The sequence below is a fragment of the Macadamia integrifolia genome, chromosome 6 (assembly GCF_013358625.1).
Source record: "Macadamia integrifolia cultivar HAES 741 chromosome 6, SCU_Mint_v3, whole genome shotgun sequence".
Classification (NCBI taxonomy): domain Eukaryota; kingdom Viridiplantae; phylum Streptophyta; class Magnoliopsida; order Proteales; family Proteaceae; genus Macadamia; species Macadamia integrifolia.
Genome location: NC_056562.1, coordinates 4705929 through 4771352, shown reverse-complemented (window position 1 = coordinate 4771352; position 65424 = coordinate 4705929). Strand labels below are relative to the sequence as shown.

At 44.8% G+C, this 65424-nt stretch overlaps 1 protein-coding gene across 2 annotated transcripts; it reads right to left on the bottom strand.

Annotated features, from left to right (window-relative positions):
• Nucleotides 1-5596: 5596 nt before the first annotated feature.
• LOC122081421 (DNA-binding protein SMUBP-2) lies at nucleotides 5597-51635 on the bottom strand. 2 transcript variants are annotated; one of them, XM_042648554.1, is made up of 7 exons: nucleotides 50465-51630; nucleotides 49600-49908; nucleotides 49169-49452; nucleotides 47590-48621; nucleotides 27456-27624; nucleotides 6785-6942; nucleotides 5597-6261 (listed from the first exon to the last, which is right to left on the bottom strand). In XM_042648554.1, exons 1-7 carry the CDS (start codon nucleotides 51273-51275, stop codon nucleotides 6019-6021), a joined length of 3006 nt encoding a protein of 1001 aa, XP_042504488.1. In that variant the 5' UTR covers nucleotides 51276-51630; the 3' UTR covers nucleotides 5597-6018. The 2 variants fall into 2 exon arrangements, with proteins under 2 accessions (XP_042504488.1, XP_042504489.1); XM_042648555.1 differs by lacking the exons at nucleotides 5597-6261; nucleotides 6785-6942 and adding an exon at nucleotides 10432-10905 and having other exon boundaries at nucleotides 50465-51635.
• Nucleotides 51636-65424: the final 13789 nt, after the last annotated feature.

Below are 65424 nucleotides of genomic sequence, written 5' to 3'. Positions count from 1 at the left end.
TATGAAATCTTTTTTCAAATTATGGGGGTTACAGGAAGTTATGAATATTTTTAGGGATGGTATAAGAAAAAATTCCAAAAACAAATCCAAAAACAAAAAAAAAAAAAACTTCATGACTGTCCAATGGGGGACAAGTTGAACTATCAGTCTAGAACAGATCAATATTAAGGTTAGAGGAAGGTGTTAGGCACCCCAGTCTACCCAGTTAATCTGGTCTTTCTATTAATTGGCCAATTTAAATATAACATACTAATGGAGATTAAAGTACCCAAAAAAAAAAAATGTTAGGGTTGAGGATGGATACCCAGCATACTTAGCTACAAGACAAAGATTAGCATATACAAAATTTAAAAGGGAGACAAAAGGATATTAAGACCAAAGAAAGAAAATATACATTAATACATGTGAACATTGATGAAACTAAATTATATGCATACAAAATATAAACATGTTTACCAGGGTAGCCCAAAGCAAAATCATAGTAATTCATGCAAGTGTATCATAACATAGCTTATGGTTACAACATACAAAATATATTCATTAAGAAAATCATGATGGCATAAGAGAGAGAAGCCGAAGCACGATCATGCAAGACACATGGAATATAAGTGTAAAAAGCATTAAGGACATATATAGAAGGAAAATATAAACAACAATGCATTAATGAACCCTCCTAAATGACATATACAAGACAAATAATACATAATATAGGTGTGTGCAACCTCTACCTAAAGATGTAGGATCACACACATACCTTGCTCATGCACCTCCAAGATATTTGGTAGCAGGCGGTATATCACCAGAATTTCATTTTCTTATCATGAAAGAAGTTTTAAAATACCACTTTTCGTAATTCACTTGTTTTTGTCTCCCAAAATTATTGAATCAAAGACCTTTTTTATGTTGCTTTTAGCAAAATAAATGAGTGAGAGAACACTCATTTAAAAAATGAAGGAGAATGAAGATTTATATATTCAAATAGGAAATACGTACAAGGATAGGATTTCATATAGGCTATGTTTGGTTGCAAGGGGAATTAAAGGGAAGAGAAGTGATAAAAAATAAATATATGTAATCATTACCCCATATGACTATATAGTTACTTCAAATCATTCCATATTTGGTTATAAATTTCACTTTACATCCAAAACCTTTTACTATAACATGTAAAATAAAAATTACATATAAAATGTATTATTACCAAATATGGTTACAAAAATCAAGTAGTTTATATATTCACATGAATCACATGGGGTAATGATTATAAACATTCATTTTTTAAGTATGAAAATTTTACTTCCCTTCCTTTTAAATTTTCCTTGCAAACAAACGGAGTCATAAGGAAGGCTCACATATGCTATCACAATGCCATCTATTGAGTATTTATCGTAGTCCAGAGTGGCTTCTGTCTGACATTGAACAAGCTTGTTCTCTTAGAGAACAACAACTAGTTTTATTGGGACAATCGTTCTTTACATGCCATCCAAAATTTATTGGACATCGGCGACAACTAGTTTTATGTGTTTTTTTTTTTTTTTTTTTATTCCTCTTAGAGAAACACATTTTTATGTCCTTTTGGACAAGTGTTTCCAAGGGGAGGACGTCTCTGACACCCTAGAATATGATTCTAGGTGTCATTCTTCATCTCTCACTCTCTCTTCTTTTGTGTATATGTACATTTAAGGAGCACACTTGTGCTTTTCCTTTGTTTTACCATTCCAAGTCTTCTTTGAGTTTGAACACAACTTTGTATTATTTAAATTAAAGCAGGCATAATAGGGGAATCCACTACTATAACAACAACTGTCTAGTGCAGTTGGTGAGTTGTGGTGTGCAAAAATCCCATGCTCATCAAGAGATCTCGAGTTCGAGTCTTCTGGCTATTACCAACTTCCCTCCCTACCTATCAAAAAAAAAAAAGAATCCACTACCATTCCTGGAAGCCAAATGGTTGTTTTATCTTAGAGATCCATGCATCCGCATTTGTCAGTTGTACCATTGGGTGTCTATGGCCTTTATGATAGCATCAAGTGGCATGACTAGGACCACATCCACTATTGACGAACTAAAAATTGCAGCACTATCAAGTTCGTTGTTACAGAACCCACACAAAGACTTCGGATTGATTATTTCACATTGTTGTGGATAAGTATTGGTTCTCTATTTATATGTAATTACATATCGTTTTTAAAACAAAAAATTATTATATGAATCTATCTGAAAAGTCTAAAACAAAACTAACACTCCCAAAGGGACAATGTGCCCATAAATCGAACAAGTTAATTCCCAATGTAGAGTTAACTACAGTTGAAGCCAACGAAGGCCCAAAAAGGCATTCAAAGCACACCCAAGTAGGTGTGGAGGATCCAACTATCAATTATTCTCCCCAACCTAGGAAATTCAAACCAGGATCATTTTGCATTTCAGTGAGGTTTAAACCCTCAAAAGAGTCCACAAGATAACCACAACCCATATCAATTCATCAACCAAATAATTTGTTGGAGACAGTAGAGCTCTGAGCAAGCCCCTTTAGGATAATACAACAAACATCCTTCAACAAATAGCATCAAGCATCTAAATTGAAGTCTTTACCCCCCCCCCCCAAAAAAAATCTAAATTGAAGTCCAGTACCTACCTATAGTAAAAACCTAAATGACTTGTTTATATCTTCTGGCCTTAAGGAGGAAAATATTTGGTTAATATCACAAGGAACTTTATTAGCCTACTGCCTATGGTGTGCAAGGAACAAACACATCAGCAATGGAACCCTTACCTTGTCCCTAGATTGTTTAACCTTGTGGAGTAAGGAATATGTCATTTGAGGTAAACATTCGACGCATATTTTGACCTCCAACCCTAACGACAGAAAACATATTAGCATCTCTTCATTTTTCACCCTTTCATACCTCTAGTCTTGGTGCTGGTTTGGACAGAAAATGGCATTCTGCTCTATAAGAATATGTTATAGAAGTTTTAAAATATCATCTAGTCATTCTGGTTGTGTGCAATTCTTTTCATGTCAAGTGCAACTCAAATCTCTGCTTGAGTCCGCTCCGAGCAATGTATCCACACTCTTGAAGCCGATTTGATATGGTACAAAAGAAGCATCTCACGAGAGCGTTAGTCCTTTCCTATCGGACTATTTGGTGTAAGATTTCCAATTATGTGGGCTAGCATAGTCCAAAGTTTGTTTTCACAAACGGTTTAGTGGTGTTGACTACAGATGGAGTAAGCAAAAAGGAAACCTTAATTTCATTGCAGCATTGGTCCCTATTCTCACCCCTATAAATAGTTATCACTGGCCCATTATGTGAATGACAAGAAAACCAAAAGTAAAAGGGGAAAGTGGGTAAATCAGACCAACAACGACGTCCGTGTTGCAATGAGAGATTGTTCTACTTCAATCGTGGATTCAAGTATGCGTTCATGTATCCATAGTAATTACATTGCATGCTTATCTGATCTCCATGCGATGTATTGCGCATATATTTTTCTAGCATTTGGAAGTAGTGAAAATTTACATTTAAGACTTAAACATTGTTTTCCACTTTATTTGGCATTTACTATCTGTTTAAGATTTTGGATGAATGTTACATGCTTGGGGGTCATGCATGAACCTATTTGTTTCTCTCTTCCCCTATTTTATCTACTTTAGTACGCATCAAGTGGCTTCAATACTCCCCCCCACCAATTCAAGAGAAGGAATGCTTTATCCACATCCTCAAGCTGTTCAGATCAGAGGATTCGCAAGCACTGCCCACAAAGGCAATTTGGGAAAACCTTTGAAGCTATGCAACAATAATTTCTTACATTCAACTTTGAGGTCAAGGCTCTTTTTTAAGGGGAAATAAATGTTACGTGGTCAAGGACCATGCATGTATGTATGTGGGAGTCCTATGAAGATCTATAGGAATAATGGTTCAATTCACAAGAGTTGTAAGGAGTTAAAATTGGTTTGAAGTTGTGCGGTCATGCTATGTGTGGGTGTAATTGGTAGGTAGTTATTTATTTATTATTTAAAAAATAGATATTTTCTATAAATTGGGAACATCGTCATAGAAAGGGGTGGATAGACTTTGATTGATCTGGGTACTTACAATTTCTCTCTTAAAAATGGAGATCATGACTCATGTCTTTCCCCATAAAGCCCATAGTTAGCAAATTCGGATTCGGGAATTATTCGGGCGGAGGATTATTCGGAATAATTCGGTTGATTAATTTAAGGATTCGGTCAAAAAAGCGGTCAAAAAAGCTTATTGGGTTTTTTTTTTTTTTTTTTTTTTTTTTAAACACTGTTTAAGTGGACCGAATAATTCGGTTTGATTCGGATTCAGCCCGAATTATTCGCGTTTTATATTCACTTTTGAAAAAATCGCGGGTTTTACCGAATTTTATTTTTAATTCGGATTCGGTCAGAATTTTTGATAAAATTCAGAAAAATTCGGTTCGGCCGAATAACTCGTGAATTATTCGGCCGAATTGATAACACTGATAAAGCCAAGAGGTGACGTTTCCTCTATAAAGCCGAATTATCTTATTAGTTTACCCTATTTTAATTCTCTAGTCTTATTTTTTTTCCTACTCTCTCTCTCTCTCTCTCTCTCTCTCTCTCTCTCTCTCATATGAAAGTACGATTTCCATCAATTTCTTTTGGATCCAATAGACAAGACCAATGTTATCAATTCGGCCGAATAATTCGCGAATTATTCGGCCGAACCGAATTTTTCCGAATTTTATCAAAAATTCTGACCGAATCCGAATTAAAAATAAAATTCGGTAAAATTCGCGATTTTTTCAAAAGTGAATATAAAACGTGAATAATTAGGACCGAATCCGAATTAAACCGAATTATTTGGTCCACTTAAACAGTATTTAAAAAACAAAAAAAAAAAACCAAAAACAAAAACAAAAACAAAAAAAAAACCCAATAAGCTTTTTTGACCGCTTTTTTGACCGAATCCTTAAATTAATCGACCGAATTATTCTGAATAATTCTCCACTCGAATAATTCCCGAATCCGAATTTGCTAACTATGGACTGGACCAGCATTGGATAATAATAGCCTTACACGCAAACTCCCATATTATTGTCCTTCCTTGGTTATTGGTATCTTTCTCCTTCCTCTTTTTTTTTTTTTTTTTTTTTTTTTTTTTTTTTTTTTTTTTTTTTTTTTTTTTTTTTTTTTTTTTTCTTCTCTTGATAGAAGAAAACTTATATTACAAAAGCAGGACAAAAAAATGTGAGGAAAGAAAGTTATACAATCATCCAAAGACAATAATGAAGGTACGGAGGGGGGTGGGGAGTTATCCCAAATTATAAAAAGACTTCGAAGATCCAAAAGAAGCTAAAGCATCAGCCACTTAATTATCTTGCCCGTAAACATGTATGAAGATAACTGAATGGAGTTGCGAGGCCAATCTACAGCAATCATCAAGAATTGCTAATATTCGCCAAGGAGTAATAGAAGCAATCCATCTCAATAAAAAAATAACTCCTAAATTATCACTTTCTAGAATGAGATGAATGAAATTTTTGGAGACTGCAATAAAAGGAGTTTGTTGAATTGTGAGAGCTTCAGCCACGTAAGCAAATGAGATGCCAATGAATTCAGTCTTTTTTGCATATTCATTTCCCATTAAAATGTGTACAAATATCTGCATTTATACAACCTTGGATTACATTGATCTCAATGATAGTGGCTGCAATCCTTTAAAATGTATGTTATCTTTCCTTTTCTTTTTTTTCCTTCTTTTTTTACTTTTCTTTTCTTTCTTTCTTTCTTTCTTTCTTTTTTTCTTTTTTTTCTTTTTTTTCTTTTTTTTCTTTTTTTTCTTTTTTTTCTTTTTTTTTTTTTTTTTTTTTTTTTTTTGGCCTTTTTGTTCCTTCTAATAAATTAACCATCCTGTACATGAATCAATGTGGAAACAGGTGCAGATGAGAAAATGTATCTACTTATCGTTGTCTTTCCAAAGAATAAGGGGAAAAATATATAACTGAAGTATCACCAACCATTGAAGATCAATTAATAGAAGGCAAGATGGGGTTCATGCCAAGTCCATTCCCACCAAAAGTTCCAGGCTCAGCATGCTTTACTCTTCCAAAGTGTCGGATATGACGCAAAAGCCTGGCCAGAAAAGTGTTATGGCATATGGTAGAACTATCACACACAACCGCTACATGCTTGCGTGCTCTGGTTATAGCAACATTCATTCGCCTGCTATCACCAAGGAATCCAACAGCTCCCAGTGTGTTTGACCGGACCTGCATAATAAGAAACATACGTCATAGGCCTTTAAACATCATGAACTCAACGATGATCTGTCCATAATGGGCTCCTGTTAGGACTTGAAATATCAACACCGTAAGTGCCAGAAGAAAATCATATGCATGAATGTAATTATTCCATTAAGAGAATATAGACCCTTGAGATAATTATAATTAGGTTGTTACAGTCATTTTCCATTTACTTGAGTTCTAAGACCCTAGCATCCAAATCAAGCATAGAGGTTGAAGGAAAATAAAAATGTTAAAACTAGATTAGCATGTTGCTTTAGGTATTTACAGGGAAGTTTGCAATTTCAGGTTACTAAGACAAATATTCTCTTCTAAGAGGTTCCTACGTAAAAAAAATACTTGGATAACTGACAGCGACTAATCTTCCAGCAGAGGAAGGATTCTAAGATTTTCTGGATACTAAAAACAAGCAATAGGATCAATTGTTCAACATTTTCTCCACCATCATGATATAGACAACTGAAAACTAATTGGAGCATATGAGACATACCATTGATATAACTACTGCATCAGCCTCTCGACCTTGAAAGCTGTCAATAGTTGCAACCTCAACACCAGCAGCCACTGGATATTCATCAAGCTTATCCCTTAGGAGTTGAACCTGAGCAACATAGGGAGATTGCACTGTAATGGTGTTCGGTCTAACTCCTGCATATAAGTTTGAAATGAGAATGCATTAAAATCAGGAGAACAAAAAACTTGGTCAGTGTGCAAACTTTCACTAAAGTTATAAAGCGCAAGTCAAATGCCAAGAGAATGTGATGATACTTTCAGGCAGATAAAAACCACACAAAGTTGTTGTATGACAGAAAATTCAAAGATCATGTCCGCGGAGTCATTGTTTATCCAAGGCATGGCTTGACCAGAAAACAAGTCATGAGATAGCTCTGGATAGGATACGAGGTCTTTATTGAAGCTTTTGACTTAAGGAATGTGTCAGAAGACATTATGACGGTGTGGACTGACATTGATTGTAGATCTAACTAAAACAATGACACAATTTGTGGAAGTGAAGAAAAGCTACAGTAACATGGTCAAGCAATTAAGTCAGAAGATATCCATCTTTGTTAAGATGAATCTATTGCCCAAGGTGGTGCCAAGTTGTGTTAGTTGACATTCACTGTGACTAACATGCTTGTCTCGAGAAATGCGAGATATTGAGTTCACCACAAGCCCCCTCCCTTGGCTCTCCTCTCCGTCATGATCTAGCTTCCCCCCCCCCCTCCAACCCTTCACCCTCTCTCCCTGCTTCCAAAACCTGGTCTTGTCTAGACCCCTCAGCTTCCACCTCCCAGCTCTAAAGATGATCTTTCGCTCCATTACATCCCCCCTTTCCGTTCTTGTGATAAAAATAAAAAAATGGTAGGCTTTTGGCAGCCTTTCTCCTATGAAATCTCCAAATGGAGATTCTGCTTTGTTGAACACTTTTGTTACATTCCCAAATTCCTGTAATCAAACCAGTAAAACCAGAAAAAGAGAGAAAGAAAAGGAAGAGAGAGAGAAAGAGGAAGGAGAAACCACAGAGAGCCTCAAAGTGAGAGCAGCCTGTGATCAGTCCAGAATGAGGCTGATCGCAGGTTATTATATAAGAGTAATAATATGTGTACAAAGTCAAGACCGCCCCCAATACATAAGAACAAAACCCTAACAGCATATAGGGACCCGATAGGACTGAATTACCCCTATCGGGTCCAGAGGAAGGCACTAATCCCGATATTGGGATTAGCCCTTCTTGACACTCCCCCTTAAGTTGGAGCATATACATCACCCATGCTCAACTTGGTACAACCACTACGAAAGCTAGGAGTAAACAAAGACTTTGTAAACATGTCAGTTAACTGATCGGTTAAAGGAACAAACGGAGTCTCAATCAGCTTCTTCAGAACAGCATCACGAACAAAAAGACAGTCCACTTCTATGTGTTTGGTCCTCTCATGGAAGACCGGGTTACTAGCAATGTAAACTGCAGCTTGGTTGTCACAATACATCTTCATTGGCTTGGTCATTGAAAATCCCAACTCCAAGAGTAAAGACCGCCACATCAACTCAGCCGTGGTATGAGCCATAACTCTGTACTCAGCCTCTGCACTAGACCAGGCAATAGTAGTTTGCTTCTTGCTACGCCAAGTAATGAGATTCCCTCCAACAAAGGTACAGTACCCAATAATAGATCTCCGATCACTAGCAGAGCCAGCCCAATCAGCATCAAAGTAGCCAATGAGATCCATATGCCGATTACAACGGTAAATCAATCCTTTTTCCAGGAGCACCTTTCAGATAACGAAGAACACGGACAGCAGCATCCCAATGTGCTTTCTGAGGAGACTGCATGAACTGACTAAGAACTCCTACAGCATAAGAAATGTCAGGGCGAGTCACAGTCAGGTAAATCAGCTTACCAATCAAACTCATGTAATGATGCACATCCTGAAATGGTTCACCATCATCAACACCGAACTTTTGGTGAGGATCCATAGGAATATCAACAGGTCTGGAAGCAAGCATCCCAGTATCAGATAGAAGATCCACAACATACTTTCTTTGAGACAGACTGATCCCTTTCTTGCAGCAGATCACCTCAATCCTGAGAAAATAATGGAGATGACCAAGATCCTTGGTCTGAAAATGGCGCTGGAGATGAACCTTTACTTCAGAAATACCTGCCTCATCATTGCCAGTAAGAATAATGTCATCAACATATACCACCAAGACCACCAGCTTGTCACCTCTGCGACGAACAAAAACTGAATGATCAGAATAACACTGAGAAAAACCACACGTGACAATGGTGGCACTGAACTTGTCAAACCATGCTCGAGGGGACTGTTTTAAGTCCATAAATAGCCGTGTGCAAGCGACACACATGACCTGTATTCTCCCCCTGAGCAATATAATCAGGAGGTTGCTCCATATACACCTCGTCCTAGAGATCACCATACAGAAAAGCATTCTTTATATCCAACTGAAATAACAACCAATCAAAGTTGACAACAAGAGAAATAAGAAGGTGAACAGAGTTCAATCTGGCAATCGGAGAGAACGTTTCAAAGTAATCCACACCATAAGTCTGAGTATACCCTTTACTAACCAGACGGGCCTTAACCGCTCAACAGAGCCATCAGAATGATACTTAACAGTGTACACCCAGCGACACTTAACCAGATCCTTACCAGGCTCCAGGTACCACGACTCACGAGAGCATCCATTTCTACATCCATAGTAGCCTTCCATCCAAGAATACGGAGGGCATCATTATGGGAACGGGGAATAGGAATAGTGGAAAGGGATAGTGTGAGGCCATAGATGGGAGACGGAAGATGAGATAATGACATAAAGTTATCAATAGGGTAAACAACCATGGATTTCTGAGTGCAGGAACGTGTACCTTTACGATGTGCAATTGGTAAGTCATCAGGCGGAGGAAGAGGAGCTTCACCAGTGGAAGACGGCAGTGGAAGGAGTGAATCTTCAGGATTAATGACCTCGCGACCTGGCTGTCCTATCTTCTTCCTGCGTTGATAAACTTGTATAGGAGGTGAGTCACTGGTACTAGGAGCATCAGGTAAGGGTATAAGAGACGGTATGGGTGGAGGAGATGGAGAAGACCACTCCGAACTAGAATGGGACACCTGAGGAGAGTAAAATGATGTAACTTCAAAAAAGGTCACATCAGCACTGATAAAATTCCGATGAGTAATGGGGTCATAACACTTATATCCTTTCTGGGTACGAGAGTAACCTAGAAAGATGCACTTAGTAGACCTCGGGGATAACTTGTCAACCTGCATATGCAGATTATGGACAAAACATACGCACCCAAAGACACGGGGTGGAGCAGTAAAACTGGGTAAATTAGGGAACAGAACAGAAAATGGAGACTTATCCGCTAGGACAGAGGATGGCATGCGATTAATCAAATAACAAGCGGTTAAAACACCATCACACCAAAAATGTTTAGGAACATGCATATAAAGCATAATGGCACGGGCAACCTTAAGGAGATGCCGGTTCTTGTGCTCTGCTACCCCATTTTGCTGTGAGGTATAGGCACAGCTAGTTTAGTGTATCATCCCACAGGTATCACAAAACTCAGATATATCAGTTTGAGCATATTCTAAAGCATTGTCAGAACGAAAATTTTTAATAGGAATGCCAAACTGAGTCTTTATTTCATTATAAAATTTGTGAAACACATGTAAAAATTCAGATCTATCCTTTAACATGTACAGCCACGTAAGGCGAGAATGATCATCCATAAAAGTTACAAAATAACAGAAACCAAATCTGTTACTGACTCTACAAGGACCCTATATATCAAAATGGACTAAAGAAAATAAAGACGGACTACAAGACACAGAGCGAGATGGGAAAGACACGATGATGTTTACCCAACTCACATGCCTCACACTCTAACCTAAGGACTGACTTAAAACTAGGAAATAAAAGTTGTAACCTAGAAAGCGACAAATGACCTAAACGACAATGCCATTGGAAATGAGTCACGTCTCCAACAGCCATAGCAGCAGCAGTAGAAGGAGGACAGCCACTATTGAGGTAGTATAACCCATCCTTTTCACGCCCTCCACCAATCGTCTTCCTCGTGTGAAGATCCTGAAATACACAGTAGGAAGGAAAGAAGGTTATTGAGCAATTTAAAGAACAGGTTGATTGACTTACAGAGAGAAGACTTAGTGGAAATTGAGGAATATGTAAAACAGACGATAAATAAATGGATGGGGTAGGGGAAATAGTACCATGTCCAAGGATTGGTGTGGAAGTACCATTAGTAAGGATAATAGAATTGGAACTAGCATTAATAGAAAAATTCTTAAAGAGTGATGACTTACGAGTCATATGGGCAGAGGCACCTGAATTAATGATCCAAGGAGTAGATGTAGTAGTAAGAAGGGTTGAAGTACCTGTGTGAACTAGAGTAGCAGCGGATGTAGATGCACCATTAGATGTATTAGAGGATGCCTCAAGAGTGTGCAAGTGCCAGAGCAACTGATTGATGTCATCGCGCATACCGGTAGCTGAATCTCCTGAAGAAGGTGTTGGCTTAGGATCAACTGGAGCCATTGTGTCAGTACCATTGTCAGACACTGCATGATTAGCTAATTGCGTTGCCCACTCTGGTTTTCCATGCTTTGCCCAACAAGTCTCAACAATATGGTTAGGCTTTCCACAAAAAGTGCACTGGTGAGCTGAACGATCAGAAGGCTGCCCACCAGATCCTCGACCAGCCAACCCACGACCTCCCCCACGACCGCGACCACGTCCACGATTGGCATAGAAGGTAGAACTATCTTTGGTGGATTGATCAGGTTTAGTGGAGGAAGTAATTCGCTGCAGTCGTGAGTAGGTATCATTCAGAGTAGGCACAGTATCCCCTGCAAGTAAGTGACCCTTCACTGCCTTCAAGTCATTGTTCAAACCATCCAGGAATTTAGAGACGAAGAACTCATTACCCTGAGCCTTCAATTTATCAATGTCAGTGGTCAAGGGTTGGAAGACATTGAGTTCTTCAACCATACCTCTGAAAGTACTGTAATATTCGAAAAGTGGCTTGTCCGACTGGCAAAACTGAAACAATTTTTCATAGCTATCATAGATACGGATCATGTTCTTCTCCTAAGAGTATGTCTCCTTCAAGTCATTCCACACTCCCTTGGCAGTAGAGTGAAACATGACATTGGCAGCCACATCTGGTTCCATACTATTCCATAACCAAATTAAGATTAATGCATTCTCTTTCTGCCATTCAGTGTAACCAGTGTCAGATTCCTTGGGAGTATCAGAAGTGGTGTAATCAAGCTTATGCTTCGCCACCAGATAAACTTTGACCGACTGAGCCCAAAGAAGGTAATTCGAGCTTCCTTTAAGCTTAATAGAAGTAATCTGGACATTCACATTGTCCGATGCAGAGAAGGTAATGGTAGGGGCAGCAGTAGTAGTCTTGGTCTCAGCCTTGAAAGCAAGAATTAAGGACAAGTATGTGGTATATGTTGGGAATACCACTCTCCATAATGGTTTTGATGACAACAAACAAGTGTGTATGTGCAACTAACCATTTTCATACCAAGTATGTTGTGAAGGATCAAGACACAAGGTTGCTTGACCTCTAGATCTACAATATGGAAAAACACGTCGAAGACCGAACACTTGAAGCAAGAGATCAAAGATCGAAGACTTAAAGCACGTCGAAGATCGAAGACCTGACGCAAGTGATCGAAGACACGAAGCCTAGAAGACTTGAAGACAAGTCTCTAGAATAGGTTGTAAAAACACACACTTGCACGCACCACACTCATGCATACATGTGTTAGGAAGACCCTAAGTAAGTTGGTCTCATGTTCGTGTCTGATAGACAGTCAAAAACACAAAACAAAGACCATCTGGTACTTATCGAATTGAACCGGTAACTACCAGATAGCCTCTGTGATGAAAAATTTCTCAGATACAACCAACAGAGACCATCCGGTACCTACCGGATGGAACCAGTACATACTGGATGGATCTTGATACTCTTCCGGTTGGCCGGATTGGTTCCGAATCAGATATACATCTCAGACATAGCCAAAAGAGGCCATCCGGTATCTAACGAATTGAACCGGTACCTACCGGATGACCCCTGAACACCTACAAAGGCTATATTTTGGACACAACAGCTAGTTTTATGAGTCTAACGGCTATAATTTGTCCAATGGTAACATGATCCGGTACTTACCGGATCCAACCAGTACTTACCGGTTGAGGCAACTTTTGCCCGTTTGAGTTTATACTCATTCCAAAATTGGAAATACTATTACCCAAATTAAGCCTAACCCTCTCACATATAAATACCCCACTAATGGCTTTATTAATTAATAATTAAGAGAGCATTAAACAATCATTATCAAAGCCATTGAGTGAAAATCAAGTTGTGTTCTTTCGAGTTCCAACTTTATGATTAAAAGCTCAAGTTCCAAGGAACTCAAGTGCGAATTAGAAGTCTCCATCATCCTTCATATCCAAAGGGAGACATTTAAGGTGCATGTTTTTATTCATTTCATATTCATAGCACGCACCGCACGAGGTAACTCAAAAACTCTATACCACTTTTCTCTATTACACTTGTCTAGACTGTACTTAGGCTAGTGTAGGATTCTCTTGTCCTATCAAGATTGTAAGGGTGCTTCTCTACCTGTAAAGGAGATTGTAAGGGTGCTTCTCTACCCGTAAAGGAGATTGTAAAGGTGTCTCTCTACCTGTAAAGAAGATTGTGTAAAAGGTTTTCTTCCCTACCTATTGTATTGATTCTGAAAGAGAGAACTAGTGGAATACCTTACAAGAGGATCTTGTAGGAAGTGGACTAGACTCTGGTTGAGTCGAACCACTATAAATCCCGGTGTAGTGTGATTGTGAATTTTTATTCCGCATTATTTTTAATTCATAATCACATTTGGAAATTCGATACATTCGAAAAGATTTTAATTTCCACTAGTATAACCTATTCACCCCCTCTAGGTTATTTCAGTAAATAGCAGAGGCAATCAAATAAGTAGAACTCACCAACCAGATCTGATAAATAGCAGCCAAAGTGCAACCGGACCCAAAGAAACCAGAAAAAAATCCAACCGATGGGGGGCTGGTATGGTAGTGTCGACCTTGATGGGAGAAGCAAAAGGAGACTTCAAAAACCTAGTAGAGTATGTAGAGAAGTAGTAAACCAGCAGCACATTAAACTGTGAAGTAGTAGAGCTTCACAAATAGGGCAGCAGTCAAAAATAAATCACACATAGGGGTGGCAGCCATTAAAAACCTGCAGAATTGTGTATCGGCTTCAGTGACTCCAGAGAATAAGGGCTGAATCCATGTAGTAAAGGTAAGAAGGCCTGATTGTGTTTATATCATTAAAATCAGGCCAAAAAACTTAAGGTAGGAGCAGCAATAGGTGGCTGCACACCAAAGAGGAGTAGCGCAGGGTTGATATCAGCAGAGAATGATGATGCAAAACCTTGATTTGATTACAGAGGCTTTTATACCATGTTACATTCCCAGATTCCTGTAATCAAACTAGTAAAGCCAGAAAAAGAGAGAAAGAAAAGGAAGAGAAAGAGAGAAAGAGGAAGGAGAAACCACAGAGAGCCTCAAAGTGAGAGCAGCCTGTGATCAGTCCAGAATGAGGCTGATCGCAGGTTATTATATAAGAGTAATGATATGTGTACAAAGTCAAGACTGCCCCCAATACATAAGAACAAAACCCTAACAGGTAACAGCATATAGGGACCCGATAGGACTGAATTACCCCTATTGGGTCCAGAGGAAGGCACTAATCCCGATATCGGGATTAGCCCTTCTTAACAACTTTCTGGGCAGCCGGCCTCCCTTCCCCATTATTAAAAGTTCCCTCACAAAACAAAGGAAACCTCAGGGCCTTCTAGCAACTTTCTCCCTGACACCGGAGCCTTTCTCTTCAACTTTGCTAGGGAACAGGATATGCTCAAAGCCATTAAAGGAGGACCTTGGCACATTGGTAACAAACCCATCTTTCTCCGACAATGGAAACGATATATGCAACTCCACAAGCTTGATCACTGTTCTATACCTCTGTGGATCGCCCTCCCTAATATTCCTCTTCATTTCTGGTGAGAAAAAGGCCTAAGCATCATTGGCTCCATTGTAGGAAAACCTCTCTTTACTAACATCCGAACTAGAGAAACGCAGCAGCTCTCTTATACTCGCATCTGTGTTGAAGTGACTGCCGATGTCGTGGCTGCCACCTCCCACCTCTATCATTGTAATGGATGATGAAGGACTCTTCCACCAAGACATCGTTTATCATTGGATACCCCCCCTCCCCAACAGCTCTAATTGCAAGGTTTTTTTCCATCACTCACTTAACTGCGCAAAACCATCTCCTCCGGCTCCAGACGAAATGATGGCCCTCCCCCTCCTCCACGGTTGAACCTACACCAACCTCCACCCCTAACCATTCGATCTACCCTCCCACCAACTTTTACACAACCAACATCTCCCACAACCACACGACATCCACTACCACCGCCACCCTCCACTCATCCACCTCCATCTCAACTGCCACCCCTCGGAAAATCACCACCTCTACCCACTCCTAGTAACGCCACCGCCACTTCCCGCCATCCCAACCGTGGACGGAGGAGGAGCAGGACCAAGCATACTTTGAAAAAGCATGCACCTACCTCTATCAGCCCATGTGTTGGTAGCACCTGCCTGTCTACTGGCTGCTCCCATTGCCCTACAGTCAACAACATACATCGCATTACTCGGATTGCTTTCGGCCCCCTCAGGTCTCCCAGTCCTACCTCTGCTGATCCCTGCCATTTTTGTCGCCTACTGCTGCCTCCCAACCCTCTTCAATCCTTCACCAAAATCTCCCTCCTTCCAACTTTCTTCCTTTTGCTTCTTATTCTGAGAACTTTCCTTTTTCGAAATCCTCTAGAAAAGACCCTTTGCCTATCCACCCTTCAGGTCACCTCCCCTTTTTGTCGAGCCTCCCTCCCTTACTACCCCTCCCTTCTTCGATAATTCCTATCTTGCCCTCCACTTCTTCCACAGCTCCCTCTTCCCTGGCCCATTTCCCTACCTCCTCCTTTTCCTTAGCCCATCTCTTAGCTTAGCCCACTAATACCAATTTCGCCTCTTATCATTCTCATGTGGCCTATCTTGACCTCTCGACCAATCAACCTATCCATAGTGATACCCGGTCCACCATCCCTCCTGCACCCTTCCTAGGTCTTCCTGACCCGACTTCCCTTCGTCACTTGGGCTCTTCATCTCTACCCGCTCCCACCCACCACGTTGTCCCTCCTCCCACTGTGCCACTATTTGGACTAGCCACCTTTTCCCCTCCCTCCAGGCCATCCACTCTAATCAGGAAATTTATCCTGCCGTCCATCCCCACAAATCCAACAAAGCCCGTGGTCCTAATGGCTTTAGTAATAGGCTTCTTCTCCTCTTGTTGGGATATCATTGGAGAATATCTCATCAAAGCCATCAGAAGCTTCTTCTTCAATCCCTCCCAAACCCAAAACATCAACCACACCTATCTATGTCTCATAAAGACGGCGCTTCCTCCATGGTTGACTTCAAGCCTATCTCCTTATGCAACTTCCATAGTTGTCACGGTGTTATGGCGAACCAAGGCGGTAGAGGGGTGGCTAATCAATTTGGTGATCAATCGCCCACTATGGCGTTGCCATCGCGATCATATGACCCATGTGTTAATTTTTTTTATTTTTTTTTGGTGAATAATTTAATTCATAACCAAAGAAGAAAGAAAATACAAGCCCCTAAGGAGGGGAGGGAGAAGTTAACAGTCCTCTCTGCTTATTTCCTTTGCCAGAAAGCTAAAAAATGTCTAAGCGGTTCCAAAAGTTTGGAACTCTTCTACTTTTTGCAACATCTCCTCCCGTGTCTCTTCTTGCCGAGAAAAGTCTCTCTATCCAATCTAGAATTTAATCTGATCTCCAAAATCTTGTGCTTGCCATGGAGGAAAGATTGATTTCCTCTAATCTTTCCCTCCTAGTTCAAGAGGAAAGTTTTCTTCACCAGAAAGCTCGGATCAAGTGGCTTGATCTTGGCAACTCTAATTCTTCCTTCTTTCATCAATCCCTTAAGGCTAGGTACAACGCCAACACCATTCGCCTACTCCTATCATCCTCTGGTGTTGAGCTCTCCTCCTCGGTGGATATCAAATTGGAAGTTGTCTCTCATTTCACTAGCATCTTTTCCCCGAGCTCTCCCCCCCTCTTCCCCCTTTCACCCATAACCTCCTCAATAAATTCAAGCCTGATGATCTCCTCCCTAGCCTTCACTCCATTCCCTCTATGGATGAAATCCTCTCGGCCATTCTCTCTGATAAAGCTAATCGCGCTCCGAGCCCAGACGGCTTCAGTATGGGTTTCTTCTCTTCTTGCTGGCATATCATCCTCAAGGATCTTATCCTTTCTGTCCGGAGTTTCTTCCTCTGCCCCAATTAGATCGGTGGAATCAATCACATCTTTCTTTGTTTAATCCCCAAGAAAGAAGGTGTGAATTCTACAAATGATTTCAGACCTCTCTCTGGAATCTTCTTTATAAATTCATTGCTAAAATCCTTGCTAATAGGATTCAGAAAGTCATTGATTCCCTTTTGAGCCCTAGTTAGTCTGCCTTCATTGCTGGAATGAGCATTACAGACAATATCATTCTCTGCCATGAGATTGTAAATCTCACCCCTCCACTGCTCTCCTTAAAATTGATATCCACAAGGCCTTTGACACTATGAGCTGGGATTTGATTTCTAAAGTCCTGCTCCACATGTCTTTCCCCCCTTCCTTTGTCTATTGGATCCATTGCTACATATCCTCCCCCAGATTCTCTGTCCTGATCAATGGTAACCCGGCCAGCTATTTCCCTCTTCTCGAGGCATTCGGCAAGGCTGCCCCCTCTCCTCGTTCCTCTTCTCCCTTTCCCTGGAAGTTCAATCTCATTCTATCCAATCTGCCACAGACTTAATCTAATTACTCCCATCCCCAAATGCAAATCTCTTCGTCTCACCCATCTTGCATTTGCTGATGATATCATGATATTCTCCAAGGCTGACCCTCTTTCCATTTCCTCCATCATGTCCTCACTCCACTCCTTCGAAATGCTCTCCGGTCTCAATATCAACCTACTCAAGTCTAATCTTTTCCTCTCGGGTGTCTCTGATGAGACTCAGGATCTCCATATCACTAGGTTCTCTCGAGGCTCCCTCTCGGTCAAATACCTAGGGCTCCCTCTCATTTCCTCTAGACTTTCGGCCCATCATTGCTCTCCCTTACTCGACCTTATGAGGAAAAGGTTTCAGCTTTGGAAAGTCAAGCTTCGATCCTATAATGGGAGTCTCACCCTCATTAGATTTGTCCCCCAATCAATGTACCTTATTGGTCTGGCATTTATGCCCTCCCTTCTTCCATCATTAAGTCCATAAAAAGGCTTCTCTGCTCCTTCCTTTGGAAGGGATCGGATACTTCCAGGTTTCTCCATCCTCTTGGCTGGGACAAGGTCTGCCTTCCTAAATCTGAAGGTGGCCTTGGTATCAGAAGAATCAAAAAGTCAACTCTATGGGTATCCTCAAACTCATCTGGAAAATTGCGTCGAAGCAAAGGAGTATCTGGGTTGATTGGATCCATTCTTCCCTACTTATTAACCACTCCCTCTGGACTACCCCCATCCCTTCTGATGCCTCCTGGATCTGGAGGAAAATTCTCAGCCTTAGACCTCTGGCCCTTACTACCATTTCCTTCTATATCAGTAATAGTCAATTGACTTCTCTTTGGTTGGATCCCTGGCACCCTTCTGGCTCTCTGGTCACTCCCAGGATTATCTATTCTCGGATCTTCCCATGTCTGCCCTTGTTTCCTCTATTCTCTCCCCTTTGGGCTGGTCCCCACCCCACTTCTCCCCCCCTCTTGTTGACTTCTGGTCCTCCCTTCCCCCTCTCCCCCCGGGCACTGGGGAAGGGAAGACAAATGCATCTGGCTCCCCTCTTCCACTGGGACGTTTTCATTTGTTTCTGCTTGGTCCTTTGTTAGATCCTCTGGCCCTGTTGTCCCTTAGCGAAATCTCGTCTAGTTCAAAAGCCACATTCCTCGCCATAGTTTCACGGTTTGGAGAAGTCTTTCTAACTGTCTTCATACTCAATCCTTCCTTATCTACCGGCACATCCCTGTCAACCCCTTCCTGCTGCCTCTGCCCTTATGATCTTGAAGACTCTTCTCACCTTTTCTTTTCTTACCCTTCTCTTCCTCTGTCTGGAAGAAAGTCCTCTCTAGGTGCTGGCCCTCTTGTAAACCCATTCTCCCTCTGGATAGGGAATCGATCTGGATTGATATGACCTTTGCGAGGACCACCATTTATGATACTATTGGAAAGCTTGCCTTTTCTGCAACCATTAACCACCTCTGGATGAAGCGTAACATCCATAGATGGTCATCCAATTCCCACTCTCCGGACAAGATTTGGACTGCCATCCTCTTTGATGTTACCTCCAAATCCACTCCTTCCAACTGAGGCCTGTCCCCAGTTCCCTTAGGAACAGTCATATCATTGCCTCTTAAAACCTTCCTATTGACATCATCCCCCCTACTTGATGCTTTCCCCCTCCCCCCCCCCTTTTTTTTATGTATCTCTTTGATCGTTTGGCTTGGCTGCTGGTTGTTCGCTTCGCTGCTAATTGGTGTTTTGTTTTGTTTGTTCTTTTTTCCCCCGTGGCAGGCTTTTCCTTGTTGGCTTAAGCCTCCCCTCCCCTCCCCCCGCCTTCTCTTGTATATTCTTTCTGTCCTTTGGTTATTAAATTATTTAATTATCCAAAAAAAAAAAACATCCTTGATACGTCTCAAACCCAATACCCCTTCATTTTTGGGAAGACAAACTGCTGCCCAACTTATAGGGCGAAGAAATCTTGTGGATTCACATCCTTTCCAAAGGAAAGCAGCAAAGATGGCCTCCAATTTTGAAGAAATGGATTTCGGCAACCCATAAATACTGGACCAATAGATGTAGGAGGCTTAGAGAACAGATCTAATGAGATCAAGACGCCCAGCAAAGGAAAGGAGCTTGCCTTTCCATAATTGAAGCCGTTTTCTGATGAGATCCAACATAGGAGAGCAATGATGAGCCGTGAGTCTTGCTGGAATTTGAGGCAGCCCCAAATACCATGTGTTATTTTTTTATTTTCCCTATTTTCTAAAGTTATTTAGTACGTTACAATATATATCCTATGATATAAAAAATCAACATTAAGCAACATCAAGTCATAAACAATCAATATAGTCATACTCACATCAAGTCATCAAGAATCAACATCACTTATCGACATTTAGAGAAATGCTCTTGTTCTATAATAAGTTTGATTAGTCAAATGATTTTTTGTTTACATTAGACTTTTTGTATTAGGTATAACACAAAACTAACTTTCCAACAATTCTAAGATTACTTAAATCTGAGTTGTTACGATAAAGTTATGTTCCAGACAACCTTATTTTAAAGTGCGTGAATGTTGTTAACTCGCTTGAATGGAAATAATTTTATGGACATCAAACCAAAAGATTATTTTACTAGACTTTTGGCTTTTAGCAATGTTTTACTATGATAAGATTTATAAAATTTTCAGAATTTAGAAAAAAAAAAAAAAAAAAACTAGCAGTTGAAAGTTGAAAATCGCCCTATAACCAAAAATCAAGTTTTAGTTTTGGACCGGGGGGTTGACTTTCTATCCATTTGGAATTTAATTCTTAAACTATTCTTATTGAATTCAAATAGGGTGTATTTGTTTATTTATGCATAATATCTTAAGTAAATGATATTTGGCATAAATAAGTGACAAAACATAAAGCGGCATACAGTGCAATAAGGTGATAGTCGCCTTGGCGATGCTTTGACAACTATGGAACCTCCTATACAAGTTCATTGCTAAAGTCCTAGCCAATCGCATTCAAGCTGTTATTGACTCTTTTATTAGTGCCAATGAATCTACATTCATTGTCGGCTGGAGTATAGCTGACAATATCATCCTTTGCCTCAAGATTATCCGTGGCGGCCCTTCTCAAAATTGACATTCATAAGATTTTCGACTCCATCAGATTGGACTTCAACTCTCAAGTCCTTTTATCCATGTCTTTCCCCCTCCTTTGTTAACTGGATTTATTGTTGCATTTCCTCTCGCAAGTTTTTTATTCTTGTGAATGGCTCCCCAGCTGGCTTCTTCTCCTCCTCTATTGGTATCCGGCAGGGTTACCCCCTCCTTTTTTGTCTCGCCCTTGAGGTCCTCTCAAAATCCATCCAATCCCACACTGACAACCTCTTTATCTCTCTCATCCCTAAATGTAAAGCCTCCAAGCTTACCCATCTCGTTTTTCCCGATGATCTCATGATTTTCTCAAATTCATATGAGGTTTCCATCCAAACCATCATGTCCTCCCTTCATCTCTTCAAATCTCTTTTTGACCTCCGCATTAATCTTCTCAAATCCCGTCTCTTCCTTGACGGTGTCTCCCACTCTTGCAAAGCTCGCCTTCTTAAGCTGAAGTGCTTCTCTCTTGGCTCTCTGCCTGTCAAGTACCTTGGCCTCCCCCTTATGTCCTCCAGGCTCACCATCCATCACTGCTCTCCCATTCAGCTTTGAAAAGGGAAGCTCTTGTCCTATGTGGATCGTCTGGCTCTCATCCGGTCAGTCCTCCAGTCTTCATACATTTATTGATAGGGAGTTTTTCAGCTTCCCAAATCCACCATCAAATTAATTGAATCCCTCTTTTGCACATTTTTTAGGAAAGGTTCCGATTCTGCAAATTCCTCCATCCCATCAGTTGGCCCTCTGTTTGCCAACTCTTCTTCCACCCTTAAGCTGATCTGGGAACTGGTTTCTAAACAGCCCGGAATCTGAGTCAGCTGGGTTACTTTTCTCTTCTCCACAAACTCTTTGGACTGCCACAACTAACCTTAATCCATCTTGGGTCTGGCACAAGATCTTCTATACTAGGCCCCTTGCCCTGACTACCATTCGATCCAATATTGGCAATGGAGCTAGGACCTCCTTGTTGATAACTGGCATCCAACAAGCATGCTTTCCATGATTGTAGGCAATTGATCAATTTATTCCTTAGGTCTCCCTCAGTCTTCTATGGTCTCCTCGATCATCTCCCTTGACTCTTGGTCCCCCTCCTAATATCCCCACTCTTGATGCCATCTAGCAGTCTCTCCACTCCCTGCCCCCCTTCCTCTGGGGCTGACTATACCATTTGGTCCCCCTCCATTCCCTAGCACAAATTTGTTTCGTTTAGAGCCCACATCCCTCGCCACAGCTTCACTTTGGAGAGCCCTCTCAACTACCTCCCCACCCAAGCCTTCCTCATTTACCACCATATTCTTGTTTCCCCTGCCTGTTGTCTTTGCTAGAATGGTCAGGAAGACAACAACAATCACCTCTTCTTTGATTTGCCTTTCTCCTCCGGCATCTAGAAGTTTGTCCTTTCCAAATTTGACCTGCCCAGAGAAGGCCCCTCCCCTTTCAGAGAGAGTGGCCGTGGATTGATGTCTTTCTGGAAATTCCATCTATGATACTGCTAGGAAACTAGCAGTTGGGGCTGCTATCAATCATATTTAGATGGAGAGTAACCTCTATAGATGGAGCTCCCAACTCTAGATCTTTTAATAAGATTTGGAAGGCCATCTACTTTAACGTCTCCTCTAAACTTGGTTCCCTCCCCCTTAGAACGGTTGTTGATTCCCCAAGGAACGGGCTTATTATTGTTTCCTGAGGTCTCCCTGTCTATTTCGGTGTACCCCCCGCCCTTTAGGGTTATTCTCCTCTCCCCCGCCTCTGGTTTTGTATATCCCTCCCCCCCCCCTTTTTCCCTTGTTTTATTAATTATTCATCCAAAAAAAATGCTTGTCTCAATCAAACACAAGGCACCCATGACTCTGGCTCATAGCCGAAGGATTTAAAACATCTCAGTAATCTTTCAGCAGAAATTTTATGGAAAAAAGCCAACAACAAAAATCTTATAGTAAAGAAAAACAATATTTTATCAACATTAGAATTATCAATCAACCATTCAAGCATTTTCTCCATTGAATTATTGGAAAGAATATCAAAAGAAACATCGGATTATCGAAGATGTCAGGAAGCTTGAAATGATTCAAAACATGTTCTCTGATGACTCCCTCAGATGGTATATTGCCTTACATTGTGATGGTTCACTAAATCAAGATAGGTTGATAGGATATCCTATGGAGATATTGCTAGACATCATGATGGAAGGTCTAGCAATACCTCCATAGAATGTCTGTCACGTTTGTCTTGAATTCTTGACCCGTTTCGAAGATTGACCCGCCTCAACATATGTTAACCCGACCCGACTTTATGGATCGACTTGACTTGGAGGAGTATATATGTACTATCGTTTTGTTAAGCAAGCATCGTGAGATTTGGGAGTTTTTCGTGTTAAGGTTTCTGGGCAAGTTTTCTTGTCGTGATTTGGCTGTTCTTAGGGGAGATCTCCATTGTAACTTTTCTTCCAACATAGTGAATCATGTTCTTTACCGATAAAGTGGTCTAACAGGGCAAGTGGGACTATGTAGGGAATACTAACGAGATGTGGACTAATATGACGACATGCATTAAGAAGGTGGCTAAAGAAGTCCTAGGGGTATCACAGGGTGGGTGTCGAGCTCCTAGAGAGACCTGGTGGTGGGACAACGAGGTCCAAGCCACCATTAAGACTAAGAAAGACTGTTTTAAGACTTGGCAGAGGACTAACGAGGCAGAAGATAGAGCAAGATATCACACTGCAAAGAATGACGCTAGGAAGATTGTGGGCAAAGCAAAGGCAAAGAAATATGATGATTTATATGAAAACCTTAATACAAGGGAAGGGGAAAAAGAGATTTATAGGATAGTTAAAATGAGAGAAAGGATGAGCAGGGATTTGGACCATGTCAAATGCATTAAAAGTGAGGATGGTAGAGTGCTTGTACGAAATGAGGACATTACGAAGAGATGGGGCGATTATTTTTGCAACATACTAAATGGAGATTTCCATGACTGACAAGGTGGACCCAAAAGTGGAGGGGCATAGACATGAATCCAACAAACCTAAGTGACATTTACTGCAGGTTGGTGAAAAAGAGGTTAATAAGGCCCTATAGAAGATGAATGTAGGTAGAATCCAGGACCAGATGAGATTCCAATTGAAGTATGGAAGAGCACGGGAGACATAGGATGTGTTGGCTAACCAAATTGTTTAGAAAAAAAATTTAGTACAAAAACTACACCAGCTGAGTGGAGGAGAAGCATTGTAGTTCTGATCTATAAGAACAAAGGTGATATCCAGAACTGCAATAACTATAGAAGCATAAAACTTATAAGTCATAGCATGAAACTATGGGAAAAGGTTATTTAAACTCACCTAAGAGAGGAAACCAATGTAACGGAGAACCAATTCGGTTTAATGCCATGGAGATCCATAACAGAAGTTATTTACCTCCTAAGAAGGCTAATGGAAGTTTTTAAAGCCCACAAAAAGGACCTCCATATGGTCTTTATTGACCTAGAGAAAGCCTATGATAGAGTACCAAGAGAGCTCATCTGGCATGTTCTAGAGAAGAGAAGGGTTGTGTAACTATGTGGATATAATTAAAGACATATATAAGGGAGTGGTGACGAGTGTCAAAATAACAAAGGGTTAGAGTGACGAATTCCCAATTACAATTGGGATGCACCAAGGATCAGCTCTAAGTCCTTATTTGTTTGAACTTATAATGGATGATTTAACCAGGCCTATACAAGAGTTAGTTTTGTGGTGTATGTTGTTTGCTGATGAAATAGTTATACAGATGAAACCTTATAGGGGATTAATACTAAACTGGAGCTATGGAGATCAAGCCTGAAATCAAGAGCTTTTATAATAATCAAAACAAAGACAGAGTAATGATGTGCCCCATAGCCAATCTAGAGGAGGGGAGGGAGTGGTGAAACATGGGGATCGGGAGCTACCCCAAAGTACCTATTTTAAATACCTGGGGTCCATCATTCACAAAGAGGGGGATGTTAAGGATGATGTTGCCCACAGGATTAAAGTGGGATGGATGAAATGGCGAGGTGCGTCGAGAGTGTTATGTGACAAAAGAATACCTATTAAAACTCAAAGAAAAATTCTATATAGGACAATTATACAACCAGCTATGACATATGGAGAGAAGTGTTGGGCAATCAAAAAGAGTAATTAGAATAAACTGAGAGCAAAGGAGATGAAAATGCTGAGAGGGTTATGCGGCAAGACCAGGAGAGTTAGGGTAAGGAATGATTGCAATAGAAACAATTTAGGGGTTGCGCCAATCTAGGACAAGCTCCCTGAAAGCCGGTTGAGGTGGTATGGCCATGTTCAACGTAGACCTATGGATCCGCTAAGGAATAGTGACAAGATTCAATTAAAGGGAGCTAGAAGAGATAGGGGCAAGCCTAATATGACTATTGACTAAGTGGTACAAAAAGATATAAATATGGTAGGTTTCGATTCTAGTATGACTACGAATAGAGTTTTGTGGAGGACTGGACCTGTGTTGCCGACCCCATATAGGGGTTGTTCTCATGAAGCAGCTTTGACTTCTGCTTTACCTCCTTCTCTTATCTCCATTTAGCTCATTTTAACCTCTCTTTTGTGCTTCTTTATTCCCTTATTTCCATATCAGATCCATGTAGCCGACCCCTTTTAGTTGGGATAAGGTTATGATTGTTCTTGTTTGTTATTGTATATTCTCCTCTATCCTCAGGTTATATGTGAAAATCCCAAGCAAAAGACCCCAAAAGTCGGGCATTTATAAACTTCATGCCACTGCCATTAGGACCGGTACCCAATCACACTAATCTATGCTCAGTGATTAGGCCATAACTCTTTCTGTACATCTCCAATTGGTCTGATTCTTTTTGCATCTGAAACTAGACTAAAAAATCTGCAGCTTTCATGTTTTGGCCGAAGTCTAATTCCAACTGTAGCACCCCTTAAAATTACCTTGAAGACGTGGGATATGAACTATGCTCAGACCTATGGAACTGGCTGCACCGCCCAGTGAATCCTTGCAACTAGTTGGCAACTTTGCTTTCGGGCAGTTTGAGACACTTGCTAGAGATTCTCTTCCCCTTTGACAACCATACCAAGGGATCAAGCACATGACTCCTAAGCCCAACCATACATGCTTCTCAAGGCATTCTCCTCCTTTGCTGCACATTTTTTCTCCTTAGCTCATTCTTTACCTTCGACACATGACTTCTCATTAATATACTTCCCCTTATTGGGAACTCTATCTATCTTGATTTATTGTGTCAATACAACTCAGATTTGAGCAATCTTGGATTTGGAAGTCTAAGATTGCTTAAATCTAATTTATATTAAACAAGTTATGTTCCGGTCATACCTTAATTTGGTGTGCTCAAATGCTATTTAAAATCACCCTGAATGAAAATAAATTTATGGACATCAAAACAAAAGGGTTATTTTACCACTCTTTTGGATTTTAGCAATGTTTTACTATTATAAGATTTATGGAATTTCCAGGTTTGAGAAAAACCCCAACATTCGAAAGTTGAAAATCTCACTTATAACTGTAAATTCAATTTTTGCTCTTGAATTGGAGGCCTTTTAGAATTTTAAGTTTAATTTTAATTATTTTTATTGGATTCAAATAGGAGGTATTTGCTTATTTATGAATAATATCTTCAGTAAGTGAAAATGATATTTAGCATAAATAAGTATTGTACTAGCTGAGAAAAACCCTAGCTAGTGTACAACATCATTCAGCATACACTAGCAAACTTGGGTTAACACCACAAGTATCCTTTTGGGTGCTCTTTTTGTGAAAATAGTTTCTGGATTAGCTTTAAAAGGTCAAAAATAGGTTGTATACAAAAAATCAGACCAAAAAACACACTTTCTGGGAGTTGAAACCAAGGTTTCCACATATCCCAGAAAAAGTACCTGGTTTCCCTAAAATTTTGCAGGTTTTGACCTTGATTTAGAACCTTGGACATAATGCAGTATATTCTAAAGACCTCAAACAAGACCAATAAAAGATCCTCAAGTTAGAAACTGTTGAAACACATCAAAGCTTAACTTGTTTTTCATTTTCCTTTGCTCTTAACATCTCCATTTCCCCCAGAAGAGGAGGTACTAACTGAATTTTTTAAGCACTAACTTTTGAAGTACAAATGTATGGACAGGACAGCCGCCATCACGTGGAACTCTACAGTACCATTCAAAATCTCAAAGCATGCAAAGAACCTCACTTATGAATAGGTTTTCCATTACCTACAAGTACATCAAATTAATTATAATTTATGGGCATAAAACTGAAGATGCCTCAAGGTCAAGGTACTAGTGCCAATGTGGTATACTCCTCCATGATGTTGTTGTTGTTACAACATTAGCAATAATACTAACAACAAAAATCATAAAGTATCAATAGCTGAATGATTTAGACAGCAGATTTCCATCCCTAGCAGGATGCTTATAGATGGCAAACAAAAATGTAATGGATTACCACAATACCACCAGAAGAGTTAAAAAGGAGACAGCAAGATCACGTTAGTAGCAATTCATATCTCAGCAGCTACAAATATATACCAGCATAAATCAGAGAGAAGACATGTTGCACAACAATATCTGATTCGCCTTCATTATAGAAGGATCCTGTGCCAGCTGGGTCCAAGTGCTCCTCACAGCCAACTGACAAACTGCCATATGGCATTCGTGTATCAAGTAAAAGCAATGGGCAGAGAGTTATCCATGTGGGCTGCAATTAGAATATGACAAGAGTTAACAAGATGTTTTGCACTTCAAATACCATAATGTAAATAACAAATATAATAATATGATATTTTTAGCTAGCCAAGAAATTTCAAGTTTCCCTTTATTTTTTTCTTGTTGCTAAATAAGTTTCCCAAAATTTTATATGATAATAAGGAGCATCCCATGATGTTACGTAGAGATTGACTACATCTGTGTTACTAAATATGACAATAGATCTGGTTCAGTAAGAATTTGGTAATGAATCCCATATCCTAACGTGCTCTGCTGTTACAACAAAGAAGAACAAAATTGGGAAGCTTAGTAATGCAGTAATACATCAAGAATGGTCCTTGTTTTGGCATTAAAAGTTAAAACCTTAATTATTATTATTTTTTTATTGCAATGTGCTCAATTATAAAGCTCAAAAATTTAATCAAGGGGATACATGAATTCTAAACTTCCCAGTAGCATTAGGAGTTTGAGAACCTAATAAGTTTTATGGTCCTACTTTCAATAGGACTTCGAAGTTGTAATTAGTCTTCAATTCCTATTCATATTTAGGTTTTGTCAACTTTTATGTGGGATGTTGAAGGTATCTTTGCATAATTGCTGCTTAATACAGTAGTACTCAACCAGACTTGCAGTAGTTTAGTTAGTCTTGATTTTGTTTCCAGAAACGGTTTCTCCGTTTTTCTGTGCTCAAAAACGGAAAAACACCCCAAAAACCGTTTGATTTTTCTGTTTCGTTTCACTTGTTTTTGGAAACAGAAATAGAAATTTATGCCTATTTCTGTGTCTGGAAATAGGAATGGAGAAACAAGCTAGACTTGTTTTTCTATTTCTAGAAACAAGTGAGAGCAGCAAAAATTGTGAAAAACCCGATGCTTCACTCGACCTACCCAAATCCCTACTCATTGTTGAAACTTCTCGTTATACAAATGTGGCAATTCCAACATTGTTGTGCGAAGCTCACAGTTTTGGATTGCCTTCATCCTTTTGAAGCTCATATCCATGAAGCATACCTGCAACTCCAACATCATGCCTTCACTCGTGAGTTGCATTCCTATAACGTCGTGCCTTCACTCATGTCTTGAACTCGACTACACTGTTGAAAACATTTCGGGAAACAGAAAAATCAAACACCTTTTTGCAATTCCAGAAATCATTTCTTAGCATAGAAACGCCAAAAACCATTTCTGCTGTTTCTAGACACAGAAACAGGAGAAACAAAATCAAATGGGCTCTTATTTTATCATGTTTTGTTTTGAATTGGTTACGTTTGAATAGAAGATAGAGAGATATACTTTGGGTATAAGTCAGTTTCATTAGTTTCAATTTTTCTAAGCAGGAATTAAATGCATCAAGAGATGTGGGATTGATTGGCGAGCCTCCAAGCTTCTCATGGGCGTGTCGAACGACATTAAAGTCTCCACCCCATCCCTAAGGGAGGGAGCCAACTTGAGAAGAAATAAGCCTAAGGTCGTTCTAGAGAGGGATCCGATCTAGGGCTCTATTAAGACCATAAATGGAAAAAAAGAAGAGGGCACTGCTACCTTTAGGATCCAAGGCAAAAGTGGATGAATTGAGAAGACAAAGAGATTTTGGATATCTGAATCTTGGAAGGGTTCCAAAGAATCCAAATTCTACCATTAGGGCCGTTAGAATAATTAGAGAGAAGGGACCAAGAGGGGGCTATTGAAGAGGCAATCTACAGGGCATTGGCTTCAGGCACTATGGTTTCCAGGAGGCAACAGAGGATGGAGTTAGAAGCTTTGAGGCAAGGGCGGATCTCAGCTTGCTTGGCAAAGGAATTTATCCCACAAACATTCCAAATGGTCCAGCAATTGATAGGGGGAGGAGGGGGGACATCAGGACCTCGGAGGAGCTGAGGTTTGCAAGGCCAATACGGGGGTGAGGTTTCCTCTGATTACGCCTACAGTATTCCTTAAGGGGGGGAGCCAGGAATGCTAGTAGAATTAGCAAAAGTATGGTATAAAGAATTGACTTTAGACTGGGCCGTGTCCAATGCTTGCTGCTTACTGCAAGTGGAAGACTCATGGCATGTTTTTCACAAGTTGGGAGAGCCAAAGTAGTGCTAGAACCATCGGGAGATATTGGGGAGGAAGAAGCTGAGAGTTGAGGATATTGCTGAAGAGACACTGGGCAGGAGCGCAGGCAAGTTTGTCCGAGGAGGTTGCACAAGGTAGCTGGGAGTTGCAGTCAACCATGGGAGCAGATGCAGAGAGGTCGTAGCTTCGAGAGAGACAAGCACGGTTGGAGTAGACGTGGCAAGGTCCTGCCTTTGCTTGAAGAGCAAAGCAGGAGGAGATGTCGTGGCATGGACAAGCACAGAGAAGCAGACAGCAGTAGTGGTGTCAAGGCTTGAACAAGCGTTCAACAGTAGCGGCAGGGGATGACAGGGTGACTTACCCAAGAGGGGCTAACAGAGAAGTGGAAGAAGTGGCATGGGCGAGGGTCAATGACGGAGTCAACAGAGTCACCGAATTCGTGGTTGCAAGATACGTGGCTGGAGATCTTAGTTGAAGATGACGAGGCAGGGAGCAGGTGGCAAGGTTCAGGGAAGAAAGCTTAGCAATAGAACAATAGCTATGTAGAGTTTCCAGAGTCGTAGTAGTCGTTGTAGCAGGAGACATGGTAGGAGACAAGTGCTGGTGAAGGCGTGGCATGGTGAAGGTCACAATAGGCATGGCGTCAAAGGAGCACCGTAAGGGGGGGTCAGGTGGGAGAGATGCACCCAAGAAGGTCCGATGGGCAGATGGGTCGGCCAAGAGACGGTCCAGATGGTTGGGGATAAGCTGGTTGTTTTGGGTTGAAGGTAAAGGAGTGGTGGGCCGAATGGAAAGAGTTGTGTTAGGCCGAGTGGAAAGTCGTGCGGTGGGCCTAGTTAGAATGGGTCGAAGATGGGCTAGAAAAGGGTGGCAGTTGGGTTTAGGATGAGAGGAGAGGTTTTTCTTCCAATAGTGCTCCAAGCTAGACAAGGGCAGGATGGGGATTTCAAAAGGGAGAGGGAGGGATGAGGGTCGGTGAGGAACCTTAATCAAGATAGGATCTTTGGAAGGCAAACGGGAAGGACCAGCCTTAAGAGAAGGAATGGAAGCTAAAGGGGGAAATGTTAGGGGGCAGCAGATACAGGAGGGGGATAGAGAGCGACAGGAAGCTCCAAAGGTAGGACTAGGGAAGCACAGAGGAACCAATGGGTTTTTCTAGCGAGTCCCGACTATAGACCGAAGGTCCAAGTGATGAGTCGTTAGGCACATTTTTCCAGCCTACAGGGGAGCCATATGCCAGAGGACAGGACATGCGAGGCCGTCGATGTCTACTCCACCTTCGACCACGCCTAGAGTGACGAGAGAGCTACAGAGTTGCGAGGTGGGGGTAAAAGGAGTAGTGGGGAAGGGGTCTGGAACCAGGATCTCTCGAGGAAGAAGCATAAATGAAAGCAGTGGAAGGGATTCCTAGACTTTCTTCAAAGGAAGGAACTCCCATTCTTTCTTTAGGGGCAGGTGGCATAAACTTGGCGAATGTCTTTGAATGGTGGCCAAATACTTTACAAGTTATGCAGTTGCCGGGGGGGATCTAGTCGTAGGAGATTTCTCGGTGGAAGGAACATCCTTCGTCATCTATGACCAACACCAAAGGAGGAGGGGGAGTGCCTACCGAAACTTCCACGCAGATTCTTGCATAAGAAAGCCTTCGCATTCTTCTAGTTCTAACATTTGTGAAGAATAGGAGTACTGACCACTGAGCCTATAATGCTTAGCCCTCTTTCGCTCCAAAAGTGTAGAGGAAGGTTCGGGAGGGCTAACCAGAGGGGGATGGAGCAGTAATTTTGTGAAGCTACATGTATTGATCCCACCTACGAAGGAAGATCGGTTTGTTTCCGAATTTCCAAGGGCCGCTTTCTAAGGCTTTAATCATATCCTATTCATTTGAGAAGTTAAAAGAAAGACGCCATTATCCAACAGGTGTGTGTCTAGAGAGCCTTAGGCTTTTCACTGCTTGATGAGACTTGAGAGAGCTTTTCACAATAGAAAACAGCAGTCCGCTACCAAGGAAGTGTCCGATCAAGCAAAATCTCCATTTAGATATTTCATTGTCAAGGAATCCCACTGAGAAGTGACCAAATTTCTTATCGCCAAGAAGGGTGGGGGAAACAGAGTGGCGAGAAAGGTCGGCCTTGGAGAAGGGAGAGTTGGGGTTGAGACAAAAGACCCATGATTTGGTCAATGGAGGAGGAGGGGCTGCCATGATAGAGGGGGTGAGGTGATTGGAAGAACATGGAATATCTTCAGCAGGGAGAGATGCAGGACGGCTAGGGGAGTTGAGAGGAGGAGGAGAAGAAGGAGGGGAAGGGGAGAGGGGTAATGTAAGATTGGTTCACAAGTGATCCTAATCCCAAGCAGGATCTGAAATTCTGGCTTAATAGAGAAGATCAGAAGATGTCCTCCAATAGGCTTAGTTCTAGCTCTCAAACACTCTCTCACAATAAACAAATAAAAGAAGAAAGAGAATTCGATTGAGGGTTGAGAAGAGGGAAGAAGAACTAGCGAATGGGCCCCTCACCCTCAGGTTTAGGCATCTCACCTAACTGCATCGCACAGCACAACAACATAAGCCATCTTTTTTTCTCATTAATAAATTCGCCTCCAATGTTGTAGCCCCTTACAAACTTATATCAAAGACTCAACTGACTCAAACACTAACAAGGAAATGCCTAACCCAATCCTTAACTAATTGGGAAACCTAAACTGATTAGAAAACTGAAATAATAAAGGAAATTAGACTCAAAACAGGACTCTAACTAAACTAATGAATTAAACCCCGCTTTCTTACTTTCTACCCTTATTTTAGGCCCATTAAAGTGGCCCATTACAAAGAAACACATGGGATCAAAAGTCCAACACATACATAATCCAACCAAGGCTTATTTGCAACAATATAAGCCATTAAATGACTTATCTGCATCAATTCGCCCTCTCTTAAAAAAAATCCGTCCTCGAATTTTGTAGAGTGTGAGGGTGATTATAGCATGGTGCACGTCCCCTCTTCAAGCCGTAGAAAAATTTAGGTCGGTCTTTGATAATAAGGATGTAGTATAGAATGTGAGGAGTTCGATCTTCAAGATACTTTAAAGGAATGATGAACTCCACATGCTCAGCTTCAACAACATCAAATGTATGCATGGGATCATCCACATGAATGCCTTCAACCACTATGTTCTTGACCTCCACAATTTCAATCTCAAGCTCCTCAGGATCTTCCTTTTGGCTGTTCACAGTCATCACAGATGTTGAAGCACCATTTCCTTGGGTTCGATCTCCTTGTCCACAATTGTGACTATGTTGCTTTCAACTTCATCCACATTAATCTCTTTGATAGGAACATCAATGACTAACTCTCCCTTGACAGTAGGAGTGGCTGGTTCACCTACACTAACTTCAATTTCTGACTTTGGTTCACTGGTCAGAGGTGTCTTCTCTTGTTGCTCCTTTGCAATGCATTGTACAATAAAGGCCGATGATTCCTTCATGCTCTTGTCAATTGTGGGTGGCTTTTGAAAATCTGGTGGAGGGAAGTACATTCTTTGTTTAAGCTTGGATAGGTACATACCTGCCAACTTATACTCCATCTCATCCCAAGTTTTAGGCTCACGCCCTTGAGCTTGAAGTTTCCTTTCACAGACTCTCCATTCTATTCGAACACTATCACTCATTTGGGAGCAAACGTATTGAAGTCGTTGCATCTCTGTCAAGTTGTAGTTGTCAAAGTACACATAATTCATATATCCATTCAAGGAAGATGTATGAAGAAATTTTCTCACAAAATTCACGTGGCTCCATCTTTGGTCTGGCTAGGCTCTTACATCAAATAATGTAAGATTGGATCACAAGTGATCCTAATCCCCGGTAGGATCTGAAATTCTGGCTGAATAGAGAAGATGTCCTCCAATAGGCTTGGTTCTAGCACTCAAACACTCTCCCACAGCAAACAAAAAGAAGAAAGAGAATTTGATGGAGGGTTGAGAAGGGGGAAGAAGAACTCATGAACGGGCATCTCACCCAACTGCATCGCACAGCACAACAGCATACGCCAGGCCAAACCCAATCCTTAACTAATTGGGAAACCTAAACTAACTAGAAAACTGAAATAACAAAGGAAATAGACTCAAAACATGACTCTAACTAAACTAATGAATTAAATCTTCTTTCCTACTTTCTACCCATATTTTAGGCCTATTAAAGTTGCCCATTACAAAGAAAACCCATGAGATCAAGGGCCCAACACATATATAACCCAACCCAAGGCTTATTTGCAATAAAATAAGCCCATCAAATGACTTATCTGCATCAAGGGGAGGGGTGCCGGAGACCATCGATTCTCATGAAAGATCGCACCATGTCATCCACATTAAACAATTAACAAATATTTTTCTTGTCTTTTAATTCCTTGTGTTTATTTACACTTTTAATTGAATTATATTCTAGAAGTATTAGATGTTGTTAGAATACCTAGGATCTAGTTCACCTACACCATAGACTACCTACTTAGGGTCCGAAGTCAAAGTACCATTTTAGGTTTGATTTTTAAAAAAAATAAGGTTTATATTGTGTTTAGAAGGCCTAAAATACAGTAGTTGACAAGTTTCAGGGCTAAAAAGGCAATATGGCCACTGAAACTACCAACCGGGATAACTTGGCAAAAAAACCAGATCTCAATTTTTTTGGCCTGGAAAAATCTGTGTCAAAACCGAAACCTCAAATGTTAGGCTTCCCTTATAGGTTTTTTGGTCCCATTTTCGTTAGGAGTTCTGAAGTTGTAATAAGTCTTTAACTCCCAATCAGTTATTCTTCATTTTTCCCCCTCCATTTTTCTGCTTCTTATTTTCAGGGTTACTACTGGTCAAAGTCCCACATCACTTGATTTCTTCTTTTTTTTCCCCTAATTTCTTTGATTCTTTAAACCCTATCCAACCATACTCTATTACTCACCACCTTTCTTTTTAGTTCAGCCTCAGAAAACCGGTAAGTCTAGGCTGTGCTGCATATAACAGCAAGGAAAGCCTCACATCTTCTCAAACCTCAAGGAATTTAAAGCTATTTCCCCAAAAAAATTGAGAACCAAAGATACAGAAAATAAATGGTTTCAGACATTTAGGCTCTGTATGGCAACATTCTGAAAAATCAATTCTGGTATTTTTTCGTTTTTTTGGAATAGAAATAGGGTGAAAGCTGTATGGTATGTCCGGTTCATTTTTCTATTTTTTTGAAATGAACTGGGTACTTTTCAGACTCTAGAGCTATTTTTTTGGCACAAGGTTTTGTTGCTTTTCAATTTCAGAATCGATTCTGAGCAAAGGCGCAAAAAAGAATGTCTCACTAAAGAGGAGATCTTCCCAGAGTAACGGTCTTTCAAGTAGAAGTTCGGAGCCTAGATCTTGCAGCACTTCTTGAGGAGCTCTTTTCCTTCCAGCACCTTCTTTTCGAATTTCTTGAGACCCTTCAGCTTCTGATCAGTCAACTCTAAAACCAGTTGCTTCCCTTTTTTAAAAAAGTGGAACCAATTGTTCAAGAGTATTTTGAAGTTGTTCAACGTCTTCCCTGAAACTGACGATTTGATACGTCGCATCTAATATCGCTGGCAATGTCTATTTAGCTATGGTACCCAAGATGATTGACTCTGCCATCTGTTGTTTGCTCTCTTTCGCAGATTTTCAAGTCAGTCCGAGGTAGATAGTTTCTTGCAGGGAGATACTATCTGCTACAATTATAAGCTGCCGAAGGGAAGGAAAGCTTCTGAACAAAAAGGAGGGAACCTATTACACCTCTTCCCATTGATTAATTAATTGGTGAAGAGGAGAGTTGGAGGGGAGGTGTTATGTGCTGTTCAAACTTCATTGATGTTGGCAAAAACCCAAACATATCCAACAATTGAATGACTTTCGTAGACTTTATGTGCTGCCCTCTGAAGTCTTTGGCAAACCCAAATACTTGCAGCAAATTCTTCAAACCATGTGCAAAACCTTGGTTCTTAAAACCTTATGGAAAATGGAGTGTTGGGTTGATCTGTGTTAAGATCAAAATTTGAAAATTCTTCAATTTTGTTGTTTTGGACCTGATGAGGCCATTTCTCCCTAACCACGGCACGGCCAAGGAGCTAACTAACGAATGCTGCACTGCTACCCCAGCCCTTCATCTGCCCGAGCTGCCACCTTGGCCCTCCATCAGCCCGAGCAGCCACCTTGGCCCTCTATCAGCCCGAGCTGCCACCTCGGCCCTCTACCAGCCCGAGCTGCCACCTCGGCCCTCCGCCAGCCCGAGCCATCACCTCGGCCCTCCACCAGCCCGAGCCGCCACCTCGGCCCTCATCTGGCTGTGCTACCACCTTGCCCCAACGTCAAGAAGCAAGGTTCCCAGAAACGTGCTCTCGTCCACTCCTACATTCAAGGAACGTAATCCCTGATCACAAGGACAGGACTCTATCCACTACACGTCATCAGAGGCATCCACTTCTCCCACGTTAGCACTTCCGAGATGATAGGGGGATATTCCCTTGGTATACCCCAGGATCTGGAATATTCCCAGCATCAGAGAGTTGTCCCTCTCCAGGACTCCACACCTAGTAGGACTCTCCACGGACTTCCCCCTTTCTCCATTCTACCAGTGGCCTATAAATACCAAGGTAAGCCTCCATTGAAAGGGATCGATCACTTCTTTTAACTAAAAACTCTATTGAGTATCTGCTGTGAAAGGATCTGACTTAGGCATCAGAGAGTCCCCCATCGAGTCAGCCCGGCTCTCCCCTGTCTTCTCTTCTGTGCAGATCAGCTGGAGCATTTGGAACTGTAGGGAAGATCGCCCGGCCAATTTTTACCACATCAAATTGGCACCGTCCATGGGAACTGTTACAAAAAGCTACCCTAGATCAATGCAATTAAGAAGTGAGAAGGTCATTTCCTCTACGGCAACGCGAGTAAGGTCCACTCGCGATTTACCACTTAAACATTCTCATTCACCCCAATGGCGGAACAAGAGGATGTCCCATCGGAGACCTCCCCACAAAGAACCCAACGAGCCCTGCCTGACACGGCAGTTGCGCCAAGAGAGGGAGACCAGCGTGAGCAAAACCCCCAGCAATCTCGCCATGTCTCGTCATCCCGAGCGGCTCACCCGAATATGGAAGAATAGATGCAGAGCCTGCAGCTGCAGGTGTTAGCAACAAACACTCTAGTATAGGACTTCATACGTCAGTTCAGTTCGGCACTCCCTGTATCCCCAACTGGCTCAGCTCAGCCGCCTAGGTCGGCTCCGGACAGGCGACCCCGAGACGAATCACCTGACAATAGTGTCACCCCTCAGCCAACAGCCAGGAGGGGATCCGCCATAACGTCACACACGGTTTGCTCGGTGCCACCCCGATCTCCCACCGAGAGACGCCGGCAAGGGACCCTTTCCGCACGGAATGGGGGGGCTCGCCGTTCTACATGTAACCGGAGCCCAGGGACACGTAATGCTCATAAATCCCCACCCAGGGCAGAGAGACGCCAGCGTTTGCCCCAAAGGCTTAGAGATGCACATCCGCACGAAGTACGCGAGAACCGCTCGCAGAGAACAGCTCGAGAAGCGCCCCCTCATGGAGGTCATCAAGGCTCACCTCCTGGGCCAGCCAGAGGCGCACGACGGAAAGGCTAGGATCGGATTGATAGGCGCCAAGACAGAGGAGGAAGCCCCAGAAGGGCTGGGAGGGAACGCCGCTCCCCACACAGTCGGGCTGAGGATAGGAGGGACGACTTGGAGAGCCGTATCCAGCGTCTCACTGAGAGGGTAAAAGGAATGCAAAGGCAAAGGCACCCGGCTGACATAACAGTAACCCCGGCCCATAATGCGCTATCTGATGAGCTGATAGATGTTAAGCTGCCCCCAAATTTTGTGATACCTGTCTTTAATGCATATGACTGCACCACGGACCCCTATGATCACCTCCTATACTACAGTTCGGCTATGATAGTCCATGGGAGGTCAGACGTAATTCTCTGCCGAGCCTTTGCGGCCTCATTAAAAGGGGTTGCGCTGGTGTGGATGTCGAACTTGCGGCCTCGGTCCATCCATAGTTATGAAGAGCTAACAAGAGCGTTCCTCACACGTTTCCAAGCTAGTATGAAGCAGAAGCAAACTACGCAAAACGTGATGAATATGAGGCAGGGTGCAAGGGAGACAATAAGGGAGTTCCTTGCGCGATTCACCAAGGCAACGCTAGAGGTAAAAAACTACCAGAGGGAGTGGCGTATAGCACATTGTGCAATGGGGTAATGCACCCCGATCTAGTCCAGTCCCTTGCCCTCGACTTGCCAGAGATAATGCCCGAGCTGCTAAGATGGTGCAATCAATACGCTAACATGGAAGAAGTCCTAGCCGCCAAGGGGATGGTTGACAGAGGAGACCAATAATAGAAGGAGAAGAGGATGCTCTTAGAGATCCAGGACCAAAAGTATTTTTGCTGGCCCAGGCCAATGACAACTAAGCCAGAGGAGAGAAACCCCAACCGGTACTGTCGATACCACCGAGACCATGGACATGACACTGAAGATTGCAAGTCTCTGAAACGGGAAATTGATGAGCTAATCAAGGCAGGATACCTTAACAAGTATTTGAAGCAGAAATAAGGGGGGGAACTGGCCCTAGCCAAGGAGAGATGAGGTTGGGCCGAGCCGTGACAGGACCGAGCCGCTCAAGGAGCCCACCGGGGACCGAGCTGACACATACGATAACCAGTCGGTGGGTCCAGTCATTCTGGCAATCATGGGTGGACCCACGGCGGAATCAGTTAGAAAAGCCAAAGCTCACGAGCAGTTCGTATGCATCACAGAACAGCCCGTCAAAGCCCTCAAACCGGATCCACCCATCACATTCTCTAACAAAGACCTGGAAGAGCTGAACTGGCCTCACAATGACGCCATTGTGATTCAGTTAGTAGTGGCCAACCACCCCTTCCACAGGGTCCTAGTGGACACAAGCTTCCGCTGATCTCATATCCTACGAAGCCTTCATAAAACTGGGACTTGGCACCAGAGCTTTAAAAGCGGCACCATGACCCTTGTACGGATTTTTGGGCACACCAACGGAGCTAGAAGGAGTTGTTGACCTGCCAGTAACCATCGGCCAGGGAGCTCGAACTGCCACTACCATGGTTTCTTTCATAGTCGCCAAGATAGCCTCACCTTACAATGTAATCCTCGGCCGACCTGGTCTCAATGGCCTTGAAGCGATTGTGTCCACCAAGCAAATAAAGTCAAGTTCCCTACCAACAAACGGAATCAGGGAATGCAGGTCCAGCCAAAAGGAATCCCGGGAGTGTTATGCTAACTTCATAAAGTCTATCAAGTAGCCATGCTCTGGCCTGGCATGTATGGTAGAAATTTTCGACTGCCGCGATGAAAGCCTTCTGAACCGAGCCGAGCCAGTTGAACAACTGCTGACTCTCCCCATTACTGAGGCCGAACCGTCAAAGATTGTTCAACTCGGAGCATCACTGCGCTCCCAACGTCGTGACGAAATTCTCAACTTCCTCGGTGAAAACTCTGATATCTTTGCGTGGAAGGCTTCTGACATGCCAAGCATCTCAAGGGCCGTAGTCGAGCACAGTCTGGATGTTAACCCTAGCTTCAAACCTATTCAGCAGAAGCGCAGGAACTTTGCAACTGAGAGGAACATCATCATCGAGGAGATTGAAAAACTCCTGACTGCAGGATTCGTGAGGGAAATAAAATACCCAACCTGGCTAGCCAATGTAGTCATGGTTCCGAAGTCCAATAGGAAGTGGAGGATCTGCGTAGCCTACACCGACTTGAACAAAGCCTGTCCTAAGGACTGCTATCTGTTACACAGGATTGACTCCCTTATAGACTCAATGGCAAGCCACGAGATGCTGACTTTCATTGATGCATACTCCGGTTATAACCAGATAAAGATGAAGGTGGAGGATGAGGAAAAAACTGCATTCCTCACCACTCAGGGCAATTACTGCTACACTATAATGCCCTTTGGCCTCAAGAACGCCAGAGCTACGTACCAGAGGATGGTTAACGCAATGTTCCGGAGCCAGATTAAAAGAAACATGGAAGTTTATGTAGATGGCATGCTAGTCAAGAGTGCAAAAGGAGCTAATCATGTGCTAGATCTGAAGGAAGCCTTTGAAGTTCTGCGGCGGAACCATATGAGGCTAAATCCTGCCAAGTGCGCATTCAGAGTGACTTCTGGGAAGTTCCTAGGCTTCCTAGTGTCGAAAAGGGGGATAGAGGTAAACCCCTCCAAAATCGAGTCCATCCAAGAAATGCGCCCGCCAAGAAACATTCACGAAGTTTAGAAGCTGACAGGGTGTCTAGCTGCATTGAACAGGTTCCTATCCCAAGCTGGGGACAAGTGCCTTCCTTTCTTCAAGCTACTAAAAGGAGGGAAAGGACACCACCAATTTTTCTGGACAGAGGAATGCAAAGCGGCTTTTGAAGAAATCAAACCTGCCTAACCAGGCCTCCTCTACTAAGCCGACCAGAGCCAGAAGAGGTGCTACAGCTTTATTTTGCTACTTCATCGATAGCCGTTAGCGCAGTTCTCATAAGAGAAGAAGGAAACCCAGAAGCTTGTCTACTACGTGAGACACGTGCTCCTGGATGCAAAAACTCGGTACTCAAGAATGGAGAAGCTCGCACTAGCATTGGTCGTGGCAGCCAAGAAGTTGAGACCTTACCTCCAAGCGCACACCATAGCTGTACTGACGAATCAGCCACTGCGAAAGGCACTCCACAGCCCTAGCATAGCAGGGCGGATGGTGAGCTGGGCTGTCAAGTTAAGTGAGCATAACATCGAGTACCGACCAAGAAGTGCAATCAAGGGTCAAGCACTGGCTGATTTCTTGGTAGAATGTACACAAACCAGATAAGAGGGAGCCGCGAGGGCCGAGCCGAACAAAAAGTGGAAACTCTTTGTTGATGGATCCAGCACCACAACAAGGAGCGGTGCGGGACTTATGCTGCAAAGCCCGAAGGAATTCGCGATACAGTACACCCTCAGATTTGCATTCCCCCGCAACGAACAATGAAGCAGAATATGAAGCCCTGATAGCGGGAATCAAACTGGCAAAGGCCGTAATGGTAGAGGATCTGGTCGCACAGTGACTCATAGTTGATTGTAAACCAAGTCAATGGGCAATATGAGGCCAAGGAGGAGAGAATGACCAAATACCTGAAAAAAGCGCGTCGTTTGATCACCAGCTTCAATACGTTCGCAATGGTGTTAGTCCCGAGGGAAGAAAATACGATAGCAAATGCCCTCTCCAAACTAGCTACAGTAGAACTCGGGGACTGCGCAAGCTCAGTATACTTTGAAGTATTAGACAAACCTACTTATGAACAAGAGGTGATGTATAACAACACGAAGCCAGCCGAGCCGAGCTGGATGGACCCCATTATAGACTATTTGCGAGATGGACATCTCCCTGGGCACCAGATAGAAGCAAGGGCAGTCAAGAGGTGGGCAACCGAATACACCCTCCAAGATGGAGTACTGTACAAAAGGGCAATATCTTGGCCCCTACTAAAGTGCCTACTGCCAACCAAGCCGAGGAGACACTCCGCGAGGTCCATGAAGGAATTTGTGGATACATGGGAGGAAGGGCACTGGCCTACAAGGTGTTGCGCCAAGGATTTTACAGGCAAAAAATGCAGCAAGATGCAATGAAGTTCACCCGGCAATGCTTTAAATGTCAAGTACACGCCCCAGTAAAACTTAGCTTCGTAATCTACCCGATCCCATTCGCGATGTGGGGAATGGATATCCTAGGGCAGTTCAAAAAAGGCAAGGGCAGTGTCCAATTTTTTATTGTCGCTTACTTCACTAAATGGGTGGAAGCACGTCCCCTAGCCAAGATCACTAAGCAGGCGGAAGAAAAGTTTGTAAGGGACGTCATATACCGTTACAGTGTCCCAAAGATACTGGTCACAGATAATGGTCGACAATTCGACAATAAAAAATTCAGGCTCTTCTGCAGTAACTTTAACATTGATTTCTGAAACACTACTATAGCACACCCACAATCAAACAGCCAAGCAGAAAAGGCCAACCACATACTTCTTGACGGAATAAAGAAGAGGCTGGACCGGGAGAAGAACTGGGCCGACCAGCTACTCAGTGTACTTTGGGCATACCGTACCTCAGCTCAGACCCCTACAAAGGAGATGCCATTCCGATTGGCATACGGGATTAAAGCATTAACTCCTGTAGAGGTGACCCAAGCTTCGTTCCGATCAACAGCGTTCGAAGCGTCACAGAACGAGGCAGGGCTCAAAGCAAATATCAATTTCATAGACGAAGTTCGAGAAGAAACTCTAGTGCGCAATGAAACCTACAAACAAAAAGTCAGGAAGTACCACAACCGAAAGGTCAAGCCACGGGGATTCATAGTAGGTGACTTGGTACTCAGAAAAGCAGCTGCAGCAGACCTAAGAAGTGAAGGCAAGCTAAGCGCGAACTGGGAAGGCCCGTACATAGTCTCCAAAGTGATGCGCCCCGGTACTTACCACTTGCAAACTCAGGGGGTACAGCTATACCAAGAGCATGGAATGTTAAAAATCTCAAAAAAAATTACCAGTAGATTGCATTGAAGTCCCCTTGACTGGGCGTTAGTCTTATAGATTTTTAATTTCAGCACCTTAGTTTTCATATTTCAATTATTCAATTTCATTCACGGAGCAGATTAGACTCTATTTCAAAGCAATGTATTTGTCACAAGTCCATGCCACACATCAATGAACTATGAAGCTTCTCTCAAACATCCGGCTCATCTAAGGCATAAAGACCGAGCTCCAGCTTGGCAACATCTAAGACCGAGATCCAACTTAGCACTACCAAGACCAGACCCTAGTTTGACAACTTAAAGACCTTAACATCTAAGGTATAAAGATCGAGCTCCAGCTCGGCACTACCAAGACCAGACCCTAGTTTGGCAACTTAAAGACCTTAACATCTAAGGCATAAAGACCGAGCTCCAACTTGGCAACATCTAAGACCGAGATCCAGCTCGGCGCTACCAAGACCAGACCCTAGTTTGGAAACTTAAAGACCTTAACATCTAAGGCATAAAGACCGAGCTCCGGCTCGGCACCATCAAAACCAAATCCAGGTTTGACATCTCAAATACCGTCCAAGGCATTAAGCTTGAGCTTCAGCTCGGCATTGCTGCCGCCCAAGTCTAGGCACAATGCTTCTCTATGCTATGATACATAAGACCAAATCAAGCTCAACTAAATAATGGAACTACCTTACAGAAATGGAAGAGGCACAAGGATTGAAGAAAAAGTATTTTTTTCATTAATGACGGAGGGAAGAAACCCTCAAAAATTACATCAACTCCCAAATAGGATTTTTACAAAAAAAAAAAAAAGAAGAAGAAAAGAAAGAAGATTACATCACTCCCGCAATGGGGAAAAGGGAAAAGACAACATCAGTATTACAGAAGTTGGGGGCTGGCTCAAGAGGAAGAGAGGTGGTTCACTTGGTTGCTTTAGGGTCGGCTTGAGTCACCTCTTCACGAACCTCGGCCTAATCGGCGAGCTGCACTGAAGAAGCTGGGGCAGGAGCGCGCTGCTCATATTTAGAAAAGTCAAAATCTAACGTCTTGCCAAGGACGAACTGAATGGCGTCTTCCGAGCCGGCCTGAAATGAAGAGACCTTGACGTCAACTAGCCATTTTTGACCAACTTCAGAGTTCAGCCACCTCTCAGCAGCGACCTCATCGCTCGATGCCAGTTCGGCCTGATGCTTCTTATCCAGCTCAGAAATCCGAGCTGAAAGTTCGGCTTCTTTCCTTTTGCTGGCCTCATGAGCCTCAGCCAGCTCGCTCTGGAGTGTGTCCTCCTTGACAAGGCCGTTGTTGATCCTGAGCTGCTTAGCGACCTCACGCTCCAGCTCGCCAGCTCTCTCCTCGTTGTCTCTCACTTTTTGCTCCTCAGATCGGGCCATTTTCTTCTCACTCTCCAGCTGACCCGTGGCCATCTGGAGCTCCCCCCGGAGACGCTTTACCTCGTCGTTTGCCTTGGCAAGACCAACGACCATGTTCTCGAACCGTTGAGCAGCCTCAACCGCAAAAGCAAAACCCTACAAGGATCCAACAGAGTCATGAATACTTGAAACTCAAGTAAGCACAAAGAATGAGAGGAAAATACTTACGTCGCCCATCCGGGCGTAGACCTGTTCCTAGAAGTTGATGTTGGACAACTTCCTCACACGGGCAATGTCCCTCTTAGGATGGCTATAACGGCACCAAACCCGAGCTGCAATGGGGTCCAGCACTGTGCCATTCTCCAACAGTTCCACCCAGGGATCCACAGGCTGCTTTCCCGTTTGGGCCACTTTGGGAGGGTTGCCTTGCTGCGCCTCCTCCATAGGCAAACACCTCCTCATCTGGCCGTCGGTGTCTGCCCCTGCTTGGTCAGGCTTGCCGGTCTACCCCGACACCTCCCTATAGCCCACTAGCTCCTTGCCTTTCAGAGAGCCCAGAGTCCCGTGCCGAGCTAAATATTGGATTAGGGGGCATCTCCTTCCCTGGCTTGCCCCTAATAATAAGCGGCAAGGCCTTGTTACATGTGCCAGGGGAGGGTCGACCTTCGGGCCAAGGTTAGCGCTCGCCGCTGCCTTACCCTTGTCGGCAGTCTTCTTGGCGACCTGCTCGGCCGCCTTCTTCCTCGCCTCCGTTGCCACCACGGTCAGGGCTTTATTGTCGACCTTCACATTAATCACTGCAAAACAAGGAAGAGCCGGGCTGAATTAGTATTAAAATCAAGCTTTGTAGGAAAACCGAGCTGAACTACCATGAACTGGACTCAATCGAACCCTCACCAGGGACTTCACTCAGCTCCCACTCTCGGAGGAAGTCTTCATCCTGCAACATTCGAACATCCACTACCTCCACACCCAAACACATTTGATATGTTTGGAGGTCAGTTGGGGAGAGCTTGGGAGCTCGGTTCAGCACGAAGAGGGTGGGCTTTACCCAGCTGCTCTTGAAGGGGTTCTCCTCCATCGCCACGTAGAAGTACCTCTCCTTCCACTTCTTCACCGATGAAGGCATGTTGAGGAACATCTTCAGGTTGCTATAAGGACCGTCTCTATCCCTTTTGGTGAAGTAGTACCACCCTGAGGTGTGCCTCTTCACCAAAAACATCTTCCGAAATAAGTCCAACGTTGTGGTCTAGCCCAACTTCGAGACGAACAACTCAAAGCCAAGAACAGTCCGCCAAGAGTTCAGAGTCAGCTGGCTAGGAGCAAGGCACCAGTGCTCCAAAACCGAGCTGACCAGCTCAGGCACCGGGATCCTAAGGCCGCTCTGGAAAGCAACATCATAAAGGGCCACCTCGTCCCCAGAAGTGTCCACACGTTCATCCTTGTCTGGGACGTGCATCACCAAGTAATCGGGGATGCCGTATCGACTCCGGATCAGGTCTAGAACCTTGGGCGTCAGGATGCTCGGGTATTCACCGCAATTTTCTTCTCTCCAAAGGAGGAAGTAGAGCCTTCCCCCTCAAACTCTGCTAGGCCAGCCTCAGGGACTTCAGCGCCCGATGGGCCTGCAACCGAAGTGCCCGCTACAGCGGCACTGGGGGGCTTGGCTGGGGCGACCGAGCTAGCATCGCCCCTAGCCGAGACGGTCTCAGGCGAGACCACCTCCACAGACTCAAGAGTTTGAGTTACTGCTTGAGCCCGAGCTACTGCCTAAGCCCGAGCTGCCACTAAAACCAGAACTGTCATCAGAACCCGGACTACTGGACGTGTCGCCACTGGAGGAAGAAGGATTGGGAATTGGGCACTCTGGGTGGTCTTCCCCAGGCCTCACCGTCGTCAAGGGTGTCTGGTTCGAAGAGTCTGGGTCACGTGTGGACGCAATATTGGGATCACCGGGACTACAGCTGGGGTACGCAGAGGGATGAGCAGAAGATTGACAGGTCACAACCATAATGTGATCTTACTTGTCGCAGGACAAGTTTGGAAAGGACGAGCTGATAAAAGGATGTTGTTCACGACACCGGGCTGCTCAAACTGATGATGTTCGCGCTGAAGATAGGAGCGAGCTGAGCTGACTTTATTGCGAGATCAAGTGACAATACTTTTGAACATAACGTATCCTATTTATAGAAGGCGGTGGAGAACGAACGGCTGGATCTGGCTGAGATCAATGGTGAACACAAGCAATCTCTTCGCCTGCCCGAGGTGAATTTAAGGCTCCAAGACACGTGGCAGAACCAGCGCGATTCGCGCTGAGCGAACGACGCAAAATCGAAAAATTCAACCGCATTAAATGCTCTAGTTGTCCGAACCAAACTGCTAGAGTGGGGGGCTGGTGATGAGGGCATTTCTCCCTAACCACGGCACGGCCAAGGAGCTAACTAACGAATGCTGCACTGCTACCCCAGCCCTTCATCTGCCCGAGCTGCCACCTTAGCCCTCCATCAGCCCGAGCTACCACCTCGGCCCTCTGTCAGCCCGAGCTGCCACCTCGGCCCTCCGCCAGCCCGAGCCATCACCTCGGCCCTCATCTAGCTGTGCTGCCACCTTGCCCCAACGTCAAGAAGCGAGGTTCCCAAAAACGTGCTCTCGTCCACTCCTACATTCAAGGAACGTAATCCCCAATCACAAGGACAAGACTCTATCCACTACACGTCATCAGAGGCATTCACTTCTCCCACGTTGGCACTTCCGAGATGATAGGGGGATATTCCCGTGGTATACCCTAGGATCTGGAATATTCCCAGCATCAGAGAGTTGTCCCTCTCCAGGACTCCACACCCAGTAGGACTCTCCACAAACTTCCCCCTTTCTCCATTCTATCAGTGGCCTATAAATACCAAAGTAAGCCTCCATTGAAAGGGATCGATCACTTCTTTTAACTGAAAACTCTATTGAGTATCTAACTTAGGCATCGAAGAGTCCCCCGTCGGGTCAGCCTGGCTCTCCCCTGTCTTCTCTTATGTGCAGATCAGCTGGAGTATTTGGAACTGCAGGGAAGATCGCCCGGTCAATTTTTACCACATCAAAACCTTATGCGAATGGAAGAACGTGTTGTTAGTTCTTCAACACTAGAAATATGTAGTCTATTATAGAAGACAAGCTTAATTGAATATGCAGAAATAAGGCTAACATGCATGCTTATTCTTTTGAGCTTCCATGGTTGAAGGTCAAGGAGATGGTCTTGGCACCAGGAGCAATATGGCTGAAGCATCTCTGAAACTTTGGGATCTTATTTTCTAAATATATATGGAATTGTATTATGTAGCACTTGCTTGACCTTGTTGAAAACATTGAAATAGTTTATATTAGTTGGAACTCATGGCTCTATTGATGTATGGTTAAGTTGTAGTCGGGAGTATTATGTGGGGGTATTCGCTTGATTTGTACCTATTTTCAATGATCAAGAATCTTGCAATTCCTAAGAACCACGGCTACGTAATTCATTCTAGTAAGACTTGGATGTTGAACTATTGAATTCATTATTTCCTATGGTGTAGGTAGCATTTTACGTAATTATTTATTTCATAATAGAAAAGATTATGTCAAGTGTGAAGCATAAATATTTCTATTTCTTCCTAGTTACAGACAATTTTTTTTCAACATTACCATACAACATTTAAGGTACAGAATCACTCCAAAAACATAGAAATACAAAAAACTATGCTGGACCCAGAATCAGTTTTTTAAAACAGAAATGTTACAGTACAGAGCCTTAGTGCCATGTCACTAGAAATATAATGTCATGTGTGCTGCTATTAGAGACTCAAAAACATAGAACAATATTCAAAATAGAAAGGTTGCTACATGTTCAAGCCTAATACAGAAGAGAAGTTCTTTGGGCAGCCATTATGCACAGATACCATCAAAGTTGACAAAACCTAAATAAACAGGTATACCTTGACAAATGGAGAATCAACAAGGAGGTGTGAGGACACAGTTGGAGCAGACTGCACTAATCCATCATACATCTCTTTGGAAGCCCAGCTTGCTATTGCATCATTCATCCTGTATTGAGTCATTAACCTAGTTGCAAGAATCCCTTCATGCAAAGTCGATGCTCTTTCTAGAAGAGATACACCAAGTCCACCTTCTAAGGCTTTTCTGGACAAAATCACCGGAGCTAACTGCCACTGATCTCCTGCAAGTATACAACGCTTTCCCTGCAAAATTGGGATCCAACAAGAAGGCTCAATTGCTTGCCCCGCTTCATCTATAACAACCAAATCAAAAGGATCCAGTCTCCGAATCAAAGGATCAGCTGCTCCAGTATTAGTGGATAGTACAACTTGAGCACGTGATAATACTTCCCTCACAGTCTCCTTCTCCTTCTTCTTCAATGCATTCCCAAGTTGCTTTAAAAGCTGGCGTATACCTGCGGCTAAAGAATCATCTTTTAAACAATGTCGCAGATCTTTTCTTAGATCTGCTTTCTTCCTTTCATACTCTCTCCTAAAAGTTCCAAGCTTTGAATTTACGATTTCAACAAGAGACTTCGAAGCTACAGCTGGAGATATCCTAGCAGGATTTCCAACACGCACAATGTCCATTCCAGTATGTGAAAGCTTCTCTACCATGTTATCTACAGCTGCATTTGTAGGTGCTGTTACGAGCACCCTTTCACCTTGTTGAACAGCAAGTGAAATCAATTCCTTAAGCAAACCAGTCTTTCCAGTACCAGGAGGACCATTTATTATTAGTACAGGCCTCATCTTGTTCAAACCTAGAGAAATTGACCTTTGTTGAGAATCATCATATGTTCCAGTCTCTAGTAGTCCATCCAATTCTGCTTCATTCCATTCCACCAAATCATTTTGCTCCAGCCATGTAACATCTTCTTTATCTCCAAATAGAGTGGCAACAATGGCAATTGAAGGATTTTTCTTCTGCAAACCATTCTTTTGGAGCAGCATGAGGGCTTCACAGTTTCTCTGTAAATGAAGATTAAAACTAGATATCATTTAAGTTGCAAGGGAAACAATTAAACAAGATAATAAGCATGCACAAAACACCATCAAATCTCCACGTGAATCAATGCCATGGGTTAATATTATAACTGCAATGCAGCACATAGAATGCAGGTAACAAAATTCCCCAATGCTTCATAACAAGCATTGTACAGAAGGTTTGATAATTATATTTCAATATCTTCTACAAAGGTTTTAATGAATCAGCACAGCAGATGTGAAACCTTCAGGAGTGAGAAATCCTAGATGGATACAGAAAAGGATTGAATTTGAGATTGCTTCCAGGCTTTCTATCTAGCATCAGTAAGAAGTCCTAAAAAGATGATCAGAAACAACAGGAGTTGAGAAATCTAAGGACCCAAATGCGAGCATATTAGGTGGTTATTGAAACCAAAATAAGAAAGCCATTCCAACTGTTGAAGATTAGCATGTCCAAGCAGAATAATACAATTAAACCCAACTTGTTTAGATGAAGAAACCATGCAAAATGATGAGCTCATCTCATCTATACCTCATATGTGAGCACATCAGCCAATCCATGGATTCTATCAATGCGAACACTCTTGCCAAATAGCTTAGAAAAAGTGGGATCACCATGGCGAGACTCCAATGCCACGCTGATGCTACAACCATCATCTCCTAAGTTGTTAACAAATCCCTGCATGCAAGAAGTTGTACCAGCTCCCCTGCTATCACATGTCCTCACACAAACCATGTCTCCATGGGAAAGTGTCGTAGGTGGCAATCGGTGGTTCCCTTCGACCCTGAACAGAACCAAATGCATGCCCCCTAATCCTGCAAACATAATGGCTAACACTATTAGATAAAAGCCGAGGCTAAGGCCAACTCACAGGTAGAAAACCCATTACATTCATTTTCAGATAAATCAAACAAAAGAACCAGCTGCCGTAGTAAAAGGAACAATGAAACACATTTCTTGACCTGTGGACGAGCTAACCGCACTCAAATTGCAAATGGTATCACACAGCTCTTGCTGAGCCTGACCGTGGCTGACCAAGTATTCAATAGGCTTGGAAGAATCTGAATTCTCATTGGGTGTGGGAACAGCATCCAGTTCCTCCTGAGTGAACTCCAACTCAGAGTCCCTTTCAATACGCAGGAGTTCAGACATGCGCTTCACAAAGTTGTCAATGCTGCTTTGTATGACCTTGGCCTTCTCAAGGTCCATCCCTAGACCACCGTGAACAGCCTTCAGTTGGGGAATCTTCCGCGCAATTGCCCGATGCTGAGCTGCAAATGCATATCCTCACTATCACTGCCTATTATTAAGCGAGCTCAATATGAAAGGAAAACTCACAATATAAGTTGGAAAGAGGGGGGACAGGGAGAGAAAGGGTGGAGAGAATGAGAGAATGTGATATAACAGCTTTTTGGTCTCAACTTCTCAGCTCATTTCTCAGCGACAAATTGTGAAGTTCTGATTTTCTATTTTATTTTTTGGTAAGGAATTTCCGATGATGAGCTAGATTCTGTTTTTACAGTTCGGATTTTTTATTTTATTTTTTGGTAAGGAAGTTCTGATAATGAGCTAGATTCTGTTTTTACCCTTTCTGGCCTTGTTTAGGCCTATATCCATTTAATGCTTATACTGTACTTTGAGATTTATCCCTCTTCTCCTTTAAATCCCCCAGCGTACCCCCCCCCACCCCAAAAAAAATGAGAGGAAGTGAGAAATGACAGCCGCTAGTTTTTTTCACTGCTGGGTTGCCAATGTATGCCTATTTTGATGCTACCTCTTAACTAAAACATGAAATTTCAAAGAGAGAATGTAGAAGTGAGAAGGAACCTGAATTGGCGAGGTCCTTGAGGAGCTTCCAAGAGTGGGTGTTGCGCCAGTCTTGGACCTGGTTGGTGCGTTGGAGGTGCTGGAGAACGTCACGAAGCTCCCTCTGGAAGTGGTCGAAGAGGGTTGGATAGTGGGTGCAGGCCTTGAGGCAGAGTGATTCGAGACCGAGTGGCATAGGGACCGCATTGAGGTAAGGCTGAGCTTGGATGACGAAGGTGAGGCCAGGACCCATCAGCTGCTGGACCTCAGAGAACTCACCCTGTACTTCAGCGGAGGCGAAATCCGAGGCCATGGCCTTCATCCCCTCTGAAATCCACCTCACCACGCTCTTACCTAAATCCCTCCTCCCAAGTGGGTCTCCGTTCTGATAAAGAGTCTGCACGCTTACCGGTGCCCCTCCTTCAACCTTCCTCGTCACAGCCGTCACCGTGGCGGTCTTCTTTCTACCCCTCCTCTTCTTCTTCTTCTTCATGTTGTTCTGCTGTTGATGATGATGATGATGATGATTCTCCTCGTCCTCAGAAGGCAATGACGAAGTTGAAGAAGTTGTCGCAATAGTCACAGCCCTCTTATAACTGGTTCTGGTGCCATCGGTGCTGTTGCTGTTGCCGTCATCGTTCTTGATGATGAATGGTTTGCCAAAGGAGAAGGATCGAGGGTAATTGAGCTTGAACACTAGGCGAATGGGTCGGAAGGAAGACAAGTATGAGAGATTGTGGAATGGGAATCTCAAAGTCCTCGAAGACAACGGCTTTAAGGTCGAATGGAAGGAGACGCCGCAGCACATGCACGAAGCGGCTGACTCCACCATTTCGAAATCCCAAACCTCAAACAAACAAGCAAACGACCCCCCAAAGCTAAATCAGACCCATTTTTTCCCTCTACAGTTCAAAGTTCAAACAAAGAATTGGCAGCAGCAGCAGCAGCAGCGATGAGAAATGTTTGGCACGAACAACCGTAATAGTGGTTTACGAACCAGAAAATCAGAGATTCCTGGACATCGAAGCTGTGCGAGAAATATATTTCCAGATTTTCCTTTCGACTTTGCAGATCGAAACTGTGTGAAATTTGAAATTTGTGGTCATAGAGGAGGCGACGATTGCAACGAATATTGAAAGGGAGCAACAGTGCGAGAGAATCTCTCTCCTCCATCTCGGATATTCTGAATTGTGATTGGCTGGCTTGATTCTCTCTCTCAAACCTCACCCAGACTTCAACGTGCTGATGTGAACGGATCGGGCTCCTCTGTAGCGCAGGGTGAGCTATAAGATATGTAGCACGAATTGCGATGGAAACACGTGGCATTGAGCGATCGAAGGGAGGAGAGGGATGAAGAGGTAGGAAAACCAATGGAGAAGTGAAACACCTGATCTTGAAACCCTAAAGGGAAATAACGATGAGTGCAGAAGAACTTTTCTTCTTTCTTCCTCCCTTGCATTCAGCCATCTCCTCTCTTTCTTCCTTTCACTCTCACCTCTGCATTCAACCAGTTTCTTCTTGGCCGCAAAATCGCAGTACCCTCTGCCTCTCATCAACGATCCGCAAGCATCTCCCCCTTCCTCAATCTCTCCCGCCCCAGCTTTCTCCTCCTCATCCTTCTACTCGACCTCCACCAAGACCTGTTCCTGATTATAGATTTCATCAATGCTCTCTCCCAAGGTTAAAATAAAAAAAAAAACTGATTATGGACTAGTTGTAATTTACAAATTACAAGCTTTGCAATTTAAGCACTTGAATGGAAAAAAGAAAAAAAATGCTAAAATATCAAAGTTAAATTAAAATTTGATAATCCCATAAATGACAAAGAAGAAACAGCTTCAATGAAATTGAAAATTAGATCTATTGTGTACAACTTGTTCATACATGGTTTTTAATCTCAGTTGGATTTTTTTTTTTGGTAGATCGTCTGGATTTTGATAGTAATTCGAAAACCCTCCTCAACAAATTCTTCCCAATCTTATAAGAATTTCCTGTAAATTTCGTACAAATAGAAATGGATCTCAGTCACTTCTTGAGACTAGAACAGAAACGGCTATTGCTTTGTGAAGATAAGATAACAGAATTCTCAGCAGTGATGGTGGTAGAGCCAAAAGCTTTATAGCTGGAGCAGCCTTAATCCATCTTATTTTTCCTTTTAGAGTTTGAAGATCAGGTGTTTCGTTCCTCCAATGGCATCCCTAGGGCTTCATCCTTCTCCTCCTATCGATCACTCAACGCCACATGTCATCATTACAGCCCGCGCTATACGTCTTGTAGCGCACCCCCGCGCTATAGACGAGCCAAATCCCGTGCGGAACTCTCTCTCTCTCTCTCTCTCTCTCTCTCTCTCTCTCTCTCTCTCTCTCTCTCTCTCCACCCACTAAATCAAGGCTCACCTAGTGATATAGCCAAATTGATCTCTCGATGGGGAAAGGACATGTGTCACCCCCGAGACACGCATCGCCCATCAGATAAAGATTCCAAGGACTCAATCACGCTCGATCACGTCGTTTGCATGAGGAGAATATTCCCCACAAGAAGGACGGTCGTATGGGAGAAGGACAGAGAAAAAGACAAGGAAAAACCCTAGACCCGAGGAACCATATAAAGGGGCCGAGAGAAAGGAGGAAGGTAAGCATTCAGACCTTCACCATTACTCCCTTACTGAAAACTGTGCAGCCGACCCTAACTTGAGCGTCGGGGGACTAACCCCAGACAAAGCTCCGGGCCTCTGCCGTCTGTGCTTGTGCAGGACCAACTCGCGGGGTTTTTTGGCAGCAACAGATTGGCGCCGTCTGTGGGAACGACGGTAATGGTGGGGAGAACCTACAACCGCAAGAGGACAAGAGCGGCGTCCAACATAGACATTGGGGAAGAACCTTCAGGGGGGCTTCCTCCCTCAGCGGAGATAGGACGAGAACGGGGCAATGATGATCGGGAAGTATCCGTAAGGTACCAGCATTCGGCTGGATATTCAGTACGTGAAGACAGTGATCATCAGCCTCCTGCAGCGCAGGAGTACGTGACCAGGGAGCAATTCGAAGCCCTCCAGGACAAATATAACCAGATGGCCGAGACTATGAGGGAGGTCTCCAAAGATGTCTCTCAGAAGACCGGCAGAGCACCCCCAGGCCTCCACGTCCAGTTTGAGAGAGCTCAAGATGAAGACCGAAGCAGTACAGGATCGACAAGGACCGGACGTAACCCTCGAAATCAAGCAAGGAGGGAGAGTCCCGCACCCCGAGGCAGGACGCAACGCGCTGCCAGAGACCCACATGGGGATCCACACCAAGGAGTTAAACAGAGGCCCAAGGACTCGGGATTAAAGCAGATGATCCAAGACCTGAAGGGCGAGATCAAGAAGGTGGCAGAAAATCAGACGGAAACTCGCAAGCCGGACCTCACTAATGACACGGCTCTAGCTGACGAGGTCATGAGGGACTCGCTCCCCATCGGCTTTTGCCTACCCAAGTATGACACTTATGACAGGTCTGGGGACCCCGTCGATCACCTGGAAGGCTTCAAGGTCGCCATGCAGTTCCATCGGGTCTCGAAAAACATCATGTGTCGTGCCCTGCCATTGACGTTCAGAGGAGCAGCAAGGCTATGGTACAACCGTTTGCCGACAAAGTTGATCCACAGCTTCAGCGACCTGAGTTACTTCTTCCTCAAGGGCCGACGATAAACCCTCCGAAGAAGGCAAAAGACGAAAGTCTGAGCGAGGTCGGGCCCCCAGTTCACCAAGGAAGTTTGAGAAGTACGCACCCCTGAACTGAAGGCGAACAGAGGTACTAATGCAGATAAAGGATTCCCCGAATGCCAGGGCCATGAAGTGGCCAGGAAAGATGGGATGACACCCCGAGAGACGCAATGTGGACAGATATTGCCACTTCCATAGAGACCATAGCCATGATACCGAGGATTGTTGGCACCTCAAGGGGGAGATAGAAGGAATGATCCGAAGGGGATATCTAGGCCGATTTGTAGACCGCAAGAAGGAAGATGCCCCAGACGGTAATGGCAGGAGGGATAACCGTCGGAGAGATGGCGGAGGTCGTTATGAGAGAAGGGGGCTCACCCGTAGAGGCAATCAAGAACGGCGAAGGGACCAGACACCCAAGGAAGCTAAGCGTCGCCCCCGAGATGAGAATAAGAGCCCAACTAGAGTTATAGCGACCATCTATGGAGCCCAGCCACTGGAGAGAGTTCAGTCTCTGCCAGGAAAGCAAAGGCCTACGCAAGAAGAGTACATATGGCGGAATGGCCGAACAAGAAGGCGAAGACGGGCAAAGGCCTACACAAGAAGAGTACATATGGTGGAATGGCCAAACAAGAAGGCGAAGACGGGGACGGTTATCTCCTTCTCAGATGATGATCTGGAAGGGGTACAGACTCCACATGACGATGCCCTGGTTATCACCATGACCATAGTGGATTGCAAAGTGAAGAGGATCTTAGTGGATAACGGTAGTTCAGCTGATATCCTGTTCCTTGAAGCTTTCCAGAAGATGGGCCTAGACGAGGGAAAGTTAAAGAAGGTCGAACACCCGTTGCAGGGATTCTCCAGCGTCCCAGTGAAGGTGGAAGGGTCGATTGAGTTGCCGGTAAGAGCTGGCACCGGAGATCGCCAAGCGACGGTCATGATCAACTTCCTGGTGGTGGGCATTACATTGGCATACAATGTCATACTAGGAAGGGTTGGATTGAACCTACTAAAGGCTATCGTCTCCACTCCCCATCTCAAGATGAAATTCCCAACCAAGAATAGTGTCGGGGCGATCAGGAGGCATCCCGGAGGTGTTACGCCACTACCTTATGGGGAAAAGAAAAGGCGGGTGAGGCACTCCCAATAGAGGATCTGCGCGGTGATGCCAGTTATCAACGGGGGGAGCCGGCCGAAGATTTAGTGCAAGTTGAAGCCGAAGAGGGGGATGACGCTCGGTAATTTTAGATTGGGGCTACCATGCCAAGGTTGCAGCGAGAAAGAATCGTCTCATTCCTATGGAACAACGCTGACGTCTTCGCCTGGTCGGCTTCGGATATGCCTGCGATAGATCGAGAGGTGATAGAACATCATCTGAATGTTAGCCCAATGAAGAAGCCGGTGCAGCAGAAGAAGAGGACTTTTGCCCCCAAAAGGCAGCATAAAATATACGAGGAAGTGGAGAAGCTGCTAAAGGCCCAGTTCATTCGTGAGATCCAGTACCCGGAGTGGATATCCAACGTGGTAATGGTCCCGAAGGCAAACAGGAAGTGGAGGATCTGCATCGACTTCACCGACCTGAATAACGCCCGCCCAAAGGACGCATACCCCCTGCCGAAGATAGACCTCCTCATCAACGCCACGACGGAATACGAGGTGCTGAGCTTCATGGATGCATACTCGGGGTACAATCAAATCAAAATGTCCGAGGCCGATGTCCCGAAAACATCCTTCATAACCGAGGGTGGGTTGTACTGCTATGAGGTCATGCCTTTCGGGCTAAAAAATGCAGGGGCCACCTATCAAAGGCTGGTGAATAAAATCTTCAAAGGGATGATTGGCAAAACCATGGAGGTATATGTGGACGATATGCTCGTAAAAAGCCTGAAGGCGGAACGACACATCCAAGACTTGGAAGAGGCGTTCCGGGTGCTGAAACGGTACGACATGAAGCTGAACCCAGCAAAATGCACGTTCAGAGTAGCCTCGGGAAAGTTCATCGGCTTCATCGTCTCGGAGACAGGAGTTGAAGCTAACCCGGTCAAAGTACAAGCCATTCGGGACATGAGGTCACCCCAGAATGTGAAGCAAGTCCAGGAGCTAACGGGTCGGGTCGCCGCCCTCGGGTGATTCATGTCTCGGTCTGTAGATAGATGCCTCCCATTCTTCAAAGCGCTGAAAGGGACCAAAAAGTTCGAATGGACGAAGGAGTGCGAAAAGTCTTTTGAACAATTGAAGGAGTACTTGGTCGCACCCCCGCTGCTGACAAAGCCGAACACCGGGGATACCTTGCAGCTATACCTTGTTGTATCGACAGTGGTGGTAAGCGTCGTACTGACGAAGGAAGAAGGAAGGCAGCAGCGGCCAATATACTATGTCAGCCGAACCCTTCTAGATGCAGAAACAAGATACAGAAAGGCAGAGAAAGTGGCGTATGCCCTGGTGACAGCGGCAAGAAAGCTGAGACCATATTTTCAATCACATACGGTATGCGTACTCACCGACCAACCCCTGAAGAAGATACTGTAGCGGCCGGATATGTCCGGTCGCCTGGTAAACTGGGCAATAGAGTTGGGAGAATTCGACATCCAGTACAAACCGAGAACCGTAATTAAAGGCACAAGCCCTCGTGGACTTCATAGCCGAGACGACACTCCCCGAAACCCCCAGGAGTTTGCCGAGGACCGAGGAGAAGAGGCTTGGACGTTCTACGTGGATGGGGCTTCCAACAGTGCAGGAAGCGGCGCAATAATCATGTTGGTCAACCCCGAGGATTTCAAAATAGAATACGCCATATGCTTCGACTTCGACGCCTCCAACAACGAAGCAGAATACGAAGCGTTAATAGCCATAATTAATCTGGCTCGGGCTTTGATGGTAAAAGAGCTGGTAGTGCATAGCGACTCCCAGCTCGTGGTACGACAGGTGAATGGAGACTATGAGGCCAAAGAAAAAAGGATGGCCGAATACTTGAAGACGGTGCGAGACAGGGTAGCGGCTTTCAAAGAATTTGAGGTAAGGCAGGTGTCACGAGAAGAGAATGCTAGTGCAGATGCACTATCATAGCTGGCCACCTCCGACTTCGTTGATCTTGGACGATCGGTGTATTTCAAAGTGCTATCACAGTCAAGTATCGAAAAACCCCGAGAAGTATTACCTGTAGGTGAAAACGGCCAAAGCTGGATGGATGCCATAACCGAATACCTCAAAGAAGGAAAGCTCCCAGAGAATAGGGACGAGGCAAGAAAAATAAGAATGAGGTCGGCGCGCTTCTTCCTGAAGGACGAGACACTATATAAGATAGGGTTCACCTTGCCATACCTCAAGTGTCTGGATTCTGCCGATGGCGAGTACGCACTCTGGGAGGTGCATGAAGGGATATGCGGCCAACACCTAGGAGCCCGGGCCTTGGCACATAAAGTGCTAAGGCAGGGCCTGTACTGGCCGACAATAAGAAAGGACGCAGAATCACTAGTCAGGAAGTGCGTCAAGTGCCAGATGTTCGCCCCCGTGCCTAGGCTACACTCTACCGAGCTGTCATCCTTATCGAGCCCAGTACCATTCGCCATGTGGGGAATCGACATCCTAGGCCCATTCCCTATGGTAATAAGACAAAGGAAGTTCACCGTGGTGGCAGTCGACTACTTCACGAAGTGGGCAGAAGCCGAAGCCCTAGCGACGATAACCGAAAAGAACATAAGGGACTTCTTCCAAAGGGCGGTAGTCTATAGATTTGGAATCCCCCAGGTTGTGGTGACGGACAATGGAACTCAGTTTGCCAATCCGACCTTCGGCACGTTCTGTGAGGCCCTCGGCATCGACCACAGGAAAACCTCCGTCGGTTATCCACCGACCAACGGGCAGACAGAGGTAACCAACCGTACACTACTTCAAGGAATAAAAAAGAGACTAGACGACGCCAAAGGACTATGAGCAGACGAGTTGCACCACATCCTCTGGGCTTACCGCACTACTGAGAGATTAGCCACCGGAGAAACACCCTTCATGTTAACATACGACACTGAAGCGGTACTTCCAGTGGAGATAGGGGCCATTACCCATCGGATTCAGTACTACAATGAAGACGAAAACGATGGAGGGCTCCGAGCAAATCTAGACCTCTTGGCAGAAATCAGAGACACTTCGCAAGAAAGGATCGCCGCTTACCAACAGAGGGTCGCGAGGCACTACAACACCAAAGTTCGAAAGAACGAATTCAGGAAGGGTGACCTCATCCTCAGAAGGGCAGAAGTGTCGAACTCGAGACATCAGGGGAAGCTAGATCCAAATTGGGAAGGACCCTACACAGTCTCGAGGGTAATACGACCAGGGTCCTATCACCTGGAGACTACAGGGGGAGGAAGGGTACCCTGATCGTGGAACTATCAAAACTTAAGAAAATTCCATCAGTAGTGAAGTGGCGAGCACGCACACTTGTCTTTTGTAGTTTTTTGCAATTTTCGCTCTTATGCACTTTTAAGTTGTAATCCCTCATCCTAAAACTTCGGAAGATTTTATTCATGGATAATACGAAAGCTGGTTCACGGCAATTGAGAGGAATTCTCCAGTCTGATGACCTTTAACTCTACTGAACGGTTACGGCCGAAGGTCTTCACCTCGGTCGGGCGCCCAGACAGGCCGAGAAGAGCTGGCCGAAGGTCCTCACCTCTGTCGGGGTCTCGGGCGGAGGCCGAGCCGAGCTTACACCTAGGTCAAGCCTCGGGCGGAGGTCAAGCCGAGCTTACCGAAGGATGACACCTCGGTCAAGGCTCAGGCAAAGCCTGAGCCGAACTGGCCGAAGGTCATCACCTCGGTCGGGGTCTCGGGCAAAGGCCGAGCCGAACTGGCTGATGGTGTTTACCTTGGTCAGGGGGCTTAGGCAGAGAACAAGCTTTGCAGGGCTAGCATCCACTCCTCGGCCGAGGCACGGGCAAGGCTGGGCCGACCTGACTAAGGGTCCCACCATTGGCCTATGACCCAACTGCAGAGCCAAAGAAACTTGACCAAGGACAATCGACTATCGGGAGCGACGACTGTCGAAGGGTCGGCCCTCGGCTAGATCTCAGATCCATGCCAGTCCAACAGACCCTTCGGTTAGAGCCGAGGGAGAACACTTGGTGAAAACCGCTTGATGTTCGTAGGGTCGGCCCTCGGCTAGGTCTCGATCCATGCGTCCAACAGACCCTTCGGCTGGAGCCGAGGGACACTCGGTGAAAACCACTTAGTACTTGCTCCAGGTCCCTCAAGTCCAGTCCTCGGACTCAAGAAACCTATCGGATAAGCCGAGGGGGCAGGACCGAGCTGTGTTCAAGTAGGAAGGCGTACCCTAAGGCAGACAACGAGGGGTTTCGACCTCTTTGCACCTAGCTACGGACTAAAGACTACCTTACTCAAAGGGACAGAAGGCGAGAAAAATGGAAGTCGGGAGCAAAAAGGGTTCATTCATTCATTCATAAGGCCCGAAGGCCAAGATTACAAGATTACATACGACGGCCTGAAGGCCATAGTTACATACGAAGGCCCGAAGGCCAAGATTACAAGAAGCCCGAAGGCTGATAACAAAAACAAAAAGAAAAGGGGCTTGTCTGAGCTGAGACCCGGGGTGACCTCACGGGGCGTCCATCGGGTTCGCGGCCTCTTCTTCGACTTGGAGGGTCTCCTGATCCGAACCTCCGTGGCCAGGAGTCGGAGGGACCTCTCGGTGCAGCTGAACCTCACCCTCTGCACTGCAGCCTCTGCCATCGGCATCGGCAACCTCGGTGGCTGATGGGGCCACCTCAACGTCGTCGTCCTCAAAGATGAGCCCGTTGTCCTCGAAGGAGACCCCGGGGGAACGCTCGAGGACCCAGTCTCGGACCTCGATAGCGCCCATTGTGAACCTCGGGGCGATGGCGTGCTTTATCTCCTCCCTGAAGTCCTCGGAGGACCGATACTCCACGACCCCTTGGGCCTCGGCTTCCTGAATTCGAGCCTTCATCTGCGACTTCAGCTCCGTGAGCTTCCGATCGCACTCTCAGCGCGCAAAGACGAGGTCCTTCTCCAAGTGCTCCACCTTCTCGAGGAGGATCGAGCACTCGTTCTCCAGGGTGGCCTTCTCTCGCTCGATGACCTCGAGGTCTCGGCACATAGCTTTGGCCCGAGCCGCCAGTTGACCCATCTGATTTTGTGCCTACATGAAACACCAAAGGTCAGAATGCTAAGACAAAAAAAAAAAAAGAAAAAGGAAGAGGGTTGGGGGACCGAAGCTTACCCCGGCCATAAAGATGCAAGCATTCGTGATTATGGCCGTCATCCCTTGCTTCTGAGCCTCGGAGGCAACTCGGGGAAGACTCCCCTTCATCACCAGCTCACGAGCAACTCACCCGACGGCCAACGTGTTGTCCTCCTTTACCGACCATTGAGGGACAAACCCCACTTCGGCCCTCACGGTCGTCACCCTCGGGCCGCTAGAGGCTGCAGCGGGGGAGGGGTCTTGCGAAGGCCCATCACGGCTCGGAGCAGCGAGAGCCTGGACTGCCTCGGTGCTCGACTCCTCGACTTTGGACCTCTTCTTCGGGGTCTCGGAGGATGGCCCCTTCTTCTCCTTTCGCTTCGGCCTCGGTTGCTGTTGGGCATCCCGCGCCTTGGCCTCCTTGATTTGTGCTTGCCTTGCCGCAGCGGTAGCCCTAGCCTCGGCCCTAGAGACTTGCACTGCAAAAAGAAACGATGGGAGTCAGTACGAAGCACCGACACCCGAAGGAAGCAAACGGAGGCTAGCCTAACTCACCCGGGCTAAGCCCGAATCTGAAGAGTATGGCGTCGGACTTGAGGCAGTCAGCCTCGAGGCAGTCGACCTCGACTGGAGGACAGTCTTCTTGCCTCCTCGCCCTTGCCAACGACTCCGCATCTACCCCGAATAGGGCAGGAGCGGAGTTCACCTCCCTAAGGTCCGGGATCAAACAGTGCTGAAGGGCACCCCCTCGGACGATCTCACAAAGAAAAACTTCTCCTTCCACCCGTGGATGGAAGTTGGGTAACCCTTCAGAAGTCGAAGGTCCTTTCGGGGGCAAAAGTAATACCAACCCAAAATCCCCTTGCAAGTATGAAGGAGAAAACAGTTAATGAAGAGGGGGAGGGAGAGAGGCCTCTGGTGCCTTACGAAGAAGACGACGAAGCTGAGCACTTGTGGCCACCCGTTCGGTGTCAGCTGGGTCGGACATACCCCATAGTGCCAAACACTCGGGTGAAGAAGGGGTGGAGGGGCAGCCGAAGGCCAGCCTTGAACGCCTCCTTGTACAAGCACAGCTCCTCGGAGTTCCGATAGCTGGCTCGGTCGGATGGTCTGGGCAGACGGAGCTCGAAAGCGTCCGAGATACCAAAGGAGGCCCTCAGCTCTTCCAGTTCTGGCTTGTCCATCGTGGATACGATGTTGAGAGCCTCCACTTCTAAGGGCTCCTAGGTCTGAGCTCGGGAATCGAGCACCCTCTCCCTGAATCCTGCACCGTTGGAGCCACCCTCGGACCCAGACGGAGAGGCCACGGACGATGAGTCATGGGAAGAGGGAGAGTATGAGGAATCTGAGGACATCCCTCGGACCTCCCTTGGACTCCTATGTCTACGGTTTGGCCTGATCCTCTCGGAGGACGATGGGCTGTAGGCCGATGAGGAAGACATTAACTTACTTTTCGGGTGTCGCTAAACTAATGGGAATCAAGACGAAGACGAGCTCTTCGAAAGAACCGAGGTCGAAGGTAAGCTCTCCGAAGAAAAAAAGAAAAATTACCCCACAAATGGCCCCCCACACTATATAGATGGGGAGAAAAACGGTACGACTACCCGAGCATTAATGGCTCCGCCACGTCAGAGTATGAACCCTCGAGGCTTGCGACCGAACGGACCTGACAGAAGGTCCCCCTCTCGGTCGGGAGTTCAGCCAAAGCCGAACGGACCTGACCGAGGGTCCATATCTCGGATTGGGAGTTTGGCCAAAGCCGAATGGACCTGACTGAGGGTCCTCCCCTCAGATTGGGGGTTCGACTAAAGCCGAACGGACCTGATCGAGGGTCCTCTCCTCGGATTGGGAGTTCGGCCAAAGCCGAACGGACCTGACCGAGGGTCCATATCTCGGTTGGGAGTTCGGCCAAAACCAAACAGACCTGACCGAGGGTCCTCGCCTCGGATTGGGAGTTCAGCCAAAGCCGAACGGACCTGATCGAGGGTCCATATCTCGGTTGGGAGTTTAGCCAAAGCTGAACGGACCTGACCGAGGGTCCCCCTCTTGGTTGGGAGTTCGGCCAAAGCCAACTGGACTTGACCGAGGGCCCTCACCTCGGATTGGGAGTTCGTCCAAAGCCGAACGGACCTGACCGAGGGTCCCCTCTCGGTTGGGAGTTCGGCCAAAGCCAAACGAACGTGACCGAGGGTTCCCCTCTCGGTTGGCAGTTCGGCCAAAGCCGAACGGACCTGACCGAGGGTCCTCACCTCGGATTGGGAGTTCGACCAAAGCCAAAGGGACCTGACCGAGAGTCCTCCCCTCGGATTGAGAGTTCGGCCAAAGCCGAACGGACCTGATCAAGGGTCCACCTCTCGGTTGGGAGTTCGACCAAAGCCAAACGGACCTGACTGAGGGTCCCCCTCTCGGTTGGGAGTTCGACCAAATCCGAACGGAATTGACCGAGGGTCCTCACCTTGGATTTGGAGTTCGCCCAAAGCCGAACGGACCTGACCGAGGGTCCTCCTCTCGGTTGGGAGTTTGGCCAAAGCCAGACGGACGTGACCAAGGGTCCCCCTATCGATTGGGAGTTCGGCCAAAGCCGAACGGACCTGACCAAGGGTCCTCACCTCGGATTGGGAGTTCGACCAAAGCCGAACGAACCGGATCGAGGGTCCTCACCTCGGATTGGGAGTTCGGCCAAAGCCGAATGGACCCGATCGAGGGTCCTCACCTCGAATTGGGAGTTCGGCCAAAGCCGAACGGACCTGACTAAGGGTCCTCACCTTAGCTGGGGGCTCAGAGTAAGGCCGAGCCGAGTCGACTGAAGGGCTTTACCTCAACAGACCGCAGGCCTCGGTCGCAAGCAAGGCTAAGGCCGAAGGAATAAGGCCAAAAGAAGAAGAAGAAGAAGAAGAAGAAGAAGAAGAGGGAAAAAGGAAGTGATGAAGAAAAGAGCGATGATTGCGAAAAAGTTGGTTACTCCCACAGGAAGAGACTCCTAGTGGGAGTAAGGGGGCTCCTGATACAGCCAAATTGATCTCTCGATGGGGAAAGGACACATGTCGCCCCCGAGACACGCATCACCCATCAGATAAGGATTTTAAGGACTCAATCACGCTCGATCACGTCATTTGCATGGGGGGAATATCCCCCACAAGAAGGACGGCCGTATGGGAGAAGGACAGAGAAAAAAACAAGGAAAAACCCTAGACCCGAGGAACCATATAAGGGGGCCGAGAGGAAGGAGGAAGGTAAGCATTTAGACCCTCACCATTACTCCCTTACTGAAAACTGTGCGGCCAACCCTAACTTGAGCGTCGGAGGACTAACCCTGGACAAAAGCTCCGGGCCTCTGCCATCTGTGCTTGTGCAGGACCAACTCGCGAGGTTTTTTGGCAGCAACACCTAGACTTCAACTAGCTGAACTGGAGATCCTCTCGATGGGCCAGCTTCTCTCCCTGTTCATGCATTTCATCTGTGTAGTCGCAAATGGTCCCGCCCGATGAGTCCAAAATTTACACCAACTTGCGGATAAGTGTTCGACGCGTGCCACCTTCGCCCCCATCTTCGGTTCATCACCCCAGTATTTTTTTTTGGTAGTCACATGGATTTGGCTCCTCTGTGGTGCAACACAGTATTCGGCACACATCCAATGCCTAGAAACGCCTTAGACTGCGTGCGACCACCTTAGATTCTATGCCAAGGCATTTCTAGCCGTTGGATACGCGCCGAACATTGTGTTGTGCCACAGAGGAGCTCAATCCTAGTCACCCCACTACTCCAGAGGTGAAATTTGAGTTTTTCACCCCACTGAAGGTTGTTGCATATGTAATTTTTTCTTTTTTCTTTTTTCTTTTTTGGGTGAAATTGCATATGTAATAGTGTAATACCACTGTCTCAAAAAATGCAAATTGGTCGATCGGGTTGAAATCGAGACATTCTGGAATGGCCGTGTTGTGACAAATTTTCTTCACCCTTAATGGTTGTACACAAATTGTGATGTGTCCAATCGTGCTAGAGCCCTTGAAAGCTCAATGTATATATCGGACTTCTATGAGTGGTGATTCCTTTTCGCCTCAATCCATGGATTTAAGGGATGGTATGTTGGACTGAAAGAGAATGAATATTTATGGAAAATTATATGATTACCCATTTTTGTGTCTCATTTTATAAAATTACTCATCTTATAATTCAGTTAACAATAATACACAATCATGTTTGGATTTTCAAATTACCCAAAATAGTAACTTTCATTCACCTTCACTCAACCAAAGATATATTTTACCATTTTTACCCCCAACAACCTCCTCCCCCTTCTCCGATCACCTTGCAACCCCATCCCTCCACTGCTACTCCTTTCGACCCATCCCATCTTCCACCAACCCAGTGTCGCTATTAACATCTCTCTCTGTTCACTAATACCCTGTCACACCTTCTTCACGAAGAACAATGCTTCTAACCCAGCCCACGAATGCCAAAGAGAAGAAAGAAGCTACACAATAGTTTACATTCCAAAATTAGGATCCAGCAATTGTAACAATAGATATGTCATCCACGGATGAGCTTCATTCCTGCCCCTTGCAATTCCTCCACCCTCCTCCCTCTGCCCTACCTCAAACTCGATCTTCCACATCGTCAAAGCAATCGTTACCTGGTTTGCGAACTTCCTATCAAAATTCAATCCATAAGCAGATCAAATCTTCTTTCACATCAAGATTAGATTTACTCGTGCCTCTTTCGTCTATGAATCCTTTCCTAGGTGTTATTCCGTCGAATCTATCCCCAAAGACTCCGAATTATGCTAATTTTCTCTCGTACCAGACATTATCTTCAAGCTTTGGCTTCTTCTAGTTGTGGTTGTAGCTTTTTCCCAACCATGGTAAGGAGCTTCATTGATGCGGTCTTGGTGAACCAAGTGACATTTTAGCTGTACAGAAAAGCAGATCTCTCGCAGAAGATAGCGTCGATGATGGGATTGACCATTCTAGGTCAGACTGGTTTGCATTCTTCCCTGATGATGCACTCCAGGTTAGTAATTCTGGTTCAGCCAGGAGAATAAGGTCATTGTTGTTGTCTGATATATGG

Bases quoted from the DNA above. Each gene is read 5' to 3' on its own strand.
- LOC122081421 (XM_042648554.1), bottom strand. From the start codon at position 51,275: ATGGTGGAGTCAGCCGCTTCGTGCATGTGCTGCGGCGTCTCCTTCCAT. The intron at 49,453-49,599 runs GTCAAGAAATGT...TTATGTTTGCAG, and splicing joins TGCGGTTAGCTCGTCCACAG to GATTAGGGGGCATGCATTTG. The intron at 27,625-47,589 runs GTATACCTGTTT...TTCTAATTGCAG, and splicing joins TTGATTCTCCATTTGTCAAG to CCCACATGGATAACTCTCTG.